This window comes from Vigna unguiculata, chromosome 6 (assembly GCF_004118075.2).
Source record: "Vigna unguiculata cultivar IT97K-499-35 chromosome 6, ASM411807v1, whole genome shotgun sequence".
NCBI lineage: Eukaryota > Viridiplantae > Streptophyta > Magnoliopsida > Fabales > Fabaceae > Vigna > Vigna unguiculata.
The window spans coordinates 27,602,674-27,668,785 of NC_040284.1; the positions used below are offsets into that span (position 1 = coordinate 27,602,674).

At 32.1% G+C, this 66,112-nt stretch overlaps 10 protein-coding genes across 14 annotated transcripts; 6 read left to right on the forward strand and 4 right to left on the reverse strand.

Annotated features, from left to right (window-relative positions):
* Window positions 1-365: 365 nt before the first annotated feature.
* LOC114188216 (SNF1-related protein kinase regulatory subunit beta-2-like) lies at window positions 366-4,356 on the forward strand. Of its 3 annotated transcripts, none has more exons than XM_028076780.1 (5): window positions 366-771; window positions 1,491-1,669; window positions 1,966-2,128; window positions 2,789-3,111; window positions 4,084-4,345. In XM_028076780.1, exons 1-5 carry the CDS (start codon window positions 547-549, stop codon window positions 4,136-4,138), a joined length of 945 nt encoding a protein of 314 aa, XP_027932581.1. In that variant the 5' UTR covers window positions 366-546; the 3' UTR covers window positions 4,139-4,345. The 3 variants fall into 3 exon arrangements, with proteins under 3 accessions (XP_027932581.1, XP_027932582.1, XP_027932583.1); XM_028076782.1 differs by lacking the exon at window positions 366-771 and adding an exon at window positions 802-1,384 and having other exon boundaries at window positions 4,084-4,356; XM_028076781.1 differs by lacking the exon at window positions 4,084-4,345 and having other exon boundaries at window positions 369-771; window positions 2,789-3,410.
* A 910-nt stretch (window positions 4,357-5,266) lies between these two features.
* Window positions 5,267-9,241, reverse strand: LOC114187538 (heavy metal-associated isoprenylated plant protein 7-like). The gene is made up of 5 exons (XM_028075814.1): window positions 9,062-9,241; window positions 8,646-8,799; window positions 8,051-8,247; window positions 6,766-6,856; window positions 5,267-5,826 (listed from the first exon to the last, which is right to left on the reverse strand). Exons 1-5 carry the CDS (start codon window positions 9,068-9,070, stop codon window positions 5,465-5,467), a joined length of 813 nt encoding a protein of 270 aa, XP_027931615.1. The 5' UTR covers window positions 9,071-9,241; the 3' UTR covers window positions 5,267-5,464.
* Window positions 9,242-15,953: 6,712 nt separating this feature from the next.
* Window positions 15,954-17,685, forward strand: LOC114189053 (pollen-specific leucine-rich repeat extensin-like protein 1). 3 transcript variants are annotated; one of them, XM_028077752.1, is made up of 4 exons: window positions 15,954-16,161; window positions 16,259-16,299; window positions 16,536-16,617; window positions 16,775-17,685. In XM_028077752.1, exons 2-4 carry the CDS (start codon window positions 16,288-16,290, stop codon window positions 17,458-17,460), a joined length of 780 nt encoding a protein of 259 aa, XP_027933553.1. In that variant the 5' UTR covers window positions 15,954-16,161; window positions 16,259-16,287; the 3' UTR covers window positions 17,461-17,685. The 3 variants fall into 3 exon arrangements, with proteins under 3 accessions (XP_027933553.1, XP_027933552.1, XP_027933554.1); XM_028077751.1 differs by having other exon boundaries at window positions 15,962-16,299; XM_028077753.1 differs by lacking the exons at window positions 15,954-16,161; window positions 16,259-16,299 and adding an exon at window positions 16,327-16,438.
* Window positions 17,686-21,970: 4,285 nt separating this feature from the next.
* On the forward strand, window positions 21,971-24,451 carry LOC114186688 (pentatricopeptide repeat-containing protein At4g16390, chloroplastic-like). Its single transcript, XM_028074664.1, has 2 exons — window positions 21,971-24,199; window positions 24,350-24,451. The coding sequence occupies exons 1-2, from the start codon at window positions 22,084-22,086 to the stop codon at window positions 24,406-24,408; spliced, it is 2,175 nt and encodes a 724-aa protein (XP_027930465.1). The 5' UTR covers window positions 21,971-22,083; the 3' UTR covers window positions 24,409-24,451.
* Window positions 24,452-26,739: 2,288 nt separating this feature from the next.
* On the forward strand, window positions 26,740-30,039 carry LOC114187291 (pentatricopeptide repeat-containing protein At4g16390, chloroplastic-like). Its single transcript, XM_028075503.1, has one exon. It carries the CDS (start codon window positions 26,831-26,833, stop codon window positions 29,885-29,887), a length of 3,057 nt encoding a protein of 1,018 aa, XP_027931304.1. The 5' UTR covers window positions 26,740-26,830; the 3' UTR covers window positions 29,888-30,039.
* A 2,113-nt stretch (window positions 30,040-32,152) lies between these two features.
* Window positions 32,153-34,532, forward strand: LOC114186851 (pentatricopeptide repeat-containing protein At4g16390, chloroplastic-like). Its single transcript, XM_028074895.1, has one exon. The coding sequence runs from the start codon at window positions 32,218-32,220 to the stop codon at window positions 34,324-34,326; it is 2,109 nt and encodes a 702-aa protein (XP_027930696.1). The 5' UTR covers window positions 32,153-32,217; the 3' UTR covers window positions 34,327-34,532.
* A 2,021-nt stretch (window positions 34,533-36,553) lies between these two features.
* On the reverse strand, window positions 36,554-47,072 carry LOC114187351 (microtubule-associated protein 70-5). Its single transcript, XM_028075587.1, has 12 exons — window positions 46,963-47,072; window positions 46,637-46,848; window positions 39,565-39,650; window positions 39,184-39,249; window positions 38,934-39,104; window positions 38,666-38,836; window positions 38,426-38,581; window positions 38,180-38,326; window positions 37,823-37,894; window positions 37,170-37,742; window positions 36,942-37,090; window positions 36,554-36,843 (listed from the first exon to the last, which is right to left on the reverse strand). The coding sequence occupies exons 2-12, from the start codon at window positions 46,734-46,736 to the stop codon at window positions 36,825-36,827; spliced, it is 1,710 nt and encodes a 569-aa protein (XP_027931388.1). The 5' UTR covers window positions 46,737-46,848; window positions 46,963-47,072; the 3' UTR covers window positions 36,554-36,824.
* Window positions 47,073-53,689: 6,617 nt separating this feature from the next.
* LOC114189140 (putative protein FAR1-RELATED SEQUENCE 10) lies at window positions 53,690-56,560 on the forward strand. The gene is made up of 4 exons (XM_028077848.1): window positions 53,690-53,780; window positions 54,049-55,102; window positions 55,189-55,632; window positions 55,709-56,560. Exons 2-4 carry the CDS (start codon window positions 54,083-54,085, stop codon window positions 56,315-56,317), a joined length of 2,073 nt encoding a protein of 690 aa, XP_027933649.1. The 5' UTR covers window positions 53,690-53,780; window positions 54,049-54,082; the 3' UTR covers window positions 56,318-56,560.
* Window positions 56,561-59,372: 2,812 nt separating this feature from the next.
* Window positions 59,373-60,077, reverse strand: LOC114188587. The gene has a single exon (XM_028077158.1). The coding sequence runs from the start codon at window positions 60,075-60,077 to the stop codon at window positions 59,373-59,375; it is 705 nt and encodes a 234-aa protein (XP_027932959.1).
* Window positions 60,078-62,909: 2,832 nt separating this feature from the next.
* LOC114187571 lies at window positions 62,910-63,574 on the reverse strand. The gene has a single exon (XM_028075846.1). The coding sequence runs from the start codon at window positions 63,566-63,568 to the stop codon at window positions 63,245-63,247; it is 324 nt and encodes a 107-aa protein (XP_027931647.1). The 5' UTR covers window positions 63,569-63,574; the 3' UTR covers window positions 62,910-63,244.
* Between the last annotated feature and the right edge of the window lie 2,538 nt (window positions 63,575-66,112).

The window sequence follows — 66,112 nt, forward strand, 5'->3', positions numbered from 1 at the left end:
ATAAATAAAAAGAGAGTATATCTTTTATATATTGTTATAAATAAACAAGAAAGAAACTAATGTTTCATACAAAATACATAATACCTTAACAATACAATTAAACTTTTTCTAAAATATAGTTTAACGGGCCAATTCCTTCCGCTTATTGTAACCCACCCAACCCAACTTAACGGGCCAATTCCTTGAGCTTGGGCTTTCTGAGCCCTAAACCCAGCTCCGAGGACTCTTCACGTCCTGCCATGCCGTCGGAGCGAACACTCCAAACACAACACAACATAATGTAAGGTCCTTATGATGACGTCACCACCATCCCCAAAACCCAACACAACACTCCTTACCTTACCCTACCCCACACTCCCTCACTCTCCCACCCTCAACTCCTTTCTCTTTCTTCTCTTTCTTCTTTCCACCCATCTCACATTTCTTTTTTACTATCATACAATTATTGTTTTACCCCACTCCCTTCCCTTTCTCTTTCTCCTTTTTCCTTTTTTTTTTCTTTCTCTTCTTACTCCCTCCCTCTCTCTCTCTCACTGCACAACTACCATGGGCAATGTGAATGGGAGAGACGATGTCAACGGTTCTCCCTCCGAGACCGACGGAGAAGAAGAAGAAGACGACGACGAAGCTGCTGCTTCTGCACCTACTCACGCTGTCGCCGATTGCATGTCCGCCAACCCTGGCTATCGTGCGCCTCCTTCCGATATGATGGGTCATTCTCCCCCTGCTAGCCCTAGAACCACTCAATCTCCCTTCATGTTCGCCCCACAAGTAAACCCTCTCTTTACAGTTTATTGCTAAATAGGTTGTTGTTTTTTTTTCTTCTCCAGATTGTTAAAAAAATATAATTTTTTTTCCTTGGTCTCCCTTTTCATGGATTAATCAGTTGAGAAAGTCTAACGTTTTAATTGAATGTTGGCACTTGTTTCTGGGTCGGCGTGTCTTAGAAGGCATGATGTCAGAGTGCACTCGGTTTGGATGGTGAATAATCATGTAACTTTTTTTAGCCTTTTGAGATTGTAAAAGAACTCCTGGTGTAGACTGGCTGTGTGATGCAAGTTCGTGTGGTGGATTATTTAGTTCCGAAGCTCCTTACTCGCTTTTCCTTTTTATTCTTCATTCACTACTTTGGAGGTCCATTCTCTCGCTCAGTGTTTTTAGTTATTGTATCAATCAGCATGTGTGGGATGGGAACCTAATTCAGTGTTTCTGTGACTGGGAAGTTTATGTGTTGGGATTGCTTTAAAGGACTATATTCGCATCTTCTGGATTTTTTGTCCAGTTCAGGAATCAAGTACCCTACCCCTCACTCTCTCCTAGGTTGATCGTGGACACAAGAGGCTACGTGATGTTTTCTTGTCAATCATATAAGATGTGCTATCTGGTCTCTATGAAGCTTGGTTATGAATTTTCGTTGCTTTGAATATACGTGCTTGGCTTGGTTCTCTTTTTTTGGCAGTTGTTAACTGCTTCCCTTTCTCTGTTTTTAGGTTCCGGTGGTTCCACTACAAAGACCTGATGAAATGCATACTCCAAGCCCTTCCTGGATGCAGACTACGTCAGGGTACGAGGATATGTACAGTGAACTTGGAATTCCAACGATGATTACTTGGAGTTATGATGGGAAAGAAGTGGCTGTGGAGGGATCATGGGATAATTGGAAAACAAGGTTTGGAATGTCTGGGATGTGTTTGTTAATGTTTTTCCTTTTTGTTTGTTTGTTGTCATTTTCTGTTGATATGTTTTTCTCGCGTCACCTTGTTGTGTTTTCATCGTTTCATTTACAAGTTCTTGAAAGCTGGAACCAAAAAAACAAGGTGGCAATTTTGAATTATTATTGAAAACATATTAACTGAAGATGAAACATAAAACAAAAAAAATGAAATGCATACGTTATGTCCTTTTGATTTATCTTCGAAGCCTGCTATAGCTGTTGCTTAGATGATAATATTATTGGTTCATCAGAATGTCCTTACAGAGATCAGGGAAGGATTTCACAATAATGAAAGTGTTGCCATCCGGTGTATACCAATTTAGATTTATTGTGGATGGCCAGTGGAGGTATGCACCTGACTTGCCTTGGGCTCAAGATGATGCGGGTAATGCTTACAACATTTTGGACTTGCAGGTACATTTTTGCTAATAGACTTGTAATAATAATTGACATGTGATGGTGATTTTTGTGCAAACTTATCTTATTTAGGAACCCTGTTTGAAGGACCTTATTTTGTGCAATCTCGGATATATTTCCTTTTTCTCTCTCAAGTTATCAAATTCTTATTTTTCTTTGGGACTTTACATTCGGTTTTAGTATCCCTTGCATCAGGATTCTCCTTATAATGTCTCTCCCTTTCTCATTTATTTCACGTACTTAGGTTAGATTATCTTATCTTCTTGCAAGAACTTTGTTTTCAATGGATATGATTCTGAACTCATTTCTATGTCACTTTGTGGCTACGTAACTCTGCAGGTCTTCTTTGTTTTTTAGATAAAAACCCTTAATATCCATGGAATGAATTTTTATAGCGGTTTTACATATCAGTTTTCTTTCTGAGTCATTTTATTATCTTGTAATTTTATACATGCCAATTTTTCTCATGTCGCTCTAGTTAAACTTATTTGCTGATCGGTAGAACTTGTAATTCCTAACCAGGGGATGGGAAGATGATGATAAAATAGGTTTCATTGCATATCTTATAGTACTAAAAAAATGTCTGCGCTATGTTTTACTGTCAGAAGGCGCGAACATCTATATTGTGAGACTAACAATTTTGTATATTACGTAAAGGATTATGTTCCTGAGGACATTGGAAGCATTTCTAGTTTTGAACCTCCTAAATCACCAGACTCTAGTTATAACAACTTACAACTTAGTTCCGAAGATTATGCAAAGGAGCCACCATTGGTTCCTCCGTATTTGCAAATGACGCTTCTTAATATTCCGTCAACAAATATGGAAATCCAACCTCTTACAGCCAGACCTCAGCATGTAGTGCTGAATCATCTTTATATGCAGAAAGGAAAGGGTAGCCCTTCAGTGGTCGCACTTGGCACAACTCATCGGTTTCGAGCCAAATATGTGACTGTGGTGCTGTACAAGTCTTTGCAGAGGTAAACATAAATTACATGGACTGTGTATCCTTTTAGCTGATATAGCTTCCACCAGTACGGGCTATAAGTGAGAAATTCTAAGCTCCATAAGGATAATTACATCAAAGTGAACATTGTGGTACATATAATGCCAATTGCTTGGTGGCTATTCATCATGCAATTCAGTTTTCATACATCATTTTTGATGGCTATTCTGTAGGAACCTTTTCCTGCTACATTTCTTTTTGGTGGTACATATTATCTAGGAATTTTGATTAATCCACACTAAAATAAAACGGGAAAGAAAAAAGGTATTTTCATGCCATCTGTTGGGTTTATCTCGTTTACTGTTCATATCCACACACCTCTCTTTCTCTCATCCACAAATGTGTGTGTCTGGATGATTTATCATATACATGTTTAATTTTTATGATAAAGCTTCATATTTGTACTAAATTACTGAAAGGAGTATGTCAAGGCATCATACACCTAAAATATCTAGATCCCATTGTAAAATTAACCATTAATTTTCTGAAATCTTGATGCTATGGGTCTCTAGAACAGGCTTTTTGCTGTGCTTCAACTTCATGAATTATACAAAAATATGTTGCTACTGGAGTTTTCAAAATATCCAATGAAGTCCGTGATAACTTAAAATCTTATGTTTGCTGAAGCATTTTTCACCGAAGTATCGTTTTTTTGAAAAGTAATAGTTTTGAGTTTATATTACAACTTTTCAAAATAATCAGAATCTCAAAATAGTTACAGATATTTTCAGAATCACTAGAAGCTGAAAATAGTTAGAAGCATTGGTTATGGGTAGAAGTTATTTGAAGATGTCATCATAAATCAAGTTCACTGAAAAAAAATGTGAATAAACTTTTTGTTTTCTCTTTAAATCTATCAAAAATGATTTCTTATTGTGGTTATTAACATTTTCAAATTCCATAAATTCAGTAACGTAGATGTAAAGTTGTCATTTTCCTGGTGCAGAAAATCTCCCACAGTGCACTATTTGACGACTGGTCCTACCTCTTTCTTGAACTAGGCGTCGGAGTTTTCTGCTGTAGTCACTGTTTGATCCAATGCGTTATGCAAGTTGAGTTCTATCCCTATTAAAACGATGGGTTAATTTACACAATTATAACATCTACAAGTCTCTGAGTCACCAAAAAAACAAAAATAGATAACCTTGTAAGTCTCTGTCATGGCGTTTCTGTTTTAACTTTGCTTTTGCCAACTCAAAAAAGGCAGTTAACCCCACCTTTACAAGAATAAAGTGCCTCTGATTCGCCTTTTTTAATTCTATGCATCTATTTTGATATCACCTTCGCTATCTTAAACGTCCCATTACTCCAGAGATTCGCAGATTGTAATGCATGCATCATATTCCTTTTGGAATTAGGTTCCCCGCCACTACTTTGCATCATCCTCTTTCTTCTGCAAAACTCATGACATTGCAACTAACACATCCTTTTTGGTTTATATTCAAATGAATAACACTCTACCTTCCTGTTACTTTTTAAACAAAACACTTGATAAAAAACATGTATGATAAATAATATTTTGAAAGATAAAAATAATTTTATGATTATTTTATTCAGCATGTTAGAAGATTAGTAAAAAAAATGTTGTACGAGGATTTAGAATACATGCTGCTGCTCACAGTGTGTCATAATTTGAAGTTATATTTTGTTCCATTACTTGTTAACAGACTACATTTCTCTGATGAAGCTTCTAACAATTGCTTAAAAAGGTAAAGACCTTATAATACTGTTCCTACTTTTTTTTTTCAATCTTGTGGTCAATAATTGGACCCTACCCAACTCAGCAGCTGTCTGTATAAAGGACAACCCTCAACCTTATAGTTCCTTTAGCAGTAGGGCAAGAAACTGAGTTCCAAATCAGTTTCCCACTACTTCAAACTACTCATCAATGATTCAGTTTTGTTTGAAACAAAGCCAGTAACTTTTTATAAAATCTTTTATTTTAATCACATTGTTTTTCTTTACAAAGAATCCGAGTTAATTTTTTCTTGAATCGTTATATGTCAGTCTATGAGCTATCTGGGTTTTGTTTCAACCAATAGATTTTATATTTTATAAAAAAGCTGAGAAGCCTGTGAATCCTGTTAACTGGGAGTAATACTTCAGTAAAGTTCCGCTTGAAGTGTCCATTTTGGTAGCAAGTTTTATCATAACATGAGTAGAACTTATTAATGAATGACATCATTATAGGTACATATATAATTGAAAATGCAGGCCAAAATTCAGTACACACTGCAACAATTCTGGCCAACCTTTAGCAAGGAAATATGTAGAAAGTTCATAAACACAATAAAATACCAAGTTAATTAGTACATAATAATACTGATCTACATTACACTGCATGCATTTGGGTTCTCATCGCTGAAAATCTGAGAATCATAAGGGTAGTCTAAGTAGTCTAAGTAGTCAACGTAGGATCTCATTGGCAAATATTCGCTTCGCTTAATCTCAGATTTGTTTTCATCCTCTTCTTCACCATCATCATCTCCCTTGCTTTCTTCACCTTCTTTTTTTTCTTCTTTCTCTTCCTCTTTCTTCTCCTCTTCCTTCTCTTCCTTTTCCTCTTCTTTCACAACAGAAGCTTGCTTTTTGGTTCTCTTGTACACATAATCAACCAGCTTTTCTGGGTCTATCACACCTTTCACTATCACTTGATCATTTCCCAAGCTTGTCTCCACTGACTCTACTCCTGCATTAATCAATACGTGTTAGCATGTAATAGATTGCTGTCAAATGATTAAGTTATGTGTTACAGTTTAAAGTTTTCAGAGATTAATTAAATTAAAAAGCACGAGTTAAACGCAAAGCGTGTCTTTAATTTATTGTTTATAATACCAGTTAAAGTTATGCCCTACATAAAAGAAGTTGAAACAGTGAATTGATGATGTTAAATATTCATCTCTCAACATCATGTAACACCCCCTTCTCCGCCACCTCCCCATAAATCAGCATTGAAATGCAAAATTTTACGCAGTTAAGGTCTATTTATTGGCCTTTTTCACACACAAAAATATTGGCAGTGAGATTAATATATAATCCTCGAGATCCAATTAAGATCAACATCACAACTCTTACGGTCAAAAGGCTACACGAAAAACCTTGAAATCAAGCACCCTTTTGAAAGGAACGGGATTAGCGCCACGCGTTATGCTTCTTGACCTATCTTTCAATACAGAGACGATGACAGTTTTTTAATACACTCTCTATTATTGTCTTGTTGAGAGAATTTCGTTTTGAGTTTACTGAAAAATCCAAAACATAGTTTGATCCTTTTGGTGAGATCCGCATGAAATTTATCCAACACTTAAAGAAGGAAACAATGTACCATAAAGTGCGTTCGGACTACGCTCTGAGTAATTAATATGAAACTTTTGCATTCGAAATTTTTTCACGTGTGGTAACTATATATAGACATGTTCGTCATTACGAAATCAGAATACTGAATTTGAAAATAACAAATTGAAAGAAAAAGGAAGAAGAAAAAAAAAAGATTTGTCTATAAATATGTAGGTTCCAAGATAGCGAGTGCACGAGGAAAGGAAAGACAGTTCGCACGAGCAATCAATAATTCATTACAGAAGATAGAGAGAGATGATGAAACAAGAAGAAAAAGCATGAATCCATGTACCTTTAATCTTGCGGATTCCCTTTTCTATAACTTGAGCACATGCTTCACAATGCATTCGAACTTTGAGGACTACTGTTACCACAGGAGGTGGCTGACAAACAATTGAAACAACAATATAAGACATGTCACATTGATTCAACCATACGTAGAAATATTAGTTTCGTCAAAACTAATGTATAAGCAATGACAGTTCAACCGCATACTTAAGACGTAAAAGAACATATTTAACTGCATACTTAATACTTAAACTCAACTACTTGTGAAAATAAATAGTCTTTTACATAGGGTTAGGTTACTGATCTATTTAAATCAGTTTGCAAAATTAGATTTATACTCATTTATATCCCTAATAGATTTAGATATTCAACATGTTAGTTGTGACAAGTAAGTTGCTGAAATAAAAGAGCCCTAAGTGATTCCACTAACTTGTATTTTGTTAATGGGCCATGTGGGGTTTCCCACTGAACACTATAAGCCAAGGGAGCAAACACTACAATCTTAGTCACAAAACACAGTCTCACAGAACTGCATTAACCGCTGAGCTCATAATAGAGAGTGACAGTGGTTACAACTTTCAACTTCTTCCACTTCACATGGTTTTGTTTGTACTTGTGTGTGTGCCTTAAGAATTGTGAAATGTATGGCATATGGCATAGAGTGTTATGAACATTGAGAGGGTGATGAGCACGGTAAAAAGTGAAAAGAAGATATATAATAAGCCCCGTGAAGATGACCCCATTTGGCTGCATACATGCATGTCAAGTTGCAAAAGAGGGTGGGGTCAGGCCCTCTTAATTGTCACCACCGTTGCCCTCGTTACACGTGCCTTGTGGGAGAGTGCCATCATTCTGCTGACTTTGTTTCGTTACTTTCATGCTACCATATAGCATCCATCCTCCTTGGAAACAACAGGAACAAGAAACCAAAAGAGAACAAACTATGGAAACTAAAAACCAAAGCATTTCACATTTTCACTTTCCTGTAAAGTAAGCATGTTGGTCATCTTTACATGCACCATCCTCATTCATCTTAATCTCCAAGGTAAAAAAAAAAAAAAAAGAGAAACTTACAGTGTTTGAAGTTTTGCTAGTAATGGCTCAAGGGGTTGCTGTGTCTACTTACAAAGATTTTGCATGGTTGTGATAGTAAACATGAAAAAACCCTGTGTACTACTTAGAATGTCTCTTAAGGTGAATGAGTGATTAGCTACAACATTTTTGCTATTCTTATAAATTACTCTCTATAACAAGAAATCAGCAAAAGGAGAACTGGTATATGCTGTTACCTCCTCTTTTTTCTTCTCTGGCTGTGGTTCTTTGACTTCTTCTTTTTTCTCATCTGGAGGTTTTGGCAAAGGTGAAATGAGTTCCACTTTCTTACCACTTTTCTTTTGTAGCCTCTCACACACCTTTATGGGGTCTGCTTCTTTTCCTTTCACTACCACTTTGCTTGCCTTGCTATCTGCAGTCACCTCCTCCACTCCTGTTTCACAAAAACGATTCTAACTTAAATTTTGATAATATTACTTTATTCTTAATCTTTCCACCACCTACATATCATTATCTATGTTAAACTGTAGTGCATGATGATTTTTTGTCACTATTGGATGTGTAAAGTTACCTCCAAAAGTTGAGAATAATATATACCTGACAAATTACTTCATCATGCATATGCTGCTAAATTCAAAAACAGTCATAGATAACAGATCCCTCTAACAAGAAAAAGAGAGGTAAAAAAGAGATCAAAAGTACAGTCTGACACTAATGCTCAAAAGCTAGTTACGTACAAACAGCTCTTTCGAACTTTCATGGATTTACATTCATCAGATTAAATGACTGGCTTAGAGCATATATAAACAGAAATTACTTAATTAAAATGACCTTCAAATCCTTTCAAAGCTTTTGCAACTTTCCTTGCACAAGCTTGACAGTGCATATCAACCTTGAGTACTATCACCGGAGGTTCTTCTTCATCTTTTTTTTCTTCTTCCTTCTTTTCCTCTGGGGTTTCTTCTTTCTTTTCTTCTTCCTTGTTCTTAGAACATTAATCAGAAATAGCAAAGATGTGAGTGAAAAATTGATCTCCATATGACAAACATGTAATGCATTACACGATAATGATGCCACCATCACAGAGCAGACATTATAAAAGATCAGAAAAGTTAGAGAGAATATACATGATCCTAGTCCTATAGTGTAGTTAGTTTTCAAAGCAAAAAGTTGTTGAGAAAAGGAAAGAGACAGATTGATTAAGAATAAATATGGACAAGAATTTTTGTGTAAGAGAGAAGTCTTACTTCACCCATTTGTGTGATAATCGACAGTGATCTCTGCTTCAGAAATGTTGCAGTGGTGTAATATATTGGAGGTAGCAATTGATGATCTTCTCTTGTTTGGTTTCTCTCTTATTTCTCTTTCCTTGCTTGGACTCTTTACAGGTTCAGACAGAAGAAGAGGCACATTAAATTAACGTGGGGATTCTGAAAATCTGAGGTGGACCGTTTAATGTAACACCATATGGCTGACTCAGCATCCACAAAGCTATGTACCCTTATTTCATTTCCTGTGTTTCATAGACTTTCCAATTTCATGCACCAAATAAATAAATATAGACTTTCGATTTTATTCACCATAAATTATTTATAGATTTTGAATTTTCAAACTTGACCCACTAGTAGGTGGACCAACATAGTTGTTGGAAACTCTTGTTTAATTTATTTTTAAAAAAATGCTATTTTGAAGGTACTGTTAATTGTTACAAAAACTCAAAACTAAAAAAAAATGAAAAGTATTATTAATATGTTTCTTAAATGTATTTATGATGTGATTTCTAGTAAAAGAATTGGCTTAAATACCTTTTAGGTCCTCATTTTGGTAGTATTTGTTGCGAATGGTCCTCATTTTTATTGAATGTTTAAAATGGTCATTTTTTTCGCAATTCATGTTTTATTTGGTCCTTTTCTGTAACACCGTTTAAATCATTAACGGAGCATTGTACATGTGGCACAGTTTGTATTAGGGTGTGTTACGTGTACTGTGTACTGTACATGTGTGGTAATTAGATATTTGGAAATAAATAAGTGAACTAGGGTTTTGGTAAGGAATGTTTGGACAGTTGGTGAGTTTTGACAATCTTGTTCCTCCATTCCCAATTGGTGTTGCTGCAATCTTCTTCTTCCTGCAATCCCATTATATAGGTATGTTACGATCTCAATCTTCTTCCTTTACCTCTGGTTGTAATCATTGGAGGCAACCGTGTTGTATCACTTCGTGCACTGTTGGTGGTTCAACGAGAAATAGATTAACCCCGGTTTGTAGCTGCGGAGAGATGTCAGCTTTGAGGATGGCAAGAACTCCAAAGAATATTGGTAGAAAATTTTGGATACAATCTGTTTTTATTTTTGTGTTAATAATAAATTGGTTTTAATTTTTGGTTTATTGATTTACAGAGTGGTGGTTCCAATAATGTGGGCTACAATTTTTTCAAATGGTGGTGTTGATGAAAAGGATGTCATCATCATCATCATGACACAGATGAGGCAGTTAATGATTTAGAGAAGTCATTGAAGGTTGCTGAGAAGAGGCTGCAATTATTAATAGGATTCACTTGTGTTGTTATTGTATTATTCGTACTATTATTGTGTGTAATATTTTAAAGTTCAATGTGTTTTGTTCTATTGTTAAATGAAGAAATGAATTAGTTTGATTATGTTAATATTAGTCCCAACATGTTCAAAATGACATCTTAATCTGAACATTGAAGTAAGTGATATTGATATAAGCTTGGGAAAAAATTAAATTGATCTAAGTCTGGAAGAAGTTAAATTCATAACGTTAATTCATCCTCATCAAATGCACTACATCAATGTTTGACAAAAGTAAAATTGAACGAAGTTTAAGGAAAGTCAAAATGCAGTACATCAATAAAAAATTCTACATCAGAAATTCCAAAAAATAACTAAGACGTTTGTAGTTGCTATCATGGCCTCCTCCTAATCTGTAATTTCATTCTAAACTGCTGAGATGGTTCTTCTGGTTGGTAGTGGTGCTGCTTGACTCTCCACTTCATTTCTTGGTGGTTGAGTTGTTTGAGTTTCAGCAGTTGGTGCATTCTCAGCAGTTGGTGCATTCTCAACAATTTGGGCATCCGGTGCAGTCTCAGCAAGTGTTGTAGTCTCAGCAAGTGTTGCAGTCTGCTCATCCACAGGCTTATCTGGGCAATTGTTCCTGTTATGTCCAATCTGACGGCATATGACCTCCTTTGCTGATTTGTCCTTTTTTTTTGGACAATGATACTTTAACCTACTTTTTTTGACTCACTTTTAACCCACCACTTCAATCACCATTAGATCATCACATCACATCACTAAAAAGAATAAAAAAAGATGATCTAATGGTGATTAAAGCAATGGGTTAAAAGTGGGTCAAAAAAAAGTGGGTTAAAATATCATTTTCCTTTTTTTTTCTTGGGTCTTCCTGGTAAGATCCTCTTATGTGGTGGATGGACGTCAGGATAGGGAGTTCTTTCCCATAAGACTTCACCATTGACTGAAAAGATGATGGATTGATTTATTTCTTCGTAGATGGATCTCCTGAATCAGCTTGGTATGAAGTCCTCAACATTGACATTGATGAAATTCATTGCTGCAATAGCATGGCAGCAATGGATATTCATCATTCCTTACCAAAACCCTAGCTCATTTATTTATCCCCAAATATCTAATTATCACAGCTGTACAATACACGTAACACACCCTAATACAAACCGTGCCACCTGTACAGTTATCCGTTAATGATTTAAACGGTGTTACATAAAAGGACCAAATAAAACACAAATTGTGAAAGTGAGAACTATTTTAAACATTCTGTAAAAATGAGGACCATTGTAAACATTCTGTCAAAATGAAAACTATTCGCAACAAACACTACGAAAATGAAGACCAAAAAGGTATTTAAGCCTAAAAAAATTTTATCAATACTTTAGCTAGAATTGACTTTTTCTTTATTTGCAAAATTTGAATCCAAAACAATAACTGACCAAACTTCTTTTTCACAAAATTTCAAATTTCTTCTTCCTCATGTCTTACGAGGAATACGATACATCTGATATTATGACTATTTAATGCGTTTATTACAAAAATTTTTACCTTAGAGTTTTTAAAAAAAAATTGTTCTGGGCATGAAAAAAATTATGCTAGTGATTTTTTATAATAAACAAAATAAATACATCAGTAATACATGACTCATTAACTTTGTTATTTTATTGATTATTATTTATTCTATTCAACTATGAAGATTTTAAGTTAAATTATTTAATGAGTTTTTTTTCCTTTTTCTTTAAAGTGTTATTTTCACTATTTATCCCTTTTTAATACTATCTAAACATCTTAATTTTTTATATTTTAAATCTACATTATAATTTGAATGGATCTCACCGAAATCATATATTGTCGTAATTATTAAAAAATAATTCGTTTCGCCAATAGGCATAATTATCTAGATTTATATACTTATCTCTTAAAATGACTTTAAACTTTTAAGATTGGCAACGGATTTCTTTTATGATCATCTTATATTTAACATGATTAAATATATCAATCGTAAGCGGATGCCGAATAATTTCTATCTTTTTTCAGTAAAAGATTAATTACGCAAATTCTTATAAAAAAATTTATATTAAAAATTTAAGTATGAGTGTAAGTCTCACATTAAGTAAAAATAAAAAAAAAATTATATAAGGATGAAAACTCATAAATTTATTGTCTTTTAAGATCTTGTGTTGAAGTAGAATCAATATCTCATGTAATTAAACTCAGATAGTATTGGTATTGTGTTTCTCAAGTAAAACTTCTTCTATAAACATATCCGTTTATTATACTAAATAAAAGTTCGCTTAATCGTAATCATGATCAATGATATAGCTTAATGTTCAATGAAGGAGATATTAACCATCAAGTTTTTATAATTTTCATGTATTTAAATTAGTATATAAACAAAAACATATATTTTAACTTTACTATATTTCATATATTTAATGCTCCCAAATGTTTTTATACCTATAAAAAAAAAAATATTGTTCAGCGTGATAATGATATAAAATGACGTTGCAACCTTTGTTTGTAGGGTTGGTGTTGAATTTAAAGCGAAATTGTGGAACACATAAATGATCACCCTTCTATTGGGTGCACTCATCCTCAGCGTACTCATTAAATCAAAACTGCTGAATAAAAATCCAACGACTTGCCTTCAAAACATTAACAGCCACTGCATTAAATTTGGATGCACCAATTCAAATCGCTACGTGTACCGACACTGAATACTTTGGGAGGAAACAGATTAAAAAAATGTTGGTAAATAAAAGCAAATTAATAAGCACGAATAATAAAAATATTTTATACATATATTTTTTATTATTTTCAATTTATCACTTCAATCGTTATTAAATCATCAAACCACTAAAAATAATTAAAATAAATAATTTTAAAATAATTAAAATAATAAATTAAAAATAAATAAAAATATGATTAAGTATATTAGAATTATGTCATTTGACGGGACAGAGTAACAAGAGTGTTGTTATATGATTCGGCTACAGCCCTGGAAAAAGTTATGATCCTGATAGATGAGGTTGAGGTGATAGTGTAAAATTAGCACCAGCCGATTTGATGTTTTCGATTGCCCTTTTCTGAAAACAAAGACTATTTATAATGAATTTCAATAAAATGTTAAAAATATATTTACGTTTAATTTCATCCGGCATTATTTCAAAATGTATGAAATAATAAGTTTTATATTGAAAGATAGTTTTTAGTAAAAGAAACTCTTAACAATCCTTTACTTTTACATGACATATAAGATGGTATAAGAAATTTTGTACATCTTAATTATTGATTAAATCTTTACATTATTGATATTTAGAGGGATGTATATACAATAATGTTGTTTGAAGTTTTAATTTAGCTTAGAGCATTATGCATATAAAAAATTGTTTATTCTGATAAAGCTTTTGGCAGAGGCAGGACCCATTCTCTAGATTACACTGGATTCTGCGTCGTACGTTTTCTTACACCATTTTTGTCTTCCAAACTAAGTTTGCACTACATGTCAGTGTGTGCAGTGCAGCAAGTATAAATAATGATGCTATCATCATTCATACTTGCTTCCCATAATTTATTTCTCATTTTACCCAATGCCTTATGTCTCATTTAATTCTGAATTATTATACTTTATCACGTGATAATTTAATGCTAATAATCTCTTATTATTAGTTATTCAAACACATTTTCACTTGGAAACTTAACTTTTACAGCTTCTATTCGGTATTTGTTTTCATTATTCCAAGTTGTTTATGAACAACTTTTACGGTCTTTTGGCAATTATGCAATGAAAATTTATGTTGCCTCAGTGGCTATAGCAAAGTTAATAAATAATAGGGTAAAATATGTTTTTTTTTTCTCTCGACTTCTAACGAAAATTGAAATTAATTCTTCTTGAAGATCTTGGACCAATTTAGTTCCTTATCTTTAGATATATATATATATATATTTAGTCCTTTAAACCAATTCTTTTTAAGTTTAATTGCGGTTTCAAACGCGTTTTTCATCTAACATTAAATGTGTTTGAAATGCCAAATCAACTTAATAAAATCTTGTTAAAAGGACTAAATCTATACATTTACACAGTTGAGGAATTAGATTGATTCAAGGTTTTCAAGAAGGATTAATCCCAATTTTTACTTGAAGGACCAAAAACATACGTATCCCTAAATAATATATAAATTTTGTAATAAAAAGATAAATTTAATATGGAATTGGTGAAGATCCCTTTTGCTTTTAATGACCAGAAAATGGTGGATGAGACCACTGCATTGGAAGAAAGGGAAAAAAACAGTAACTCGGGCCACTTTCCAGTGTTGGACCCTGTGAGATGTTGAAGCCCTGATACTCTTTCTGGGCCTAATCATCCGATGAAGCCCAATTCATCGTTTAGCAGACAAGGCTAGTCCGTTTATGGCTCTACGGGTTGGATTTGATTTATTTGTCGAAACCTTTTTCAAAAGATATTACAAATGAATTTTTATCTGTAAGCTTTTAATCTTTTTTAAATTATAGTCAGTAATTATTTTTTAAAAATGAATTTTTTATATTGAGTTGATTTTAAATTTGTAAAATTACTAGTTTTTTTCACCTACATTTTGTTTTCAACATAAATTAGTTTAATTTTTTCAAATGAAAATTCGTATCAAAGTTAAATTCTAATTGAATAATAATAATAACAATAATGCATATTCATTAAACTCGACTATAGTTAATTAACTAGTGTTTTAGCGTAAAATTTTCCATTTATGTAGCAAACAAGATTTTTGGATGGCACTTAAAATCATGGAAGCCAACGCGCATGCAATTTAAACTTTATCATCAACTTGTGGACATCCAATATCTATCACGAAACGTATATAAGCATGATGTTTCATTGTGTAATAATTTGAGAGGTTATAACCAAAAACATCATGTTCCGTGTGACCTTAGATGGAGCCTTTTATCAATTAGATACAGACAGAATCAAAGAAAATACAATCACCAAAATCAAAACAAAAATAATGGGGACAACCACAACAAAATGTGAATGTCTAACAGAAGGGTCCCACACTATGACTCTACTAACCTCCATTGTAAAAAATTAATCTTTCAAGTTTTGTGCAGTTAGGTGATCCAATTCAAGATTAACATTACAAAATTAACACAAGTTGAAAGCACCAACCATGATATTCAGTTAGAGGGTATGATTGGGTTTGAGTGTGAGGAAGAAAAATGTGGGCTAATTGGAGCCCACAATTTTGGACCACTCTCAGCTCCTACTGCATCTACAAAACTACAACCAAATTAATTAGGTAGAGGTGGCTTTACTCGATTCCACCCTCCAAACATGATATGCATCCATAGGTTGGTTTATGTTCATTACTGACCAATGAATGGAGCATGATCTGTTGTGTACAAGGTTGATTACAGATGCGAGTGAGACACTTTCCTTTAGACACGTGTACGGTCGGCACGAGGTAGTGCATGATCATTATTGCACACAACAAAACTCATAAAACCCATAATTCTAATAGTATTAAATAAAATTAAGCATGATGAATATTTTGTTACGCATACACAGTGCAAGGCATTTAATTGATTGCTATTTATAGGGATTGAGGAAGGTGCATTGAGTCAACAAGATTGGGCGTGTCATTCAAAGATAGCACATGCGTGCTGAGTTGCAAACCCATCAATCTTGTGTTACTGCGAGTATTAACAGCATACACATCCTCTGCTACTGGCCACCCTCTCAAACTGTTGATAAAAACCTCACCATGAAATTCAACTTTGTGGGATTACGTGTTGCTGTTTGATTGGTTAGCGTGGTTTGCTAATACCTTCTTAAGTTTGCTTTTCTGTCACTTTCCTTTGTGTTGCTGCTCTCTCTTAACTTTTCTCTGCGTTTCATCTCAGCCTCAGATCTGATCTTTTGATCCACAACCATGGCTGAAAAGGTAAGCAGCTTTCATTGCCATTTCAATTATCACTTTTTTTTACTTCCAAACCAAACCCTTCTGGATTAATGTGTCCTTGTTTACGAAGTCAGAATGTGATTTCAATTTCCTACTTTCTGCTTGAATTTGTAGCATAATGGTGAACCAATTCTTTTTTTGTATGCCATAATTGTAAGATTGGTTCACTTTGGATACTATAATTCTGATGGGTGGTTTTGTTGAACACATTAATTCAGGTGACCACCATGAAACTCAAGGTTGACCTTGAGTGTGGGAAATGCTGCAAAAAGGTTAAGAAAGTTCTCGCCAAGTATCCTCGTGAGTTCGTCACTACTTGCTTTAATTTTCTCTTCGTTAAATTATGACATCAAAATTTTGCAATTTGCGTACATTTATTTTCTGGATATATACCAAGCATGAAGGAGGGTATCAAATTGAGTTGATTTTTTGGATGTTGAAATTTTGTGAACAAGAGAAATTCGGGACCAGAAGTACGATGAGAAGGCAAACATGGTGATCATTACGGTGGTGTGTTGTAGCCCCGAGAAAATCAGGGACAAGCTTTGCTACAAAGGTGGAGGCTCCATCAAGAGCATTGAGATACTGGACCCACCCAAGCCCAAGGCCGCTGAGCCTGAGAAGAAGAAGGAGGCCGATAAGCCCAAGCCCGAACCCGAGAAAAAGAAAGACGCGGAGAAACCTAAAGCTGAAGCTCCCAAGCAGGATGCCGGTAAGCCCAAGGCCGAGCCCGAGAAGAAGAAAGACGGCGGGGAGAAGCCTAAGGCCGAGGCTGAGAAAAAGAAAGACGCGGAAAAGCCTAAAGCAGAGGCTCCCAAAAAGGACGCTGAGAAGCCCAAGGAAAAGGCCGCTCCCGAGGCGGAAAAGCCCAAAGACAAGCCCGCACCTGCTGCGTTACCCATTCAGCCACATATAGCACCACCGATGGCGGTTCCAGTTGGGATGCTCTATGCTCCTGCCCCCTGCTATGAAGGTAGGCCAGTTGGGCCTTTCTACGAATACGGTGGGCCCATGAACTATTACGACGGGTACTACGCAAGGCCCGTTTATGACAGTTACGGTGGTGGCAGGCCATGTTATGTGAACAACCGTTGTGACCAATATTTCAGCGACGAGAACCCTTCAGGCTGCACAATCATGTGATTGCATTATTGGCTCTGTAAATGATGGTGCTCTTTCACTTCGTCTCCATTTCATCATGTTGAACTATTTCTTTGTTTTTCTTATCTAAAATTCAAAAGTGTTAGAGGAAAAGAAAAGGGGAAAAAAATAAGGGATATTTAATTAAATGTTATAAATGCTATACTACAACAACATGTTTTGTTCTACGTTTGATGAGCTAATAAAATAAGGTTTCTTTACCAACAAGGAATCTGTCTCTGAAGTGGATTTGCCTTTTGAAATTGATTTTCCTGAAAGTGAATAACTTTCTAACCAATATCACCCACCAGAAGTACTTTTTGGGTGGGTAAGGTCATAATAAGGACGCGATTACACGATTTATTTTTTTCGTACATTTTAGATAGATAAAACAAACACCTACACCAAGATGAGTTGTTGTAGTTTATTACATTATACATGCCTTTGCTATGAGATTTAGTATTTTTTTTTTCTGTTGTTGTTGTCGATAAGCTTTTAGTAGTTAGTGATAAATGATGAATGACCTAAGAAGAGAATGATGACAAATTGACAACCATATCTCTTTTTTCCCTTGCCCTTTTCCCACCAGATTAGATCCATGAACCTGAACATAATTTGAATGAGTACAACCAGATACTATAAAATGTGATGCATGAAAACTTTGTTCACACACACAAAAAAGAAAAAGGTTTTGAAGGTATTATTAGAATACACATAAAAATGTTTTGCTTACATGATTTATTTTCTCCATCAACCTCAAAAGAATTAATGTAGAGTATTCCACAGCAAGAGCAGTAGCAATCGGGTGCGGAAAACGGGGTCTCTGAATTAATCAGATGATGCATGATGAAGTAATATAAGTATGAATAAATAATAAATAATAGATAGAAGGAGCACCCACCATAAAGAACCAAACTCAATTATAGGGTCATCTTAATGTTTAAGCATCATCATTATTTCTTTCTAAATTCTTTCGAAGCTACGATGCCACCAAAATTTGTCACCTTCTTCATCCTGCATCATCACATGCTTTGGACAGATATGTTCACAAAAAATTAGTATTATTAAAAAGAAGTAAAGTAGCGCTTAGAGATACTAACACCATGTGATCACACATAATCATAAGTCCACAGAGCCAGAACCAAGAATCGTGTCGGCACCGTCACGTTGTTCACATCACAACAATTATCATGCAAATTTTGTAGTGTGATAATGACGTGGGAAGAATATATAAATTTTAAAAGTATTCTACTTCTTGAAATGGAGACGAAGTGAACTATTGTTTAACATTTAATTTTTTTCTAAACGTTATTTTAAATAAATGAAGGTTGTTTCTACAATTTTAAATATTTTAAGAAATAACGGTATTAGTTAAAAATTAAATGTATAATTGGATAAATAAAATATTTTTATTCATAAAAATATTTATTTGATTTGATATTAAATTTTAGAAGCTATGCATGTTACATGAACTGAACCAGAGGTCTAATACGTATATGGGTTAATTTAACCATAATTTAATAGCTAGTCCCATTTCACTTGGATAAATAGCCGTCACCACCATATCAGGCCAAAAAAAAAGTTATGCGCCAAGACTTTCAACCGGATCAAAATCGAATTAAACAATCTTGATTTCAAGATCTACCCAATTTTGTCTAAACCGAAATTTGAGGAAAGTTGGCCCAAACTAGAAGCAGAATCAAGTTGGTTCGAGCCAAAGTTTGAATCCAGTCAGATTAAGACGAGCACAAGGTCAAAAGTAGAGACAAGTTGGCTCAAGTCAAATGTCAAATTTGGAATGATTGCGTCAAAGGTCAAGCTAGGTTGGCGTAAACCAAACTGGATCGAAAGTCGAGACCAATAAGCTCAAGTCGAACTTCGACATAGGTTAACCTGGACCAAAAGTCTAAATGGGTCAATCTATATCGAAGTTCAAGTCAGGCTACCCTTATCGAAGGTCGAGATGGACCAAGTTGGACAAAGGCCGAGATGGCTCACCTTGAATCGAAAGTTAAGCCACATCGATCTGGTCAATACTCAAACTGAGTCAACTCATATCCATATTTGAGTTGAGTCAACTTAGACCCATATTCAACTGACACCCAAAGTTATGTGTATATTTAATTTCAATGAAATTGTTGAAAGTCTCATCGACTAGAGATAAGATCAATTTACAATATATAAATGAATAGAAATCTTATTTTACAAATCGATTTTATGGAATTGATTTAGGCTTAAAGTTCACTGTTAACATGATATGAGAATAAAGTTATAACTTATCCTAACAGGTTTGTTGGATCTATTATTTCACCCACATTAATAAATGTTAAATTAAACTTCAAATTCACTTGTTAATAGAAATAAAAATTATTAATATTTTCTAAATTGACATAATATTTTCATGGATAAAGAATTTAAAGTTTCCCATAATCGGACCAATGCTCCAATATCAGAGAAAAATATTCTCAATTTATCTATACCCAAATATTTACCTTCATTTCCATTTTTCACTTCAAAGTTGCAACTGAAATTTAGACAATACAATTATTTTATTTCTTAATGCAAAGATGTTTCAGTTAAAATCTAAATTTTGTAGTCCATCGAACATCTTTAAGATCCATGTTAATATATCCATAAACAACATAACAAAATGAAAAATATCTTATGCATATAAATCTTTTACAACAATCATTATCATTCGAGAGTCGTTAAAGGAGAAACATAACACATTCATGAATATGGACCATCCAATATTTCAATACATGAAACTATTTACATTAACAAAAACTTCCAACTTCTATGAAGTTCATAAACAATATAAGACCTTCTACTATTATTCATATCCTTGAATTGGAAGAATGTGAAAAGTTAAAAAGATTTGATAATTCATTCATTATCAAATTTAGAGGACATGAATTATTCAAGAATTAAATTATGAAGTGTGCATTAAGAACACCAATGAAATAGAAAAGGTAAAATGGCGCAAAATCTTTTAGGGTATGTTTGGTCCAGTTAGAAAATTGTTACGCAAAAGCCATTCAACGTGGATTTTTGATCCTGTAATCGATTTTGAAAATCAAACACGAATTGATTGTACGTTACAAAATCAGTTATAATCAATTTTACGTCAATTTTACGTCAATTTGACATAAAATCAAACACATAATAGATGTTATATATACTTTCTTTCCAAAATGTTTGAATATCAATAATTTGGAGTGAGATCTTATATACTGTCTCAATATTTACGAGATTAATGATAATTTGAAACTTCAATTATATGTGTTTGAAAACTCAAACAATGAAGGGCATATCCCCGTATATTCAGTCATAGTTTTAAAGAATAACAAGATTTTGTCGCTAAGGCTAGTGATCTCAACCAAACCCAATCTAAAAAATATCGAAAGAAGGAAGAAACCATGAGAGAAAACAAAAGATGGATAATTTATCGATCTGTGTGTGATCCTAATCTTCTTTGTATTGTTCCAATTTTATTATATGTTCCCCAAAAGATAAACATTCAGTGTAGTTTGTAGTACATATTCTCTCCAGAATTTGTCATATTCATGCTACAGGCGTTGTTGCAGAAGCCCACGCTCACATTTCAACTAAACAGATCAGGTTATGCCCCTTTCTTCATTTCTACCTATGATTACATTACAACAAAAATCTAATGCATTTTTATGCTTTGATTTAATAAAAAGGAAATTGCCTTTTATAATTATTTGTGTGATTTATTTATTTATTTTTATTTTTTACATACTCTTTACAAACTTAATTAATTCTTAAGTCTCTCAGTTATTTTGAATTGAAATTTTATTATATTTTTGTGTTCTATTAAATGTTCAAAATTTGTATTAAAATATTTTATATTTTTTAACTGAGTATTTATAATTTAAATTTTTAGTTAACTAAGTAAAGTTCATTATCTTAGTGAAATTGACCCTCGATCGTAATATTAGGAAATATAACGAAATCGTTATTCAATACGTTTATAAAAACTATTAAAAATCATTATATCGTTCTATATATTAATTACAATATTATTTTTATATTAGTGACACAATATCATATGTTTTAATACTTGAAATCAAATAATTAAAATAATGGGATAAAATAAATTGCCGTTTAATAAAAAAGTTAAACTTCACGATCGAAGAAATATGAAAATTTTGAATAATGAATGAATACAAAATTGTCAGAAACTTAATTAAATAATAAATATAACTTTAATGAAACCAATCTCATATTCTAAGTAACAAAAAATAATTCAACTTTTTTAAAAATAAAAATAACATTAATCCAATTTGCAAAAATAAAAAGTCAATACAAATCTTAACAAAAATAAAAATAAAATGAACGGGCAAAAATTTATTTTAGCCACTTAAAAAATATATTTTATCCTACTGTCAACTATTTTATTATTTAATTGATATAATATAATCTATGCAATTTATTGGAAGTTTAGATGACATTATTTTTTTTTCATTTTTAAATATATTAGGTTAAACAGTAATACATTTGATCCTCGTCCCTGCTAACTCTCCAAGCGCGCAAAAGATACACCATTGTTGACAGGCCATGACATTTGCGCAAACACTTTCTGTATCTGAATAACCAAGCAGAATGGCTTCACACATTTGCATCTCTCACTCTTTTCTTTTCCATAATCATCAATCTTTTCCCTCTTCTTCTTCTTCTTCTTCTTCTTCATTTTCTCTGCACAATTTTCTATTCTCAAACTTCGCTTCCTCGTTCAAACGCTTCACACTTCTCTCCAAAGCCTCTCTCCACCACCCTAACACCCACGCGCCACACCAAGACGCTGTTTCTCGTGACGTAGATACAAACTCCTCGTCTTCATCCAAAAGCCGCGTTTGGGTTAATCCCAGCAGCTCTCGAGCCAAACACTTCCGAACCAAATCGTCGACCTCCAGGCACAGTTACCTCACCAGACTTGCGGAGTCATTGAACTCGTGCATTCCCACCGCGCAACATGTATCCACAATTTTGAAGGGTCTAGGAGACAATGTTTCAGAAAGTGACGCTGTGTTCATTCTTGACAAGATGGTGAATTCTGTTACCGCGCCCTTTGTTCTCAGATACTTCCTGGACAAGATTAAACCCTCTGGAGACACCGAGGTTATTCTCTTTAACATCACCCTGAAAACGTTTAGGAAATCTAGGGATTTTGAAGGCGCAGAGAAGCTGTTCGATGAAATGATTCAACGAGGGGTCAAACCTGATAACATTACATTTTCGACTTTGATTAACTCTGCTAGGATGTGTTCCTTGCCCAATAAAGCCGTGGAATGGTTTGAAAAGCTGCCGAGTTTCGGGTGTGAACCCGATGCCATGTTGTACTCGGCTATGGTGTCTGCTTATGCGCAAACTAATAATGTTGATATGGCTTTGAGATTGTATGATCGTGCAAAAGCTGAGAGATGGAGCCTTGATGCATCGACATTCTCATCGTTGATTAAGATGCATGGCGTGTTAGGGAACTATGACGAGGGCTTGAGAATCTTCCAGGAAATGAAGGCTCTTGGCGTGAAGCCTAGCGTGGTCACATACAACACACTGCTGGGTGGCTTGTTCAAGGCTAGGAGGTCATGGCAGGCCAAAAATATATATAAAGAGATGGTAACTGATGGGGTTTTGCCGGATTTTATAACCTATTCTACTCTTTTGCGAATTTATGCTGCAGCACAATATAGTGATGGTGCTTTCGGTGTTTATGAGGAAATGAAGAGGCATGGAATGGATATGAGTGTGGATCTTTATAACAGGCTCTTGGCTATGTGTGCTAATGTTGGTTGCATAGAGGAAGCTGTTGAAATTTTTGAAGACATGAAAAGTTCGGGGACTTGTCAGCCTAATAGCTTATCATTTTCATCCTTAATTACTGTATATTCCTGCAATGGGATGGTTTCAGAAGCAGAAGGAACGTTGAATGAAATGGTCCAGTCTGGATTTCAGCCTACTATTTATGTTCTGACCTCACTTGTCCAGTGCTATGGGAAAGCTAAGCGAACTGATGATGTTGTGAAGATTTTTAAGCAACTCGTTGATTTGCACATTGTTCCCGATGTTCAATTTTGTTGTTGTCTTTTGAATGTTATGACTCAAACCCCAAAAGAAGAGCTTGGTAAGATAATAGAGTGCATCGAGAAGGCTAATACACAGCTGGGTTCTGTAATAAGATATTTGGTGGAAGAGAAGGAGGATGATGGAAATTTTAGAAAGGAAATATCAGAACTTCTTAATTCAATTGATGTTAAAGCAAAGAAGCCCTTATGCAATTGTCTAATTGATCTTTGTGTCAGACTGAATGAGCCGAACAGAGCACGTGACCTTCTGGAGTTAGGATTGACGCTTGAGATATATAAAAATTTACAATCCAGATCTCAAAATCAGTGGTCTTTACATTTGAAGAAACTCTCAGTTGGGGCTGCTATGACCGCATTAAATGTTTGGATAAATGACTTGTCTAAGGCATTGGAATCAGGGGAAGACCTTCCACCTCTACTTGGAGTTAACACTGGGTATGGAAAACACAAATATGTTTCAGACAAAGGTTTGGCTAGTGTATGTGAATCACACTTGAGGGAACTCAATGCTCCATTCCATGAGGCTCCAGATAAGGCTGGCTGGTTTTTGGTTACAAAGGATGCAGCCAAATCATGGCTGGAGTGCAGGAGTTCAACTGAATCAATTGCTGATTTGAACTTTCAGGTTTCAGGTGGTTCAACGTTGGCCGTTCAGTATGGATAATGTCTATTTTAATAACGATATGGCATGTTATTTATGCATTTTTATTCTCCTTTAAGGGAAATTTTGAATTAGTAGATTTAGTATATGTATATTTATTAAAATTTTGGTTATCTTGTAGAGACTGAGGAGCTGATATCTAGGCTAGGTAGGTCTCTTTGCAGCTGTTCCAGAGTCTAGGGAGATGCATATTTATTATATCCTGTCCTTAATTTTCCTTTTATTTGTTCTACGTTTCTATTTTTGATGTCGCCATCATTTGTAAACTAAAACCAAATACTTCAATCGGGGTCATCATTGCTCCAAATTAAAATATCCATAGATGACACTCTATACTTGAAATGTTTGACAAAGATATCTTATAACCTCTTTTATTTGGGCCAAATGCATTTGATAGTTATTGTTAGACTTCAGGGCGTTGTAGGAGCAGTAGGGACAGTATAACATGTTTCTCACCTCTAATACTGCAGGAAGAATGTAATAACTTTCTTTGTCTGTGCCATCCCATGTTGGCAGTTCCTCCCTGCATCTCCTGCAACCCCATAAATTCTTGTATCTCCTCAAATTGTGTACTCTAGAATGTAAATTTTGTATTATAAAATGTACAATTTAGAAAGCATTTTCTATTTTGTATTTTAAAATATGAAATCCAGAATATAAATATGCTTCGAGTTATGCAATTTGAAATATATTTTTTATTTTTTATTTTGTAATTACAATCTAAATATAAAGAGTTAAAATTTGAATTATACATTTTGGAATTCAGAAATTTTATCAGTGCAAGTTAACATTATGCCTAGATGACCTTCTCCTTTTATAAAGGCTTGTACTTACCGGTTGTGATGTGATAGGTGAATTAATGTTTTTAGTGCGTTTGATTTTGCATTATCATCTAGAATTGATTATAATTAATTTTTTAACACATAATTATTATAATTTTGGTTTTTAAAATTAATTAAAATTTAAAAAATTCATGTTGAATAAGAAACAATTAATTTTTGTTTTTATGAGAATTATTCCAGCTGAATTAATTCTCTAAATAAAACACACCCTTAATTCTTCGCTTAGCACATTAATAGGTAAAATTTTTGGAAATTATCCCTAAATTAGAAAGTGTAATTAGATCGTAATTTTTACACCTCTTAATTGTATTTAAAGCTTGTAAAACTATCATAAATTATTTTTTATATAAACTAATTCCAGAAATTAAATTAGAAAATATAAAATCAGTGCCTTTATGTAATTTTTTTAGCTTAAGAACATATTAGTTCTTAATATCTCTGTGGCATAATTGTGTGTAATTTTTTGAAGTTGAATCCATTCTTAGTGTTATCCAAATAGCCTATAAAAAGGCTTGATTGCCATGTTATTTTAAAAAAAAAATAATGAAGAAGTTAGTGCTTTAAAATACATTTAACAATTGTAATGCCGAATTAGTGTTTTAAAATGGTAATTCATTATTAAGTTAATTTTCAGAAAAATATGTAACTGCTCCAATTCTTTATTAAATCTTTTTTAAAGACTGAGCAGAAACCGAATTTAAATATGGTATGATAACGTTTCTATGTATTAGAAAAAGTTACTTAATAATTACTCTTTAAAAATATATTAAAAGACTAATATGTCCTTCACTGTAAGCGATCATGTTTGGGCGAAATAAATAAGTTTAAATCCAATTTGAGTCAATTATTTAAGTTTAAAGATTTATATATATATATATATATATATATATATATATATATATATATATATATATATATATATATATATATATATATATATATATATATATATATATATATATATATATATCTAAAACCCAAAAGGGCTACTTAAGAACACACTTTCTAATTTTTGGCATCCTTTTATTTTTGGCCGCCAATTTTATTGGGTAATAAGAATTACTTGTTTTTTTATTGGAGAATTACTTGCTTTTTCATGTTTTTATTGTGATTACTACACGCACCTCATTATAAAAGCCAAAAAAATTTAAATATCCTATTTTGATATACTATGTCATCATCACTGTTATAGTGTTGTCCTTGACGTTGTCATTTTTACTGCAGTTCTAATTACACTTACGTATTTGCCTGCACTCTTTAGGAGGAAGAATAAGTGAGAAAGAGTAAAAAAATGATATCGGTGAGAAGTTTATTCTAAAAGGCATCATATATTTTCTGAAAAATATTTTGAATTTAATTCCATATATTCTAAAAAATTTATTTCAGAAAGCATCTCACATATTTTAGAAAATTTATTCTAGAAGTTTTATTCTGACAAACTTGTTAATTCTAAAATATATTTATTCTAGAAATCCTCTCCTAAAAATTTTATTCCAAAACCGTGATATAAAAATTTCGAAAAGATTTTCTAAAATCTTGTTTTTTAAAATTTTCAGAACAAGTAATTTGAAAATCAACTTTACAAGTTTTTTTTTTTTTTTTTATTAAATTATGGGGTTGAGGGAGGAAGAAAAAACCACTGTGTTGTCCACCTTCTATCTAACCGTGTTGTCTGGTTAAGCCTATCTAGATTCTATTAACTGTCTGGAACAGTTATCTGTTATCGGAATCTTATGCCGAGACAATAACAGAGAGGGAAAATGGCTCAGCCTCACCCTCTTTGCTCTTCCCATTGTTCCACTTATTCTTTCTCATTCCATTCTGGCAAACCCTTCATTATCGTTCCTTCTCGTTCCAAAACTCTTCTCCCCGCCCCACCACGCTTCTCCTCTGCACAACCCTTCAACACTCTACGAGACGCAAATGACCCAGATGCAAAGTCTTCGTCTTTATCCAAAAATTCAATCTGGGTCAATCCCAAAAGCTCCAGAGCCAAACAACTTTGGAAGATTTCACCTCGGGCCAGGTCATCATTTCTCTCCAAACTCGCCAAGTCTCTGGACTCGTGCAACCCTACCAACGAACACGTCTCTCAAATCCTCGATGTCTTAGGGGACAACATTTTCGAACGCGATGCTGTGTTTATTCTCGATGTTATGGTCAATCCCACTACTGCACTCCTCGCTCTTGAGTACTTCCGGCAAAAGATTAACCCCGTAAAACATGTTGTTCTTTACAACGTTACTCTGAAGGTGTTTAGGGAGGTTAGGGATTTTGAAGGTGCAGAGAAGTTGTTTGGTGAAATGGTTCAAAGAGGAGTCCACCCTAATATCATTACGTTTTCAACTATAATTAGCTCTGCTTCCATGTGTTCTATGCCGCGCAAGGCTGTGGAGTGGTTTGAGAAAATGCATTCCTTCGGGGTTGAACCTGATAATAGTATATTCTCCTTTATGATTCGTGCTTATGCGAGTAGTGGTAATGCCGAAATGGCTATGAAACTCTACGATCGTGCAAAAGCAGAGAAATGGAGCGTTGACACGGGAGTGTTCTCGGCATTAATTAAGACATGTGGGATATTGGAGAATTTTGATGGATGTCTGAGTGTTTACAATGATATGAAGGTTCTTGGTGTCAAGCCTAACATGCTAACTTTTAACACGCTGTTGTATGCCATGGGGAGAGCGAGGAGGGCCTTGGATGCGAAGGCTATATATGAGGAGATGATAAATAGTGGATTTTCACCAAGTTGGGCTACCTATGCGGCTCTTTTACAAGCCTATTGTAAAGCACGGTTTCGTGAGGATGCGCTGGGAGTTTACAGGGAAATGAAGGAAAAGGGAATGGATGTGGATGCAGTTCTTTATAACTTGCTTTTTGACATGTGTGCTGATGTTGGTTGCTTGGACGAAGCTTCTGAAATCTTTGAAGACATGAAAAGTTCGGGGACTTGCCAACCAGACAATTTGACATACGCGTGCTTGATCAACATGTACAGTTCTCATCTGAAACACAGCGATTCCTTGGAGTCGAGAAATCCATGGGAGCAACAGGTCTCCACAATTTTGAAAGGTATAGTGGACAAGATTTCAGAAGGAGATGCTATATTTATTCTCAGTAAGATGGTGGATCCCAACACTGCCTTATTTGTACTTAGATATTTCCAGAGCAAGATTAATTTCAGCAGGGATAAGGAGGTGATTAGTTACAACGTGACCCTGAATTTGTTTAGGAAGTCTAGGGATTTTGAAGGAGCAGAGGCTTTGTTTGATGAAATGCTTTATAGAGGTGTAAAACTAGATAACATTACATTTTCAACAATGGTTAACTGTGCTAGTGTGTGTGGTTTGCCCGATAAGGCTGTGGAGCTATTCGAAAAGATGTCCAGCTTTGGGTTTGAACGTGATGGCATCACAAGCTCAGCCATGATATATGCTTATGCACGCACAAATAAGGTTGATAAGGCTTTGGAACTATATGATCGTGCAAAAGCTGAGAAATGGCGAATTGACGCACTGACGTTCTCAACTTTGATCAAGATGTTTAGCGTGGCAGGAAACTACGATAAATGCTTGATAATCTACCAAGACATGAAGGTTCTTGGTGTGAAGCCTAGCGTGGTCACATATAACAATCTGTTGGGTGCCATGTTGAGAGCTAGGAATCACCGACAGGCCAAGACTATATATAATGAGATGAAAAACAGTGGTATTTCACCAGATTTTATAACATATGCATCACTTTTGGAAGTCTATACTAGAGCACTATGTGGTGAAGATGCTTTTGGTCTTTATAAGGAAATGCAAGGGAACGGAGTGAATGTAACTGCGGATCTTTATAACAAGCTTTTGTCCATGTGCGCTGATCTTGGCTACATAGATAAAGCTGTTGAAATTTTTTATGATATGAAAAGTTCTGGGTCTTGCCAACCTGACAGTTGGACATTTACTTTCTTAATCACCATGTATTCCCGCAGTGGGAGAGTTTCAGAGGCGGAAGGGATATTGAATGAAATGATCCAATCTGGATTACAACCTAATATTTTTGTTATGACATCACTTGTCCAGTGCTATGGAAAAGTTAAGCGAACTGATGATGTTGTGAAAGTATTTAATCAACTTCTGGAATTGGGCATTGATCCAAATGATCACTTCTGCAGTTGTCTGTTAAGTGTTTTGACTCAAACACCAAAAGAAGAGGCTGGTAAACTAACAGATTGCATTGAGAAGGCTAATCCAAAGCTTGGGACTGTAGTAAGATATTTGGTGGAAGGGAAGGAGGGCAATGGAGATTTTAGAAAGGAAACGGTAGAACTTTTAAATTCATTTCATGCTGAGGTGAAAAAGCCTTTATGCAATTGTCTAATTGATCTTTGTTTCAAACTGAATGTGCCTGAAAGAGCATGCGACATTCTGGATTTAGGACTGATGCTTGAGATATATACAGATATACAATCCAGATCTCAAAATCAGTGGTCTTTGCATCTGAAGGAGCTCTCAGTTGGAGCTGCTATGACTGCATTACATGTTTGGATTAATGACTTGTCTCGGGCATTGGAATCAGAGGAGGACCTTCCTCCACTTCTTGGAATTAATACTGGGCACGGAAAACACAAGTATTCAGACAAAGGCTTGGCTACTGTAGTTGAATCACATTTGAAGGAACTCGATGCTCCATTCTACGAGGCTTCAGATAACCCTGGTTGGTTTTTGGTTACAAAGACAGCAGCGGAATCATGGCTGCAATCTAGGGGTTCAACAGAATCAATAGCTAGTTTGAACACTCTGGCTTTAGGTGTTCCAGCAGTGGCACTTTAGTATCATGTTAATTTTTCGGTTTTTTCCTATTCCTTTTGCAGAGATTTTGTGCTGTATAGTCCTAAATTGTTGTTATTCCCGGTACAAATATTTTGATTGAAATTATCAAAGAGCGAGGAAGGCATCTGAAACTTACTCGGCGATCACTGTTTTTGATGTAATTTTTTCACATTGGAAACAGAAATAATTGTAAGTTTTATTTAAAATGTGTTTCGTTCTGTATAATCAATTCTATATTAATTTGAGGCAAAACCAAGCACGTATTTATTGTTGTAATAAGCTATTAGTTTTCATGGATTTGCTACCTTAAAAGGTCAAAATGTTAAAATAACTTTGAAATGGTTTTTTCTTAACTAAATAAGTTTAATTTGCATAAGATGTAATAATATGTGTCGTGGAAATTCGGAGGACAACAATAATATATGGTTTTTGTATACAGAGTAAATTACTTCTTTTTCAGATAAATATATAGTAAATGACTAATATTTATTTGAATTTCAAACTTTTAAGTTAATTAAAATTTCAAATAAAGTTTTATATCAAACACGTTATCAATTTTAAATGAAACTTACAAAAAAATTAACTACCTTTCGTATATCTTTTATTTAATCATTTTGTCTTTTAATAAAAGATGATATATTTTAATTTGTAAACATTTTTTTTTCAAAATTTTAATTAAATAATTTCACATTTTTATGAATAATATTTAATTATGATATTTTCTTAAATCTAACTGCCTACATTCTTCCCTTAAAATAATTATCACACATATTTTTTAACCTTTAAATTATTTTCTTAAAACTATATTATTTAGATTAAAAAAATCTTACCATGACACCTATGATATACAGATACGATATGTGTATTGGATATAATATAATATGTATATGATACGTTGATATATTAATTTTGAAAATAATAAGATATCACATGTATATTGAAAAATATGTAAATTTAAAAAAATATAAAAAATATATAATTATTCTTGTGTGAATCCAAATTAAGATCAAATGTATTAAATATTTTTAACATAAAAACTTATAAATTATCATCATCATAAAAACATTATTGATTTATATATATTAAACACTTCATTAATAAGTATCAGTCAAATATCTTAAAGTATCAAATACAAATATGTGTTGGATACAGATACATGACACAAATTAAAGCATCCATACATCAGACACTAATTAAACGATTGGATAATTGGTGTAAATTTTTTTCTAGGTAAAAATATGTTTTTGGTCCCTCAAGTTTAACTCAAATTTGGAAATGGTCCCTGGTCGAAATTTGGTCACTGTTTGGTCTTTGTACTTTTAAAATCATTGTTTTTAGTCCCTATGTTTTAGACGACGTTAAAAATAACAAACGGCGTGCCACATGTTATTTAATTTTTTATATAAAAAATAAAACTAGGCCGACGCTTTTAACAAAAACTGAAAAAATATGTTTTTGATCCCTTGAGTTTTAACTTAAATTGAAAATGGTCTCTGGTTAAAACTTTGTCACTGTTTGGTCCCTGCACATGCAAAATCATTGTTAAAATATAATTATACTACTACTATTAATAATAATAACATTATATAATAATAATATTATATAATTGTTAATAATAATATTATCATATATTAATAATAATTAATCATATTAATATATCAATAATAATATTAAATAACACTTGGCGCCGTTTGTTATTTTTAACGCCGTCAAAAAATAGGGACTAAAAACAATGATTTTGAAGGGACCAAACAATGATCAAATTTCGGGAATTATTTTTAAATTTGGATCAAACTTGAGGTAAAAAAACATATTTTTTCTTTTTTTTTATTGACTACTGGAATTAAATTTATAAGTTTTTGAATTTATTTTGATAAACTTGGGAGGAAATTATTAAAATGTCATTTTCTTATTTCAATTATTTTAAAACTAAAGTTGTGAATAAGTTTTTTAATAATTTAATTAATAAGTATTTAGTTAAATTATATAACCAAATTCATCTTTGATTGATTGGTTGTTGAGAGTTTATTAAAATCCACTTAATGACAATTATTTGATTTTAAACACGGTAAACATCTCTTAATCCAATCCAATCACGAGTAATTTATTTATGATAGTGAATTATTCAGAATGTTCCATTATTTGTTATTTAATTACTTGTTTCATCCCCATATTTACAAAATCTTTCAATTTCAATCCCCTTAATTTCAAGCACAAGCTTAAAGAACATATAATTTTGCTCAGAATTAAAGGAAAAAAGGAAGTTTAATATAGTTCATTGTTGAGCATCATATATTCTGAGTCTCCACAGTGTCATAGAAGGAAGGAAAATGGCTCAATCTTACCCTCTCAGCACTTCTTCATCTTCTTCATCTTCTTCCCCTTCTTCTCACGCACTCTATTATCGCAAATCCATCGCCATCACCACATCTATCTCATTCTCTCACTCTTCCCGCCATTTCAAACTTCTCAATTTTTCTTATCAACTCTCTCCTTTCCTCTCTAAACCCAAAACCCTGCTCCAAGCCACCAACACTCTACAAGACACAAAACTCGACGACCCAGTTGCAAAATCTCCATCTTTATCGAAAAATTCCATCTGGGTCAATCCCAAAAGCCCCAGAGCCAAACAGCTTTGGAAGAATTCCAGTCATGCCATTTCATCACCTCTTGCCAAACTCGCCAAGTCTCTGGATTCATGCAACCCCACCAGCGAACATGTCTCTGAAATCCTCAGCGTTTTAGGGGACGACGTTTTAGAACGCGATGCCGTCATTATTCTCAATGCCATGGTGAATCCCTACACTGCACTCCTCGCTGTTGACTACTTCAAGCAGAAGATAAAACCCTGTAGTCACGTTATTCTCTACAACGTTACCCTGAAGCTGTTTAGGGAGGTAAAGGATTTTGAAGGAGCAGAGAAGCTGTTTGATGAAATGCTTCAAAGAGGGATCCACCCTAATCTCATTACTTTTTCAACTATGATTAGCTGCGCTTCCATGTGTTCTTTTCCGCATAAGGCTGTGAAGTGGTTTGAGATGATGCCCAGTTTCGGGTGTGAACCGGATAATAATTTGTCCTCGTCCATGATATATGTTTATGCAAGAACTGGTAATGCTGACATGGCTTTGAAACTGTACGATCGAGCAAAAGCAGAGAAATGGCATGTTGACACGGTGGTGTTCTCGGGGTTGATTAAGATGTTTGGGATGTCAGGGAATTACGATGAGTGCTTGAACGTTTACAATGATATGAAAGTTCTTGGTGCGAAACCGAATTTGGTAACATATAATGCTCTGTTGTATGCCATGGGGAGAGCTAAGAGAGCCCGGGAAGCCAAAGCTATATATGAGGAGATGATAGATAATGGATTGTCACCAACTTGGCCTACCTACGCAGCTCTGTTACAAGCCTATTGTAGAGCCCGGTTCAGCAAGAATGCTATGAGAGTTTACAAGGAAATGAAGGAAAAAGGAAAGGATATCGATGTAGTTCTTTATAACATGCTTTTTGACATGTGTGCAAATGTTGGTTGTGTGGATGAAGCTGTTAAAATTTTTGAAGACATGAAAAGTTCTGGGACTTGTCGACCGGACAAATTTACATATGCATCTTTGATCAACATGTACTCTTGCCTTAGCAAAATTTCAGAGATGGAGGCCATGTTCAATGAAATGATGGAATCTGGATTTCAGCCTGATGTAATAGTTCTTACATCACTTGTCCATTGCTACGGAAAAGCCAAGCGAGCTGATGATGTTGTAAAGGTATTTAATCAGCTCATGGATTTGGGCATCAGTCCTGATGGCCGCTTCTGTGATTGTGTTCTATATGCAATGTCCCAAGTACCAAAAGAAGAATCTGGTAAGCTCGCAGGTTGCATTGAGAAGGCTAATCCAATGCTTGGGTCTGTGTTAAGGTATTTGATGAAAAAACATGAGGGTGGTGAAAATTTTAGAAAGGAAGCATTAGAACTTTTTAACTCAACTGAACCTGAGGTAAAAAAGTCCATGTGTAATTGTTTAATTGATCTTTGTGTGAACCTGGATGTGCCCGACAGAGCTCGTGACCTTTTGGATCTGGGGTTGACTCTTAGGATATATACTGATATACAGTCAAGATCTCAAGCTAAGTGGTCTCTGCATCTGAAGAGACTCTCAGTTGGAGCTGCTCTGACTGCCTTAAGTGTTTGGATAAATGACTTGTCTAAGGCTTTGGAGTTAGGGGAAGAGCTTCCACCACTACTTGGAATCAACACTGGGCATGGGAAACACAGGCTTTCAGATAAAGCTTTGCCCACTGTTTTTGAATCATATCTGAAGGAACTTAAAGCTCCATTCCATAAGGCTGCCAATATGGATGGCTGGTTTTTGGCTACCAGTGAAGCAGCCACTTCATGGCTGCAGTCCAGGGGTTCAACAGTGGCTCTTCCCCAATGAAATTGTTGTTTACTTTTAGGCAACCTTGTAGCATGTTGGCTTTAAGCATTTTCCTATGCCGTGGGAAAATTTTTTGGTATTAAGTAGTTTCTGAATTTGTTGTTGGTTATGGATGTCTTACATTGTGAATGAAGAAGGCGGCCTGATACTAATATCTTGAAAGCGTATATGAAAGTAATTAGTTATTGGCTCTGGTGTATTTCATACCCGAATGTGGTTGGATATTAGTAGTGTTGATTGAATAAAAATGGATACTGGAATTGTTTTGGCCTGGACAGGCAGCTGCACAGGGTGAAAGTTGTCTTGTGCTAGTTTGTATTCTAAAGCCTTTCTTATTTTGGCAAGGTTGATGCAGCGCATGTTCCTACTTTGTTCTACATAAACAAAGTCCGGTACCTTCTGTTCTAAACTGAAAGCAGGTTTAGAGGGCCAGGATCTATATCTTCATATTGATGACTGCAAATTTAGGAGATGGTAGAGATCAACAAAGTGAAAACAGCCTAGCAATTTTTTTATTATGGTACATAAAACAATGAAAAGGCTTAGTTCTGAGCTATGAACCAAATGTCGTACTTCTTTCCACTTTTCAACTATACCAATTTTTGTGTGTTTGGATCAATATTTGTAACATTAATTTTAAAGTGATCTGATTTGTGTTTAGATGTTTTTATCTCACAAGTTAGTAAAGTGTATTTTAACTTTTTTATCTAACACAAAAGTTGCTTAAAATTACTGGGTCGAAATCAATTCTTTAACATATAGAACTAAACGTATGAATATTTATCCAAATTACCGTAGCTAGTATTCCCACGTACACTTGCTAAAGCTCAATATAGAACTGGAAAAAAGGTTGAGGTTGACCTTTACATCGAACGTGCTGGTTGACCTTTTTTTGTCAAATGTTTTATCATGTGGGATTGACTTTTAGTTTATGGTTTGAGTGTACTATAATTATTATTATAATTAATAATTTATTGCCTGGACAAAGGTTGGCAAATTAACGAGTAAAGGGCTTTTGACTTTTGTTGTGAGAATAGTTTCGGAGATATGTGCTTGCAACTTCAAGTTCTACATGGACCTGAGTGCCTGTCCAGTCACACCCCATTTTGGCTTTTCGACAGAATGCAACATAACTCTTCTGTAAATTCTTATTTTAAAAGAAGTCAATACTTAGAACAAAAGAAATGGGACCAGTGATGGTTTGCACGTTAATATTTTATCCAACTTAAATTGACTCAGCTCTCTCCATATAATGGCGAGTCCTTGTTCATTTGATATGCAAAATGGGAAATTTTATGGCTTGCCACTCTCAACCAAAGAACCAAAACAGAAATCCTCAAATTGAAGGAAAAGAATCAGAGGTTGATACCCCAGTGGCAGTTGAAAGGATGAAATCTGCTTCTAAAAAGCGTTACATCGTTGTTCGTAGGAAGCTGCAGCATGGGGAGGTTTACCAGCTTGCACCATTCATCTTGCAATCTGATATGCCTTTGGTACCTTGTTGGACGACAAACAACAGAAAGCTGAAGACTAGGAGTGTGAAGATTGTCGTGACTGCAGAAGAATTGGAATTGCTCTTACGTGGATCAAAGAAGTTCCAAATCCAACGCAGAGTTGCTCGTGTCAGGCCAAGTTCTGGGTTGAGAGGGTGCAAAAAATGGTTTCCATCTTTGCCAACCATTCAAGAGGTGCATAACTACTAAACAACGGGAAGATTGTGCAGTGAAGTTTATATGTAGTTTTTGCAAATTTTCTGAAAGCTAGGTTGTATTTGGTCAGTAAATTAAGGATGTTTACCTGCTCAACTTTTTAAATATAGCAGCAGGGGAAGAAAAAACAGAAGATTCGCAACGTACATCCATTTTTTTTTTCTCTTATTAAGAGTTTTTCATGCATAGAATATGTAGGAGTATTGAATACGGTTGTTCATGTTCTTGGATTAACAATGAGAATAAGATATTTGTCAACTTCCGTTGCTTAAGTGATTCTACTAGTAGAAATTATTCACAATATTCATTTATTATATGATAGTACATAATCTGCTTCTGCTTACTGGTTTTTAGATATATCCTTAAATGCTCAATTATAAGTGTTTACTGTCATACTCGTTGGACCATAAGTGTTTATATATTTTTGAAAGATTCTCAAAACCATTCTGGATTCAGGAATAATTGCTTTATGACCATCTTCGGTAAATAAGTTTTCTGATACACAAAATGCAGAAATGTAATTCAATTATTTTCCACGTGTTCATGATTTTGATCTCTCAGAAGGTACATTTGACAAACGTGCGTAGTATGTATGCAATACTCACGACAACAGCACATAGGATGCCATTTAAATTTAGTGTATGTAGTATGTACAGAGTCAGCCTTCCCCAGTGGAACTTTATTTCAACATACTACCTCACTAAATTTTTGTTTTTTTATTTATAAAGAAAAATCACAAAGATGCCATTCATTAATAAATTGCCTCCAGTTGCCCTAAGTAAAGACTCTTCATAGATCTTTCATCATCCTGCAGTATTTTTATAAAAATGTTAAGGGATAGTATCAATATATTTGACAAAGAACAGATACAGGTTTTGATCATTCAAAAGGAAAAAGTTACAGAACCTTCTGGAGGAGTTTGAGCGTCTGATTTTCCTGTTATCATCTGATTTTATTGAAGCAGCTTCCTTGTCTCTAGCAGCTGCTTCCCTTTTCGTTTTCTTCCACTCTATTTCCATAGCTTTTGTCAGTGCATCCACTTTCTTTGTGAGCATCTGAAAATAAAAGCATATTTCTCATCTTCAGTTCTAAAATAATAAGGGGTTGGGTTGTGGGCATGGCTATTACTAGTACCTTTATTTCTTCTTCTTTGGTTTGCAAACTACTCTCTTTAATTTCACAAAACTTCCTCAAATTGATGACCTCTTTTTGAAGCTTATCATATAGAAAACCTGAGACCACGTCATTGGTGCCTAATTCATTACAGTTATTGCTCTTAGAGTCTTCATCATCTTCAACTGTGGTTTTAATTTGTGCTGCTTCTCGTTCATCACTGCGTTTATTTGAATTTATGCCTGCATTCACCTGCATCTTATTTTCTTTTTCATCACTATCAACAACTTTATTTCTTGATGCCCATATTCCTTTTTTCAACATGTTTTCTGCAGCACCATATTTCTTTCTTAGAATGCTGCCCGGTAATAGGTTTCCACTGTCGATGTTGCTTTTTACATTTGTCTTTGGGAACAAAGAGCTTCCAGCAGTAGATGCCCTTGGTTGTGATGTGGATCTGTTTCTCAGTCCACCATTGGTCGTTAGGAAGCTTAAGATGTTAGACTTTTCTGCTTTTGTAGATCCAGAATTTGAACTATTTGAGAAATGCTTTAGGCCTTCTTCTAGTGTTTTCAACCTCAGCTTCAGCTTATCCTGAAAAAAAAAAATTACCAGACAACATTAGTTATCACTGAAAACTCTATCTACACGCCTACATAAAAGGAAAAAGTTACCTTCAATTGTGACTCCGCCTTCGCTGTTCTTTCTGATATAGCTAGCTTTTCTTTCAAGCGTTGCATCTCTGCCTGCATGTGCATGGACATTCTTCATTGTAAAACTCTTTTACTTGAAAGACCAGAACTTACATAAAAATCCTATTTGAGTTGCTTTCTTCAACATTTTAAGGTACAGTTAGGAGTTGAAATTTTCTTTTTCTTGATTGAAATTCAGACCTTTCTAATTATTTTCTTATTCATCGTAATCTTGGTTTTACTGAAGGAAAAACTGTCACTGAAAGAAGTAGTAGTATTTATGGATTGAACAAGCAGAACCATATGAGCTCCAAAGAAGATTCTTATGGGAAAATATACCTGCATTATCCTTCTCTCTTCCAACCATTGCTTGACAGGCATGACCTTGTCATTCTCGTCCTTCCACTCATTTGCCACAACTGTTGCAACTCTATTGGCTGAAACTCTTACCCTTGCTAGTTCCCTCTCCAGTGTCCTCTTCTCCTCCTGAAAAATTGTGTTAAATTATGTCACTATAAGGATCAATCAACCACAATGAAGAAAGTCATCGTGTTCAAAATGGCATCAGCCATAAGAGTTGTCTACCTGCAACTCAGAAATTTGTCTCTGATAATCACGAACAGCATTAGCATTGACTCCACTGGATAAGATGACCTCCTCAAGTTCATGGATGGTTTGGCTAAGTTTTTCAACTTCCAAAATCTTTTGGCGATGCGTTTTCTCTAAGATTTTGTTCTCCTCCTGCTCATGGAAGTTTGTAATTTAGCCAAATACTTACACTTACTACAGAAACTACGTGTTATAATTGAATCATAAAATGTATGCCTGGCAGATCTCAATCTGTCTCTTCAAGTCAAAATTTTCATTCTGAACTTCCTCAACTATTAAAACTCTCTCCAGTGCAGTTCTTAAAATCTTCTCCGCTTCAAGCAATGCTGCCTCTTTGGACTTTGTGAGCCGTTCCAACGCTTTCTTATCTTCTTGGAGAGCTGCAATCTGAACGCAAAACGAATGTTAGAATTTTCATTATTATGCAAATCCACTCCTTGTAGGAGCATCTTTGGTGGAAATTGCATTATTAATTTATTACTACCTCATTCCTATACATCTTAATCTCAGCCTCAAGAGGAGTAATGACACTTTCAAGAGGAACAAAATCATCTTCCTTTTGATCTGCGTGTAACCTTCTAAGAGTGGCTTCTGCAGCATATTGTGCTGCCAATGCATCCTTCTTTTCCTCTGTCAGTTTCTTGATTTCTAGCTTCTGCATAAAATTGAGGCATATGCATCTTTAGAATTTACCACTGTTTGACACGGTTCCAAGTTTCAAGTGATATCAGTACCTTGTGTTTGAGATGATCCTGAGTAAGTTCAAGTCTCTCTTCCAGCTTACCCATTTCAGTTCTCAGCTGCAATTAAGGAATGTTAATTACAGCAATTGTTTAGTGACCCAGAAATTTGTATATCTCGTTATGAACAAATAAATGTGTAGAGCAACTGAATCAGTTCTATGAAGAGTGAGAATGACTTCTTCTAAAACAATTATCTGAATTAATCAATTAACAGCGTAAAAAATTGAACTCTATATCAGTATTTCTAAAGATTTTGACACAGTCAACTAATCAGAAATCATGCTAGCTATGATTTTAAAATAATTATGATAAAATTAACAAATTGGTGTTGGTCATTTACATTGTAAGTTGGATTAAATTAAAAAGATATACCTCTTCTATGGCCTTGTCCTTTTTAGCTTCAGTTGCCCTCAAGGCCTTGATTTCACTTTGACAAGTTGCTAGTTCCTTGGTCTTTTCTGCATAATTTTATAGATGAAACACAGATTTAAATAAAGTAGATCAAAAAATAAATGAATTATAATCATTTATCCTTCGTTTTCATGAGACATTATAATTAGCAGACAATGAAACTTAAGTTACATAACTTCTATCAATATTAAACTTGTAAAATAGTTCCAACGGTAACGGAATCTAACAGTGGCAGCGAAAATGTAAATTTTGGACTTGTGGCTTCCCAATCTCAAATTTTTTCTCTTTTAGATTGATTGGTATTAATGTACTTCTTTTGTATTTTCCAAATGCATTGATTTACTGTAAAAAAAATATTAATTTTGTTAACTAGTGTGCTTAATTTCTTTGACATTATTGAAAAATACTTAACAATATATAAGCTATCAATTATCTTTTCTTTGACATAAAAGTATCCTTTTATTTTATAAAACCCCACCTGTATTCATTAATCTCTATTCTTTTATATACTATAAATAATCTTTATTTAGTTTTCTAACGGAGATCAATCTATTTTAAAAGAAAAAGAAAGTTTTTTCTCAATATAAAAAAAAATACCAATTTAAGTGAAAAATTACTTAAATTATTTTTGACATGTAACTAAATAAACATACTTTTCATTGTTCCCTTATTAGTTTACTAGATTTTTTTTATTGGTAATTTTTTAAGACTCCTATTTCAAGAAATTAATACTATGATGAATTAAGTATTTAACCACATGTTCATAACTAAGAGAATAAAAAAGATAGAGTTTCAAAGAAGAAATTTTCCCAACTTATTAGAAAGCAAAATATCATAATTTTTTTGCCTTTACCTAATGTTGTAAAAACTGTAGAGATATGTAAAGTACATTTTTTGTTTATAATTTTTTAAATATTTCGTAGAGATATAATTAAATTTCAAATTGAGTTAATTATGTCTCCATTTAGATCAAGAAGAGGTGGGTTCAAGTAAATAAGAGCAGTGTCAAAAAAGTTAAGAGAGAAAGCTTTTAGAACAAGTCTCAAGTCACTTGTAAGAATTGATTTGTCACAGAAGTTGCGGTTTGTGAGAAAAATTCCGTAGCTAATTTCTATTAGGACAAAGTGTTACTAAGAAATTTGGTTTGATAACATTCTTTATTTTCTATATTTTAAGTGCTTAAGGTTATGCATATGAATTTTAGAAATATTTAATGAATATTTGAACAAAAAACCTTATTTAAGAGTGGTGATAAATTATGTTACTGTTTTTCACTTATCTCCTTTATTATGGTATCACACCTTGAAATTCTAAAATATCAATTATTTTGAGATTACAAAAAACGTGTTGAATCATTTGAAGACATGGGAGATGATGTTTTTTATGTTTAATTATAGAGTTTAACGGTATTTTTTATTATTATTTAATTGTAAAATACCGTTAGTATGATTTTTAAGATGAACTAATCTCATTTATTACTAGATTATGGTCTAAAATTTATTTTATTCTGTTAATTTGTATTTTTTTTTTACTAGTGGCTATTTTGACTGTTTTATTCTTTCGAAATTATGAACAGAAGAAAATAATAATGAAGTAATAATGAAGTAGCATTTGTCATCATCTTGATAAGAAAGTTTGAAAATAAGAAAACAGTGAAAATAATGCAAAAATGAACAATAAAACTTGCACTAAAACTTAACGTGTGTCCTTAGTTTTGAAGATATAAAATGCATTTTCAATAGTTTAATTTTAAGTTTGTGTTTTGTTTAAGCATCGAGAAAGAAAAAGTCGGCCTTTCTGAAATTTAGATTCTCTGTTAATTTTATTGTTGATGTTGTTGTGTGTTATTTTTTTATCATATTTTAATAATATATTAATTATCACTAATTTTAATAGAACGTGTGTGTAAAAGTTGAACTCACAAAAAGTAATAAAGTTTGGTTGTCTCAACATGCATTCAACCTCTTGCCAACTTATTTCCAAAAACATACCCTTCGTACCCTTCGTCTTTAATGTCCTGCATATGTTGTGTTTTGGTTCTAAATTTAGTTTTAACTCTCTTGACTAGGGATGGTAACGGGGCAGAGCGGAGATGGGTTTCGCTATCCCATACCTATTTCCATATAAAAAATTCATCCACATCTTCATATCCAAATTCAAACGGGTATCAAACTTTTTTCCCATTCCCATCTCCACTGGATAACGGGTATAATCTCGTACTCATACCCGTACCCGTGTTCTAACTACTTCAATTATGAAATATTCAATATTAGGAGGATTTTCTTCGATGCCAAATACCTTAAAATAAATTATAATTGTTTACATTTTATATTAGAATACCAAATAAAATTTCATGTGAACCAAAACATTTATTAAATTTGCAAACTACAACATTGATGAACTTAGTTGATAAAATTAAAAAATATTTCAAAAAAATATAAAAGGAAAACAAATATTCAAATTAAAATATATTTTAAATGTATGTTTACTTCAATTTTTAAATTCTAATGAATCTCTTTTTTATACACTAATAAAAGTTATAATATATCACTTGATCAAAATGACACAAAAAACAAATAATAAACATAATAATAAAAGGAAAACAAATATTCAAATTAAAATATATTTTAAATGTTTGTTTACTTCAATTTTTTAAATTATAATGAATCTCTTTTTTATACACTAATAAAAGTTATAATACATCACTTGATCAAAATGACACAAAGAACAAATAATAAACATAATAATAAAATGTTGACATAGATTTTGTATCTTTTGAACTTCAATATATGTTGGATAGTGACAAAAAAATATTCATAGCAATTACATTAAATTTTTATATTGTAGTAAATAAAAGTTATTTATACAATTAAAGTGAAAAAAATTACAGTATGATTAATAGTAAGTTATAAAATAACAAATAATTAGATAGAATATATCGAAATATTATTCTACATAATAAAAATAAACAATAAATAAAAATATTAAAAAACTAACAAATGTGTGTTTTAGAAATAATTTGAGAGACTATCGAAAGAAATCGCACAAAGGAAATCAAATGTATAATTAAGGTATGATAAAATGAAAAATACCTTAGAGAACTAATTATTAAATTATGTTTGAAGTGGTTAAAATTAAATAGAAATATCATTAGTGACCAAAAAAATTGTCATTAAATTACAAATAAATTAGTAATTAAATTGGTCACTAAATCAAGTACCGATTCGATCATTGAATCGGTCACTAATTTAGTCATTGATTCAGACAATAAATCAATTATTACCACCAATGATAAAAAATAGTGACTGATATGGGTTACTGACTAAATCAGTCACCATTTCATGTTTTTCTTGTAGTGAATTATCATATACTATTCCTAAATATCATTATATATATATATATAATTTTAATCATTTCAAATAGAATTTAAAGTGAAAAAATTACATTATGATTAATAATGAGTTATAAAATAAAAAATAATTAGATAGAATATATCAAAATATTATTCTACATGATGAAAATAAAAATAATAAATAAAAATATTAAAAAACTAACAAATGTGTGTTTTAAAAATAATTTGAGAGACTATCGAAAAAAATCAAATCAAATGTATAACTAAGGTATGATAAAACGAAAAATATCTTAGAGAATTAAGAAAACTTTTCAAATATCAACATATATACTTAATGGTTGAAAAATAACGAAAATTATTTTAATGAAACAAAAGAGTTCTTCAAATTAAATAAAAATTAATAATAATAATAAGTAAATAATTTTTTTTATATTACCTTAAATTGAGAGTATAAACATTCTCATGTGAAAGGAAAATTTATAATAAATAAAAATATTAAAAAATAATATAAATATTCAAATGTGAGGCATATTTTTTTTTAATTAACATACATCATTTTAACATAATTACATAAATGTTATGATAAGATAAAAAATATATTGGAGATGAGAATGAGTTTCATGACAAATGAAATAATTAAAAGAAAAAAAAATAGAAAAAAGAAAAAAAAAAAAATATATATATATATATATACATGGGTTACTTGATTAATTGTGAATATTTTAATAATTTAAACGAGAATGGAGATATGGCGGGGACGGGTATTATGGCGGGTATATGTACATCCCCATACTCATCCCCATACCCAACTGAAAAAGTCGGAGATTCTCCATACCCATACCCATACCCAGTCAATGCGGAGATTCTCCGTCAAAACGGGGACGAGTTCGAGCAATACCCACGGAGACGGATTTATTTGCCATCTCTACTATTGACGTAAAAGTTACATTTTATTACTTCTACTCTCAGTAAAATATTATTCATATATAGAGGAAAAAAATTCCAACTTAATACTATATTAATAATAATAATATATAAGAAAAGTCAACTTTTATTAATTATAAGTCCAAAACTATTGTGTATTAAGAGTCTTATTGTTATACATCAGATTTAAGAAAAATGAAGTCTTTAAAATATGGTGTCACTTTTAAAATTATTGAAAAAATGTAGGTTTCAGTTCTCTATAAAACTGAAGCCTATATATTGATTTATGAGAATATGTATCGGTTATTGAGCTAGCTCATATTTCTTAACAATTTAAAAATTGTTATTGTTTCATTAAAATATTTTACTTGAGTACACAAGTATAGGTTTTGGGTCACTGTGAAACCGAAAGATATACCTTGACTCATGAGAATAAGCTTTGGTTATTGAGCAACCGTGGTCTATATGTTTCCAATAATTTAAAAAATGACATTGTTTTTTTTAAAATATTTTACTCGAGTGTTTGAGGTATAGGTTTCAGTTCATTGGAAAATCGAAGTCTATATCCTAATTTATGAGAATAGATTTTGATTATTAAACAATTGTTGCTTATACATTCTCAATAATTTTAAAAATATTATTATTCTTTTAAAATAGTTTACCTAAGTGACAGATATATAGACTTCCATTCGTCAAAAAATTAAAACTTATACTTTAACTCATGAGAATAGACTTCGGTTCGTTGTAAAACCGAAACTATACCTTGGTTAATGAGAATAGACTTGGGTTATTGATATATATTTTCAATAATTAAAAAACACCTATGCTTTTTTAAAATATTTTATCTATGTGATAGAGATACATGCTTGAGTTATCTGGAAAACAATTCAATCAAATTTATTCATAAATAAAATCAATTTTGAAATTCAAGTTTATCCATATAAGTATGTGGGTATATTTTTCATGAATGTTTAAAGTAGATGAAAAAGTAGATAAAATTTCTCACACAGAATAAAATACACTGATGTGATCTAACTGTAGAACACGTATCAATCAACTGTATACAATTAGGTATTTTAGTCCAATTCTTAAAGTTTTGTCATCTATATATATATAGTTAAATCATTTCATAAGTCCCCATTTTTGTAGCGAAATCTCAAGTAGGTCCTCCCATTTTTATTTGATTCAATTGAGTTTCTATTTTTAAAAATTCAATGCAATTGGTTCCTTTCCGTTAGTTGACCAGTAATGATGTTAATTATGTGCCACGTGTCAGCACGTGGTTTTTTTGACTTTTTTTAATTTTTTTTAATTTTTAATTTTTTTATAATTTAAAAAAAATTAAAATTGCCACGTGTCAATCTGACATTGTGCCACGTGGCAGAGACAGTGTGATGTGGCAGTGGCAGTGCCACGTGTCAATATTGAATGTGAAAAGTCTCAATATAGTCCCTGTATTTATTATTTTGTCTCAATTTGGTCCCAATTTTTTTAAAACTGAATCAATTTTATCCCTATATCAGATTTAATTTTTATATAAATTTACAATGATATTTTTATTATAATTGATATTTTTAACAAAATTAAGTTTATTTAAATATATATTTTGCATTGAACTTTATTTAAATATTGTTTCAAATATTTATATATCCATAATTTATAGACAAATGTTAGAATTGTTATAATTTTTTTTTTAATTTTATATTTGAATTTATAAAGTTTTTATTTTTAAAGCAACTCTAACATTTATCTATAAATTATAGATATATAAATATTTAAAATAAAATTTAAATAAATATTAGTGCAAAATATACATTTAAATAAATTTAATTTTGTTAAAAATATCAATTATAATAAAAATACCATTGTAAATTTATATAAAAATTAAATCTAATATAGGGATAAAATTGATTCAGTTTTAAAAAAATTGGGACCAAATTGAGACAAAATAATAAATACAGGGACTACACTGAGACTTTTCACATCCAATATTGACATGTGGCACTGGCACTGGCACTGTCACATCACACTGTCTCTGCCACGTGGCACAATGTCAGGTTGACACGTGGCAGTTTTATTTATTTTTTTAAAAAATTATAAAAAATTAAAAAAAAAATAAAAAAATACAAAAAAACCACGTGCTGACACGTGCCACATAATTAGCACCGTTACTGGTCAACTAACGAAAAGGAACCAATTGTAACGAATTTTTAAAAATAGAGACTCAATTGAGTCAAATAAAAATGGAAGGACCTACTTGAGATTTCGCTACAAAAATTGAGGACCTATGGAATGATTTAACCTATATATGTCTGAAGCAAAACAGTGTCTTATGAAAGATTAATATACTATATCCTAAAAATAAAATCCGTACAAACATATTGAGAAATTATTCTACCTAACTTATTCAAAATTGAGGTGCAAAGTGATTATAACATAACCTGTAAATTTATTGTTTTAGGTGAAAATTAGCCAAGTGCATTAAAAGTTTATACACAGTGATCTAATTAATAAAGAACTGTTAAAAGCTTTAGCTTAGCATGTTCTTTAATTAGTATAAAAAAAAAAACACTTGGTTTTGTCTCTTTTGTTGTAAGTAGAGATGATGAGAATTATCCAAATCAGGTCTGGTCTAGTTGAAAGACACACTTAACAGTGATTCCCACTGGTTTTTGGCATACAGGAAGATGATAAGACTATGAAAAACCAAGTTAAAAGGAATAATGGTGAAGCAGATAAAGATAAAGTGATATGAACCTGTGAGCTGGTTTTTGAAACGATCAATCTGTAACCTCACAGGATCTGGTTGGAGAAGAGGAAGTTCTTCCCCACTGTATACATCTTCGCTCGACACCATTCTCCTCTTTCTGCTGCGCCCAAATCCTCACAACTATACCCTCCAACAAAAAATCACCCTTCCTCACAACTATTTATACTTCTTTTCTCTTTCTGTACTTTGCTTTTCTTACCTATATATATGCTCAACAACAAAACATCATTTTAAAAGGGTGCCATATAATAATAAATAAACTCTATTATTCGTATAAGAAATCAATTGAGCGCAAAGCCAGGAATGAGCTTACCCTGCACTGAAGCAAACTAAACTTGACAAATGAAATGCATAAGCCTGCGTCTACTTTAGCTTCTCCTTAATTCTAGCTTGACAGCAACGGTTACCTTCTTTCTGTTTTATATATGGTAGAACATTAAGTATAACTCCACGTTCAAATATTATAACTTCATCATCGAAACTAAAATTAATACAATTATTATTAAAATAACTGTTATATATAAAAGTTGACGAATTTACTGTAGAGAGGTTTACGAGAAGTGACCCTATGAAAAGTTTCAGAGTACGTATACAAATATTATACACTTGACAAACTTTTACTTCTCAGTGCAGAATTATACGTCAAAAAGATGAAGCGTGCGAAAATTTAGAGTATGTACTTGATATAAAGTATAAAACCAAGGTTGGAAAGGGTACACTACAGCCAGCATCAAAGAGTTGTGGACCAGTGCAAATGGAAGACGTTATCGTCAGCAATCAATAACCAATATTCAACACTGATCAGTAACATTGAGGTTCAATCATATCTGGTTTGTTAGGTTTATAGAGGAAGTATCACCGGAAATATACAACACTAATAAACACTAATAAGACCTGAGTTCAATTATATAAGGAATTGACATCATTCTTAACTCAAAACCTTAACAAAATAGATTTATGTATTTTTATTCTTATATAGTGTTCAATTTTTTTATTTATAACCAACTTGCGACTTAGAGTCATATTTGAATTCTTAACCTGGTTTCCAAGACAAATTTTGCTTCCGTCTCAAATAATACCAATAAAATAAAAAAATAAAAAACAGTGAACACGATATAAAAATTTATTTTTTATAAATAATATGAATATTTTATATGGAGGTGGAATTTATGTCGAAGTACCGAATACGAAACCCCACCTTTTATTGTGGAGTACGGAAGTAATTGGGTGCAAATTCAATACTCTAAAACGGACTGTATCTCAGGTGTACATTAAGAAAAGAAAAAAAAAACCGTATGATATGAATGTTCTGTTGTGAGAGTGAGTGTGTTTGCTTAAGTTGTCGTGTTCTCTAATACCTGTGTGAATGGAAGGATATCACTTTAGACTATTGTATTGCTTCAGCGCTAAAACCGTTCTGAGATCACTTTTGTTTTACTTGGTGAAATGAAAGTCGTTCGGAAAAGACTGCGATTTCATTAACAAAAGAAATGAGTATGAGTGAGAAGAGAACTCAAATTCTGAAAGCGACCAACTAATTAAAGTGGCTTCCAAGAATACAATGAATTTGGATTAATATTCAGAGAAGCTCTCATCTTAGCTTAAAAGTATAATAATTAAGTAAAGTAAAAAAAAATAAAAAAATTACGGTTCCTGCACACCATGTGAAAGCCAAATATATATGTTTTTTTCCCTTTTTTTTTGGGTGGAGACAACAATTATAGGACTTCACCAACAACCAAAGGCGACACAGTGAAAGGCCAATGAAAAAAAAAAATGGAAGATTAAGAGGGTTGAATACGTGTGTTGCTATAAAGGGTGGGATAATGTGTGAAGGAAGTGTGTTCCTATAGTTGTTGTGGTTCACTTAAAGGCATATGTTTTTTGTTGGTTTCAATTGGTAGGTTTGCAATATGAATATTAATGTCTCTTATTTAACCACAAGGTTTATAGAGATGGAAAAATAGCTATAGCAAAAAAATTCTTTTTAAGGCCTAATTGTAATCATTTATATATATTTTTATTTTAAAAATGTTTGAACAGATAACAGGATGGTGTACTTTAATGACTGGAACAGTTTTAAGAATTATTATAAACTTTAGAATGTATGTCCAATTCTGGCTAATTATAAAGTGGTCGCTATACAACATCTATTCAACTTTTACCTTTATTTATTTATTATCATGTGAATTGGAAAAGTATATATATATATATATATATATATGGTAGTTGTAGAAAGGGACGTTTTTATTTTATCATCAAGTGTTATTCAGATGCTACATTAATTTCTTTGAATGAAAATTAAAGGGGTAAATTAACACAAAACATTACATATTCTTCTAAACAAAGTTAACAATGAGAGGTTCATAATAGTAGCTCAAATAGAATTAGTATATGGTTTAGTAAAATGAGAGAAATTACATGTATTGTCTTATGCGATGTTAAATATTTCCAGGTTAATTAAGAGAGGTTTTTTTTTCAGTTTAAAATGTTTTTCTTTAATGAATAGAAACAAATAAATAAGTGAAATGAGTTATGATAGATAGAAGATCCTAGTATGAATATGTTGAGTATAAAATTTTGAGCAAAAAGCAGGAAAATCGAAAAACTTATTGTCTGAAATTATCAGAATTTAAATGAAGTGTTATTATATATTAGAAAGTGAAAAATCCACTAAAAATTACTTTTGTAAATTTTGAATTAGAAATAATATATAATCTTTTATATAAATTTCACTATTGTTTAATTTATTTTGGATTATATATATGATTTTATCCTTCAACTTTCAGTGAAAATTGGAATTAGTCCTCCCTAGAAACTTTTGCCCAATTTAGTCTCTCAACTTCAGAACTACGTGAATTTAGTCTCTTCAAGCAAATTTTGTTAAGTTTATTTAATGTTTCAAACGCATTTTATGATAACATTTGAGATATTTACATTGTTTGATACATGTTTGCTTCAATATTAACTAAGAAACTATCATGAAACGCATTTGAAACATCAAATAAATTTAACAAAATTTGGTTAAAAGGAATAAATTTACACAATATTGAAATTTAGAGACTAAATTTAGTCAAAGTTTCGAAGATAGACTAATTCCAATTTTCAGTGAAAATTGAGAGACCAAAAATATATATAACAATTAAATTTTAACAATTTTCTCTTATCATATCTGAGTTTGTATATTTTAAATGGGTTTGAAATATAAAAAAAATGAAAAATTATTTAAAAGATGTAAAAGAAAATTATCAAATTTTAGTTGTTATAATATTTTTTTTTTTATTAAATCCGGACACTCCATTGAAAAGTGGAAAAATTCATTAAGAATTGGGCTTTTGCTGATTTCAGCCCATTTTCACTTTCTGAAGCATCCTTGAATGTCCACTTCTGCATGATGCAACGGATAACGATATTAAATCCAAGTTTGATGAATGGACTGAGAGATTGCGTGGAACCAAAGCAAATTAATCTTTGGTGGGCTTAGGGTTCTTTCTAACAAAACAACATTAACAAAATTTCAAACACCCACTGACCCACACAACACAATTCTGATATCTGTGCTCATTGTCTGAAGGAAAAAAAAAAAAAAAAACCACTTACGATTTATTGTTAATTGACTTTTACCTCTTGTCGTTGTCTGATTCATAAGGTTGAAGATTACGTCCTACCTCAAACTAAGTCACAATTTTCATCTCCTCTACGAGGTTGAAGTTACCCCTTACCTTAAACTCACAAATTCAGATGCGTATCTTCTCAATCAAACTAAACTATACAAATATAGTTTCATTTTCTTGCAAATTTGAAAGATACGTTTCTTTCAAGATATATTATTGCATTCTCAAAAATCGTAATTACATAAATATTATCTATAGAAATATTTAATTCTAAAGGAAAGACAAAAACATAACTTCAATGATTCTCAATCGTTCATGGATTATTATTATTATTATTATAATATATTGTTCTTTGATATACATCAATAAGAAGATATGGTTTTCGTTCCTGAAGGGCTAATCTTCATCCCAATTAAAAGCATCCACTTCCAAAAAGGACCCCACAAACCGACCAATCAGGAATTTAACAAAAGAATCAATACCAAAAGCATTTCTCACCTTATTTTAGGAGTAATGATATAGGAAAAAAAATTCACAGACATTATCTTTTATTACATTTCATTTTTTTTTTCTTTACAAATTTTTACAAATAAAAAGTTTACCTTTTTTATAATTCTTTTACACATGCGTTGTCAAATAAATATAACTTCGTGTCAAAGTGCCATAGACTAATATGCCCTTCTCAAATTAGTCTTCAGAACAATTATTGAAAAGCTTATCCCTTCCCCCGCCCCTGACCGTCCATTAGATTCATCACTCTGATGTAAATGGATTTGATGTTAGAATAAAGAAAAGGATTTTTTAGCTATTGTATTTTTTGACAATTTTTTCTTAAAGTGTTATTTTTTAAATGATTTTTATCTTTTATTTTTTCATTTTTTTTATATTTCAAAACTACATGTATTTCAAGTTATAAATATTTAGTTGTTAAAATATGAAAAACATAACCCATCATAATATCATTGTAATTAAAATAATACCCTCTACCTTCTCTCATTTCAAACTTATGCTTCTCCTGTCATTTATCTATTACGTGGTGGCAAAACATAGTTCTTCCACTCATCAAATTAAGCTATAAAAGAAAAGTTACACAAGATAAATTTTATAAAAACGGATCTTATTGGTTTTCAGTGGGATTTTACAGAACTAATCTTCAATTTGAGACTTAGTCATAGTATTTTTTTTTTCTATTTCTTCGATATGTATGTGCTGTGAAAAATCAAATTCAGACCATTTTTAAAAGTGTGTGTCAACTTAACCATAATAGTTGGATAGAAACCAAATATAACATTCAAGATGGAATGTGAATTTTTACTCTATCTATTTAAGTCCACTTATTAATGAAGGAGAGTTTAGGAAACAAATGTGTGATTTAGAAAAGAAATGGCAAAAGGGTCAAGCAAACTTTGAAAATCATTGAGACCATTCTTTCCAAACTAGAATCTCTTCAGATATATAATGCTTGCCAACACTAAGCTTCTTATAGGATACATTACCACAACACAACACAACACACTATCCCTCTCCACCAATCTCTTTTTCTTCCAATTTTTTCTCTCTCTTTCTCTGGTATGGATATATCAGAAAAGCTTAAACCATATAGATATCAGATAACCATAACAATAGTCGTTTTATTATCATTCTCTTTGCTGTTCTATGCTGCTCCACACTTTCTGACCATTCTCGCATACTTTTGGCCTTTGTTTGCTTCCACTACTTTCTTCTTGGTAGCAATAATAGCCTTCGGAGGCATTTCAAAACTCTCCACTGAAGATCATGGTGAAAAGGTGGGTGAAGGAATATTGGATTATGTAGCAGGAAGGACAGAACATATTCATGAGGCTCAAACACTTCTTAGTGAATGAAGACTGTACCAGTTTCAGGCATAGTTTAGATGGACTCAGAAACTTTCAACTATAAAATCTGTGTTCGATGATATATATAATATGTCATAATCTTTGTCATCGAATAGCTACTGAAATGAGTATTGTGTTTATCCAATGTACTTAAATTTGTCGCAACAACAAGAGTAGACTTCTGGAAATTATGTGTGTCAAAACCAGGAACATGTCTACGTTAGGATCAACTTCCCGAAATTCTGAAGTGAATAAATGAAAATATGTGAATTGTTGTGTGGTTGGTAACAAGTATGTGTAGGAAATTAATGATGTTTGTCACTTACCTTTATTCTCCTTCCCTTTAGTGACTGAATTGATGGTTGCCTGGGTTTGTCCCGACTGAATTGGGTGAGAGAGGCCAAGCACCCACATGCTTTTCATATATACTGTTTGCTCCATCCCTAACAGAGTCACAAAAACACTACCAGGCTAAAACAGCAATAAATGCAGATTACGTTATGCTCTGGCCAAATTGTTTTCAACCCCACATTTAACACATGAGAATACAATGTACCAACAAACAACAACTGGTTTTTTACACTTTAATGTAATTACAAATGGTCCTGTTTCATAAATTCATTAACTTTTTTTAGAAAGCTGTATTTATTATATAGTTCACTTTCTGTTTTATCTTTCTCCGAGTGAGTCAGATACCTTACTTTGGACTAAACTCTGGTATAATTAAAACTCTGAATAGATGTTTTAACCAATAAATGCATTTGAACTGACTGAGAAAACATGCATAGAGAATGTTGTTTCTTCGATCTTTACAATCGGTGGCATCACTCGTATAACGAATCCCTAGTAATTTTGAAACCTGAAAAACAAAAAGAAAAAACAGTAATCTGACTTTTTATCTCAAGTTAAATTACTTTACATATAAAACTTTATGCCATAACATCTTTTTGGGTCCATAAGAACAATGGCAAGGGTATCATCAATGTTCTAAAAGATGCACACATAAGGACATTACAACCCATAGGCACCACCAGAATGAGAACCAGAGAAAGTTGCATCTTATTCATCAACTTATCCAAAAAGGAACTTGATCTGTTTTGCATCCTTGAGAAATCTATCACATTATCCCAAAAGAGCAACACTTTTTCCTCCCTTTTGAGCAAGTTCTGAATTAAAAACTTGTCAGCAGTATATATCAAACCATTGTCTTAACTCCCAAACAAACAATTTAGCACTGAACAAGACTTAGATACAACATAGATACTAGTTAATAAGTGTTTTGTTTTTAATTGAAACATATATGTAATCTCAATAATTCTTGCTACTTCTAATCGTCAATATAATGTAGCATGTAAAGAGATGAAATTTCAATTTTGATTAAAGGTCAGAATAATGTTAGTGCTTTTTCTTTTTTCCTTTTAACAAAATCAACATTAGTACTTCAATTTTGTTGTATCACCTCAAAATGCTATGTGGGCCGAGGCCTTAAAATCCTTATTATTGTGGAGGCCCAATAAACAAACTAGCCCAAATTGAAATCCCGAATTGAATTGAATTTCTTTTTGGTGGAATTCACGGCATTGTCAAAAACAGTAACAGATGTTGCGAACACGATGAACCGGAGAACAAGGGTTTAAGCTCATTGCACTCCTCACTCTGTGGTATGTCACTTTCATTAAATTTCTTAAAAGCTGTGTCTTTGTGTTCAACCAAGTTTTTCATTTCCCTTGGGAACTCCTACTCTTTCTTTCAGCCTAAAACTGTTAATGTTGCCAATTTCAATATCTGTTTTGGGAGTTTTTCGGTATAAGAAATTAAATCGTTTTTTAATTATTTACCTTGCCCATTCTTCGATTTTCTTCATTTTTCTGCGCATGTTAAGGTTTTTGGTTTGTTTTTTAACACTACATGTTTCTGGGTCTCTTCAAGGTTTGAACCTGACTAATTTCAATAGTCCATTCAAATGACGTCAATACCTTCTAAAAACCTATGTGTTCGAAGGCAACAATGTCCTTGTGGAGATTGGAAGTGTTATATTACATATGAGGGTGATTCTGAAGAGGGTTCTACGGCACCTGAATTGGTGAAGGAAGAGAAAGCATCGTCCGGGGCTATGATTACTCCCTATGTTGGAATGGTTTTTAAGAGTGATGATGATGCTTTTGAGTATTATGGCAACTTTGCTAGGAAGAATGGGTTCTCTATTAGGAAGGAAAGGTCTAGAATTAGCCCGCAGTTGGGGATTTACAAGCGTGACTTCGTTTGCTACCGGTCCGGCTTTGCTCCGGTGAAGAAGAAGCCTAATGGAGAACACCATAGAGATAGGAAATCAGTGAGGTGTGGATGTGATGCAAAGATGTATCTGTCCAAGGAGGTTGTAGAAGGGGTTTCCCAGTGGTTTGTTGTGCAGTTTAGTAATGTGCACAATCATGAACTTTTGGAAGATGATCAAGTGCGTCTTTTGCCCGCGTATCGTAAAATTCATGAGGCTGATCAAGAGCGTATACTCTTGCTCTCCAAGGCAGGGTTTCCAATTCATCGGATAGTGAAAATGCTGGAGCAGGAAAAGGGGATTCAGGGGGGGCAGCTGCCTTTCTTGGAAAGGGATGTGAGGAACTTTGTTCAAAACCGCAAAAAGGTTGTTCTAGAGAATGAGGCATTGCTCAGTGAGAAAAGAGAAAATGATGTTTTGGAACTTCTTGAGGCGTGCAAAGTTATGAAAGAAGCAGATGATGAGTTTATGTATGATTTTACTGTGGATGGGAATGATAAGGTTGAAACTGTAGCTTGGTCATATGGCGACTCAGTTAATGCAAATGCTATGTTTGGAGATGTGGTTTATTTTGACACATCTTATAGATCGGTCACTTATGGATTGCTTTTTGGAGTATGGTTTGGTATCGATAGCTATGGTAGAACTATTTTTTATGGTTGTGTTTTGTTGCAGGATGAAACACCTCAATCCTTCTCATGGGCATTACAGGTTTACTACTAGCATCCTCTGTATAAGATAACATTTTACTTGTTCTTTTGTAAAACTCCTCTTATGATGATTATTCCTCAATACAGACTTTTGTCAGATTCATGAGAGGAAGGTGTCCACAAACTATTCTAACTGATCTAGACCCGGGACTTAGAGATGCGATTATAAGTGAATTTCCAGGAACTAAACATGTTGTCCCTCAATGGAATATTCTACACAAGGTACCCTGTTGGTTTTCTCCTACTCTGGGTTCTCGGTATGCAGAATTTAAATCTGAGTTCGATGCCTTATTTCACATTGAGAATACAGAGGAATTTGAACATCAGTGGAGCCAGATGATTTCTGTGTTTGGACTTGGTTCAGATAAACATGCTGATTTACTATATACTGTTCGGGCATCCTGGGCTGAAGCCTATGTAAGAGGTTACTTTCTGGCTCGAATGGCGACAATAACTTACTCAAAGTCTATAGATGCATTTTTGAAAGGGATTTTCTCTGCTCATACGTGTTTGCGTAGCTTTTTTGAGCAGGTATGTTTGCGAGAAGTATCTTGTCTTGTATGCTTGCACTAGCCTAGATGCTCACTTGTCATTCTTATGCTTGCAGGTTGGAATTTCTGCAAGTTTTCAACATCAAGCATTTAAGGAGACTCAATATATTCAGCTGAAAACTTGCATACCGATTGAAGAGCATGCGCGGAGTATTCTCACTCCTTTCGCTTTTAATGCCTTGCAGCAAGAGCTGTTGCTAGCTATGCAATATGCTGCATCCGAAATGGCCAATGGATCATATATTGTGCGGCATTTCAAAAGGATGAACGGAGAACGGCTTGTAATATGGTTGGTTGAAGATGATCAGATACATTGTTCTTGCAAGGAATTTGAATCCTCAGGGATACTATGCAGGCATGCTCTTCGTGTATTTGTAATAAAGAACTACTTTCAGTTACCTGATAAGTACTTTTTAGGTAGATGGAGGCGGGAATGCTCATTACTTGTTGATGATGATAACAATCAAGGTGTTGGAGGGGAATGGTTTCAAGAATATCAGTCCCTGGCTGAAACTTTATTTCAAGAATCATCAATTACAAAGGAGCGATCTGACTATGTGCGTAAAGAACTGACAAAAGAACTTAATAGGATTCTTAACGAGGTTAGAAATCTCCCTGAGGCTGATGGAGTCTGCATGAACATGTCAGTTTCACCAACCAATTAGTTTGGATGTTTAGTTGTATATACTTGCAAGTTTGCAACCAATGTACATCACAATACAATGAAAAGAAGTGACTAAGTAAAGAATGCATGCACAGGAAGTGATGAAATGAAAATGTCAAAATCACTTTCAGCTATGCTACATGTACATTCTGCAGATATTATTTGTTGCATTACTATTAGTGCCTACAACTTTGTTTTCTCTTGTACAAGTAATCATGCAACAAAGAAAATTCATTATGCCAAGCGAAATTGCTAAAAGCACACTTACTATTTTCGAATTTGAAATCGAAAAGAGAATCTTATTGCTGTAGTGATTAAAAATCCTTTAAGATAAATGGTGATGCAGCAATGTCACTGTTACAACTGTTAATAGTAGAATTTACAAAATTAGAAGAAAATGCTGAGAACAGTTGTCTGCTTGAGACGCCATATCCCTTAACAACATCATCTTTGTCAATCATTTTAAATATGGGATCTTGAATAACAAAGAATCAGCTTTTAATGAGAGAAAATTTATTCTGCTTTAACAGATGAATATTTGGACCCACTTGAGTGATTGATGAATGAAGATAGGGCTGCGAGTTGTGCATTTGTCTTTTTACAATCAAATGTCCTTTTTCTCAGACAAAGTTTTTAACAGAGTTGTTATTTTGTTAAAAGATCGTTACTGTACTGATCCATGCTATAATTTCATTTGTTGGAACATGTGGCAATAAATATAAATGGTTTTGTGTTCTTAAGTTGCATGGCTTCACCCTACCCTCATCATGCAAGTGTCCCTGACCTTTCTAGATTTCTCCTTTTAAGAGTGAACAGTTAAATGTTTTGGCATAATATTTTGACGTGATTCGTTCGATCCATCAACTCCTCATGTTCAAAAGAGGGTCCCTCCCTGCTAGAGGGTGAGTATAGTGACCCTGTCCATGATGTTTGGTCACAATACAAATGTTGATCAACAATAACACTGTTCACTTTCTTGGCCATGATTTTTTCAAATGTTAATTGTACTGATAGAAAATTATTGTTTGCAATTTATTATGCGTTTCAGTATTTTAAGAATTTTATTAAAATTCTAAGGATGTTTTAGAATATTATATTAATATAGCAAATCATTTTTCTAAAAGGGATTTCACTCTTTTTCAGAAGAAAAAAATCTCAATTTAATCTTCCAAAGTTGTTTGTATGTGTTACCACATCGTTTAAAAATATTAGCAACCAACTTAGTCTCCTAAAATTTAATGGTTATCATATTGTTAATTATCTTTTGTCACCAAATTACTAAATATCCCTAATCCTTCTGAAGACTTGAAGTGCGGGAAATATAAAATATTTCTTATGGAAAAATATCTAAAATTTCACTAAATTGTAGTTATAAAAAAAATAAACATTATTTTTAAAAAACTAAATCTAATCTTGAAAACTTAAATTAAATAATTTAACATTTTTTAAAATTATTACTTTAAATATTTAGTCTCGTAATATATGATTATTTTTATTATGACTCTCTTTTAAAAAAAAAAAAAAACTGTTTTAGTCTCTATAGTTTCTTTTCCTATTTTACTAAGTTTGTTAAAAAAATAATTTAAAAAATAGAAATTGATAAATAGATCTGATTTTTTTTTATGAGTAATAGAGGGTAGATTGAAAAAACAATCAATTTAAGAATAATATAATTATGATAAGACTGAAAGAAAAAAAATTATTAAATTGAAGAAAAGGATTATATAAACTATAATCAATTAAAGCTTTGAAATGAAAACATTTGTAGATTAAAATGGCTACAGAAACTTAGATAATCTTCCCCAAATAGAAACGTTGTTGACCGAAAATGAATGGACAACAATAGTGATATAAAAAACTAATAAACGACAAATAACATGTCTATTCTGGCCGAAACGGCTGTTTCGACAAACTGCACAATAGGAAAGAAAATTACATATTACTATTACGTATTTACTACATTGAGAGAAAATTGCAGAATCTAACAACAAATAATTGGATTGGATTAACTGCTGCAAATTCCCAAGATAAAATTTTAATTTGATATCATTTTAAAATTTGGCTGATTATTTAACTACATATATAAAAAAAAGTGCCTTTTACATTTTAAGAAATAAAACAAATTATTAAAAATTACTGCAACATGGTCGTAGCATCTAGACATTTCCATTTTTTTTGGCAATATCATTTTCAATTTTAACAATCACAATACATACTTTATATATATATATATATATATATATATATATATATATATATATATATAACATATTTTCATTTGCAATTATGATCCAAAACTAGGGTTAGCTGCCATATAATTTTAGAGTAACTATTTTCACTTAAACTTCTCTCAACATTTAGAGTAATAATAAAAAAATATGAAGAAAAATTTGCGAAAACTTTAGAGAAAAAATAGCATTGCTCACAATACTATGCCAAAAATAAATGTCATTCATTCTAGTTAAAAAAAATCACAATTTCTCCTATTGACCTGAACTTTGTCTTTCTTTTAATTTCCACCATTGAGGTATATTATAATCGCTGATCAATTTTAATATAAATTTCCACATTGATTCTTGTGTTTTTTTTTTTCTACATTATTGCCCTTCCCTGTATTTCCTTCACATAAAAGAAATTCTTCATTAAATCATTGGTATTCTTTGTGGAAAATTCTTGGAATGTATATATCATTCTCTTTTTCTATAAGTTGAGAGATATTGAATCCTCACATGCAATATTTAGTTGTATGGATGAAGTGCTCATTATTCAGATAGTTTGAATTAAAATAAACGAGAATTGTAGATTAAGGAGAAATAGATGAAGAGAGACAAGACGAGAGGAACATATAGAAGTAGGATGAGGTTATAGGGCTAAGATTGAACGTAACACCAACTGAAAAACGACATGACAGAAATTCTGCGTATTGAAAAGGAAAAGATTGAGAGATAGAAAACATGGAATGGATAGTTCTACACATGCAAACAAAAGTGGCTAAGTTGTTTCAAACATACTGAAGAACTTTATTCTTTGTCTTCTTTTATTATCAATTGCACTAATTAAACTGCAATAAGTTGTCTTCGAGCTTCAATTCTTATCTCTTCTTTCATTTTCCTTATGAACTCTTCAAACTTTCTGTTCAGTTCATCAGTATTTAATAACTCTTCATTGTTTGTTGTGGTAGTTGTTTCTGCAAGTTCATCATCTAGTGCCATCTCAACCTCACTATCTGATTCTCCTTCTTTGATATCCTCGTCTGTAATGTAACCTTCACTTTCTCTTCCTTCGGTTTTGGTGTCTTGTTCTTGATCTTCATCTTCTGAAACTTCTTCACTGTATTCCTCTTGCCCCTGTTGTTCTTCAACCACCAGACAAACATTCTCTGGGGACGCAAAACTTTCGACCAGAGGAGCAACTACCATGTCAGAAACTGTTGTTGTTTTTGTCTCTGACAGATTGGAAGGTAGAAGCTGGTCAAAGTCAGAATCTGAAGAGCTCATGAGTGACGTCTTGGCTACAAATGCAAGGATTCCGTTACAAATGAGGAACATGTATTTTCTCTCAATGGTGTGAGTGAACATGGAGAAAAGGCACGTGGAGAAGTAGACATTGAAGGAATGAGGGTGTGTGGAAAAGCCAGAAGAGTACCAAACAAAAACAGAAAACACAGAAACTGAGAGAACAAACTGCAAAGTTCTTTTCAAAAACTGTTTGTTGCTGAAATATTCCCTCAAAACCTGATCCTTCCTTTTGTTTTGATCCATAGCTGCTACCTAAACCCTTTGCAAAACAAAACTCAGAGAATGTAAACTGGTTGAAGATTTTTGAGAGTTTGAGGAGATGAGTTTGAAGTGAATGATGAATAGTGTTTCTATAGTTTGTGTCTTGGTGTGGAGTGAACAATGAACTTCATGCTCGCATGTATTTATACTAACCTAAAGCTATAATGGTTTAACGGATTGTTACGTAACTTGGCCAAATGGCCTAATTTTATGGATGGTACGGACACGAGAAAGATATACACAAGAAATTTTTCAAAACTCGTCATAATTACATAACATTATTGGAAGTTTCAAATTGTGTTCCTAATATCAAATTTTGACATCAGTTGCTATAACAACAATAGACCAAAACAAAATAAAAAGAGACAATAACTGCTTCGGAAAAAGAGAGGAAGTAAATAATGGAAAAGAAGTGAAGGTTCTAGGTGTCACCTTTGTTCCTCATGAGCTTGGTAAAAGAAAAAAAAATTATTTGGCGCTTCATTTCCCCCAACATTGCATACTCAATAATTTGTGTACATTCAGAAATTCGTGGACCCTATTACGCATTATCATTTGAGGGCTACCACATCTTCTGCTACCATTTGTTTCATGCTTTTTGTCTTAGATTTAACATTTTTTGGAAAAAAACTAACAATAAAAATAAGATACATAAACAAGTAAACAAATAACAAGTAAACATCGGATACCATTTGTTATACCACTTGTTAGGTCTTTAGAGGAGGAGAGTTCACTAGGAATATAATATGAATGAGACGTGAGTTCAATCACATAAAGTATTAACATAATGCTCAACTCGAAATCTTAAAACAATAGATTTATAGGTCTTTATCATTATATAATACTTTACTTTCTTATTTCTAATCAATATGAAACTTATTATCACACTTGAATTCGTAATATATAGTTACACCATAAAATATTTGTGAATGTGAGAACAACTAATAAACTTGGTAAAGGAAATTGATCTAAGTTTAGAAAAGGTGTTGGACAATTGTGATGAAGTGATGAGTATGTTACCACGACCACATAGTCATTCCACAATTATTGAGATATTTTAAGTACAATAATAGAGTACAAAAATGTGTGGATGTAGACACTAATTATAGTTTATCATCATCGATGTTGAAGCTTCTCTAGCCAAAACCTTTTTGAATACGTGACCACGTGTCATGTTTGTCCTATAAATAGTTGAATCAACCCCTTCTGGATTCGATATTTGAAGCTTCAATCCTTGAATGATGCAATATGATCCATTATTATCCAACCCCATACACTTGTCTCAACCACAACACCCAAAACGTCCAAGTAACTCTTTCGTAACCACTTCATATATGAATGGAAACTATGTTTTAAAAATAAAGCAATTAATGTGATTGCAATGTTAATACAATTTTTAGCTTTTCTTTTCACAGATTCTGAGCATTCTTTTTCTTCACTTGTGGCATTTATCAATGTTCTATACAACTCAGCCAATCAAATGATACTTTGATATATAAGAAAACACAATGATTATTTTTTTTCCTGCCATAATAGGTTTTATATTGATTATAATATCATTTTTATAATGAGTACATCATTTTATATTATTTTTCATGACAATAAAATAAGAAAAAGTAAGTAAAATAGAACTTATGTCATTTAATTAATAAAAAACTTAAATAAGAGATACTTAATTTAAAAAATTTAAAACTTTTGAATACTGAAACACAAAAATTTAACAATAATTTAATTAAAAACATTTAGCTTTATTAGGCATACGAAACATATCTAAACATAAAAGTAAAACTCCTAGAAAATTATATATATATATATATATATATATATATATATATATATATATATATATATATATATATATATATATATATATATATATATATATACACACTTTTTAGCTAAGCATATCACGAGATTGTTCCGTGTTATTGCAAGATAACAATTATCAAATCATTTTTATTAAATTATTTAATAAAATATATGATCAAGTTTTTAGTTTTTTTCATATATTTTTGTAAATCGCCCGATTATCTGAAATAACAATAATTCAATTTTATTTGGTTAACAAAAAATATTCAAAAAATATTACTTAGAAGAATATTTATCTAAGTTTTCTTGAAATCAATTTTTGTCTTAATTTAAATTTAGAAAAGCTACATTCTCACGTGTTTGTAGAATTTCTTTTATGAGAAACTTTTAAAAATCATTTTTGATAACGTTAAATTTAAAACAGAAAAATATAAAAGAAATAAATTTTTAATTTCACATTTTTAGTTTTGTTTTCTACCAAATATTTCCGTATTAGAATTTAATATTTGTCACTTATATTTGCTTCGTTATAACGGTTACCATAAAAATTGTACACGAACATTCTCAGTAATTTGTGCCACCGTTTTCTTTTCAAAAATAATTATATTCGACACGTTAAAATATTAAACTTAAACATTTTTAAAAGAACTCAAACTTTAGCATATTTGTAATATAAATTTTTCATAAAAAAATAAAAATAAACCATTTTCTGTGGACTCTAAAGTACGTTTTCACGATTATAATAGTGTCACAATATGATTCAAAAAACACATAATCATTTTTTCAATATTGTTTTTAAATCCTTTTTTTTTGCTTTATTTAATTATATTTCAAAAAAATTACTTGAAAATTCGTGTTTTTATTAGAAAGGAACAGTTCTTTGTAATAAAAGATTTTCTTAAGCCGAAAAACGTCATTTAGATCACTCCATTGATACATTTATTCCATATTTGATTGATTTCTACTTGAGAAAAAAAAAAAAAAAACTTCTTAAGAAACTGTCTCTAAAAAAAAACTTATTAATCTCAAGTGTTATTATTTCAGCACAGGTATACGTGGAAAGAGAACTGCCACATTACCGACACGTATCACCATCAACCACGTCAACCCCAAAAAAAAAAACAAGGCCATGGCATCAATATTCACGAACCATACATTAACACAGCAACAAATACAAGTGTACGTGGACAACAACACATATTACCACAGCATTATCAATTTATTATACATTCACGTGCATCATCATCATCATCATCATATACCACGCTCAAGTACACAAAACTTGAAAACTTCCATCGCCAGCATCTACCACAGAGACTTTTCCAGAGAAAAAAAAATGATCATGGCCACAAGAATGCTCCCATTGCAAAATCTCTCTTCTCCTCAACACTACCCTCCAAACTTAATCCATATTGCTTCAGAAGCAACTCCACCTTCCACTCCTCCATCCTCTCATACTCCTCTCTGGTGTAGCGTGGATAGTGAAGTGGCATTTCAAACCCTGAACAAGGCTCCTTCAAATTGTTTGAAGGATTAGGGTACCCTTCATTCTCCTTGCACTCCTCTTCCTTCGTAGGGTACCCCACGAGATGGCAAGCTGAGTGCAGAAGCCATCTAAGAGCCATTTTATAAACTTGTGTTCCTCTGAGAAACAGATACTGCATAGACAGAAACTATATATATATATAGGAGAAGGTGCACACAGTAACCTGTGTAAGACAAAAAAGTGCGCATTATTCGCGTTAATTAAGGAAATTAACAATCCCTTACGACATGTCTATGAATTTGGTATTCGTATATTTGATGCGATGTTTGAAATTGGGTTGTTACTTGTCCAGAGAGTTATCATATATGAATACGTGGGTGGGGATGCTTGGAGTATCTTAATAGGTCAAGTTGTCTTGGGTGGTTCTTCATATACTTTTTTAATTGCTACGTATGTTATGTGCTGTTATCAATGATTGCTTTATGTGTGCTGCTTGTTGTTAAAGAATTAATAAAATAATATATTATTCGATGATATTTTGTCAACTTTTTTTCATAACTTAATATGATATTTTTTAAATAAAGTTGAAATATAAAAAATTAAAAATTAAAAACATGAAAAATTACTTAAAAATATCAGATTATAAGAAAAAGTTGTAAAAATTTAATTATTAAAAAATCATTTTTCATATAGTATTTCATATGTTAAGAATTTAAAAACTTTCCGCTATTTAATTAAAGTTTGGTCTTTTTATTGATATTTGCCTAATACTAGCAAACTCTTTGTGTCCAATAATGCTAATAGTTTTCTAATTACGACGACAATATTTTGTATGGTGTGTGTTTTATTTTTAGAGAAAATCTATTTTTTCCGTTTCATAAGGTAAACTAGATGATCAACAGTACAGAGTATAAATTAAGTTTCATAAATCGTTTACATCTTTTTTCTTGAAAAAATGTGTTACAATTATATTAAATAGTGTGAATAAATAACTATATATATATATATATATATATATATATATATATATATATATATATATATAACACCAATATACGAAGTTCATCTTAACATAATATTTTCTTTTAAATTAATTATTTTTTTCTTATTACTCATTTTTTTAGTTATATAAAATATTCAATTTGACTCGCATTTACAAAAGGTAATATAAAATAAAATATGATAAATGTAATAATATATATATATTAAGAACAAATTCATTTTCTTAATAAAGACTAATTAAGCTCAACAAACAACTAAGGATGTGTATTTTACAATTTCCCGAATCGAATATCTAGAATCAATAGTCCAGTGGGCTTTTGAGGTTATGGTTTAGTTATAGAGTCAATCTGAACCTAATTTACGATACTCATTTGCTTTTCGCAGTCCAAAATTTTATTTCTATACTGTGCCCTTCGTTTTCACTATATATACTTTTTTGGATCGGTAATAATCTCAAGTCTAATTCTAGATTTTGGATTCACCAATCCAAAAAATAAAACTCGCATATTATTTTTTTTTAAGAAGTTACATGTGTTTTCTTTTGTAAAATATGTAATAATATTATCATAAATTGTTCTACTTATATGAAATAAAAATCATATTATATAATATATTTACTCACACAAATATATATACTATTCAAATCATTTTTACCTCGGTATCTTCTATCTGACTTATTCAAAATATGACTTTCAAAGCACGGAAGAAGATTACACCAGTAACAATTATTTTACAATGATTTTATAATTACTTTATTCTTTTACTTCTATGATGTTACTATTTTTTTCAATTTTTGTAGATGCATGTGATGTTGAAGATCCTAAGAAGTGATTTTGAAGGTTTTTGATGTTGTTGTGGTTGTGACAGTGTCCCACTAAGAGTTTTGTGGATGAAAATGAAGGTTTTGTTGACAGCAACCATACTACTGCTACCTACAATTCACCAAACCTTATCTTCTTCATCCCTTATCTTTCTCATTAACCCTGTGGAACCCACCATCTTCTTCTTTCTTTTTCCCTTCCATTTTCTCAATTCCTCAACTACGTTCAAATCATCACTGCCATGTTTCGAAACTTTGCTTCCTATTTTTTCATCAAAACAAAAACTACACTATTTTTCAAAACTTAAAACTAATTTATATAGAAGCTAGTTTATAGAAGTTTTTTTTTTATATTAGTTAATTCTAATTTTTATTTCGTGTATAAATTAGTTAGAATTTCTTTTAGTTTATAAAAAAGATTTCGTCTTTTTTTATTATTTTATAAATATTTATAGATGAATTTATTTAAATAAAACCCTGATATACACATTTGAGCTTGAAAATTTTGTCTTTTGATCAGTTAAAGTATCATAGTTAAAATATTTTTATATAAACGATAAATAGGGTTTGAATTTTAGTTTCTAACGTTCAAATTGACTTTTTAGTTTTCATTGGACCATACATTAATGTACTTGATTTTTTTTTTTCTGTTTTAATTAAAAAAAGTTAACCTCAAATGTCGACTTACTATAAATTATATATATTTTTTAATTTCAATTAAGTTTAACTTAGCTTAAAGTAATATTTATCTATCTAATTGCTAATTAATATTTAAAAAATAGAAACACCATGTTTAAATATATAATTTCTTTAATTTAACACACAAATTATGCAAGTAAATTGAAGAATGGAAAAGCCATATTTAAGATAAATAATTGATATTTATCATGGTTAGACAAT

What these genes read in the sequence shown, in the direction of transcription:
- LOC114187291 (XM_028075503.1), top strand. Translation starts at nt 26,831, where the DNA reads ATGGCTCAGCCTCACCCTCTTTGCTCTTCCCATTGTTCCACTTATTCT.
- LOC114187571 (XM_028075846.1), bottom strand. Translation starts at nt 63,568, where the DNA reads ATGCAGTATCTGTTTCTCAGAGGAACACAAGTTTATAAAATGGCTCTT.
- LOC114189140 (XM_028077848.1), top strand. Translation starts at nt 54,083, where the DNA reads ATGACGTCAATACCTTCTAAAAACCTATGTGTTCGAAGGCAACAATGT. An exon ending in CCTTCTCATGGGCATTACAG is followed by an intron (nt 55,103 to 55,188) that starts GTTTACTACTAG and finishes TCCTCAATACAG; the next exon opens with ACTTTTGTCAGATTCATGAG. An exon ending in TGCGTAGCTTTTTTGAGCAG is followed by an intron (nt 55,633 to 55,708) that starts GTATGTTTGCGA and finishes TTATGCTTGCAG; the next exon opens with GTTGGAATTTCTGCAAGTTT.
- LOC114186688 (XM_028074664.1), top strand. Translation starts at nt 22,084, where the DNA reads ATGGCTTCACACATTTGCATCTCTCACTCTTTTCTTTTCCATAATCAT. An exon ending in TTTGAACTTTCAGGTTTCAG is followed by an intron (nt 24,200 to 24,349) that starts GTGGTTCAACGT and finishes GTTATCTTGTAG; the next exon opens with AGACTGAGGAGCTGATATCT.
- LOC114186851 (XM_028074895.1), top strand. Translation starts at nt 32,218, where the DNA reads ATGGCTCAATCTTACCCTCTCAGCACTTCTTCATCTTCTTCATCTTCT.
- LOC114187538 (XM_028075814.1), bottom strand. An exon ending in CAGAGAAGAAAAAAGAGGAG is followed by an intron (nt 6,857 to 8,050) that starts GTAACAGCATAT and finishes ATTGTTTGTCAG; the next exon opens with CCACCTCCTGTGGTAACAGT. An exon ending in GGGAATCCGCAAGATTAAAG is followed by an intron (nt 5,827 to 6,765) that starts GTACATGGATTC and finishes TGATTAATGCAG; the next exon opens with GAGTAGAGTCAGTGGAGACA.
- LOC114188587 (XM_028077158.1), bottom strand. Translation starts at nt 60,077, where the DNA reads ATGGATCAAAACAAAAGGAAGGATCAGGTTTTGAGGGAATATTTCAGC.
- LOC114188216 (XM_028076780.1), top strand. Translation starts at nt 547, where the DNA reads ATGGGCAATGTGAATGGGAGAGACGATGTCAACGGTTCTCCCTCCGAG. An exon ending in TGGGATAATTGGAAAACAAG is followed by an intron (nt 1,670 to 1,965) that starts GTTTGGAATGTC and finishes TTGGTTCATCAG; the next exon opens with AATGTCCTTACAGAGATCAG. An exon ending in CTGTACAAGTCTTTGCAGAG is followed by an intron (nt 3,112 to 4,083) that starts GTAAACATAAAT and finishes TTCCTGGTGCAG; the next exon opens with AAAATCTCCCACAGTGCACT.
- LOC114189053 (XM_028077752.1), top strand. An exon ending in AGTTCTCGCCAAGTATCCTC is followed by an intron (nt 16,618 to 16,774) that starts GTGAGTTCGTCA and finishes TGTGAACAAGAG; the next exon opens with AAATTCGGGACCAGAAGTAC.
- LOC114187351 (XM_028075587.1), bottom strand. Translation starts at nt 46,736, where the DNA reads ATGGTGTCGAGCGAAGATGTATACAGTGGGGAAGAACTTCCTCTTCTC. An exon ending in TTTCAAAAACCAGCTCACAG is followed by an intron (nt 39,651 to 46,636) that starts GTTCATATCACT and finishes AAAATTATGCAG; the next exon opens with AAAAGACCAAGGAACTAGCA. An exon ending in AAGAGAGAAGGATAATGCAG is followed by an intron (nt 37,895 to 38,179) that starts GTATATTTTCCC and finishes ATGCACATGCAG; the next exon opens with GCAGAGATGCAACGCTTGAA.